Raw genomic sequence first — 70,855 nt, forward strand, 5'->3', positions numbered from 1 at the left:
GGTCTTTCCAAGACAGCCCTATCCGCCTACCCTGCCCCCAGTGTGTAGGGCATACACGTGCTGCCACCAACTGTGAGGTTAACAGATGCAGCTTTTCCGGGCTGACTTGTATTTCTTACCTGTGAAATGGGAGGTTTGGACCAGATGAACTGATCTCTGAAATGTTTTGTGACAGAATTTCTTCCCTCCTGGGCAATTCTTTCATGCTGAGAGCAGACATATTTCCTCCTGGTATCCCTACTACGAAGATCTCCGTCCTGGCCAGAAAGAGCCCCAAATTCTGGAGACAGATTTAAAGGAAGAATGAATGGCTAAAGCCAAGCTCCAGACTTAACAACAGTCCCCAGAGAGGGAGTGGCCACTGCTGGTGGAGGCCTGCTGCCAGGTCAGGGCAGCATGATTGGGGTCAGAGCCACCAGACTGCGTCCCTGTGGCTGTCCCGAGGGTTGCTGACTCACGGAAATTTCTCAGGCTCAAAGCCTCAGAATCCAGGGAGTCTGCAGCTCTCTAGTTCCACTGCCTTTTAACAATAAGTTAAAAAAAAGGAAACGGCGCACCTACATAAAAGCATATAATCATTTGCAGCAGAACCAAAACTAGATTTGGAGCTACCCAGTCATCTTGCTTGGAAACTGCTTTTTAATATTCTTGGTTTCTCCAGTCATTTTGCGAGAGGCCTTGGTATGTATGCTTCAGTGGGACTGTACTACTTTATTTCACCTGTGAATGTAGACCCATGACACTCCCCCCCCATCTTTTCTTTTCGGATAGTTGTTTTTGTTTGTTTCTTTGTTTTTGCGGTACGCGGGCCTCTCACTGTTGCAGCCTCTCCTGCTGCGGAGCACAGGCTCCGGACGCGCAGGCTCAGTGGCCATGGCTCACGGGCCCAGCCGCTCCGCGGCATGTGGGATCTTCCCGGACCGGGGCACGAACCCGTGTCCCCTGCATCGGCAGGGGGGACAGTTTTTTGGGGGGCTTTTATGGAAGAATTTTTTTCTATCCAGCGGGTTTTATTGTTAAAGCCAGCTCTCGTAGAGCCATACTGCTAACCAAAGTAATGACAAGACTTGCCTCCATAAAATGAGGGTTTGGAGGAGGAGGAAAGCAAAACCCTCGAATCTGTTCCTGCACTTGGGCTGACAAGTGCTTCTGGAGAGAAAGTCTCCTCCCTCTCGAGGGTGTTGGTCCAGGTCACGTGGCCTCAGGGCCCCTCCACTTCTTTGCACGACCCGCCCTTGCTCCCCTACAGCAACGATTACGGCCCTGCCGCTGCCCCTCGACCCCCAACTCCAGCAAGTGAGCTCGCTTCCCGCCAACAAGTGAGAAGCCCCTTCATCTCCGCTCTGCATCACCTCACGTTGCTGCCTTGCTTCCCACCGATCCCATTCCACCCCCTGTCCCCCGGGGCCTCCCTGCATCATTTAGGTTCTCTTCTGGCCTGGCCGCCTTTCTCTTCCCCTGTAGGCATGCTCACATTCCATCTCAAAAGGAAAAAGGCTCCTGTCCCCTGAGCCCTATGAGCTTTTGCCCAGTCTCCCTTCCATCACAGGCACAGCTACTCAGGAAGAAGTCCCAGGCTCCTCGTGTCTGCAACGCCTGGCTAGCTTCTGCCCCCACCAGAGTCACCAACAATCTCAGTGGTTAGCCACTGACACCTCTGCAACCCGGACTGCTTGGCAACATTGACCCTGTTTACTACTTCCTTCTTGAAATCCTTTGCTCCACTGGCCTCCAGCGTCCTCTCTCGACTTCCTTCTGAGCCTCTGGGCACTTTCATCCTCGCCTTAGCCTCCGCTTCCTCCCGTATGTCTCCTGAAGGCCAATGTTCCAGGATTCTGGCCACAGCCCTCCTTCCCCACACACCAGGAGAGGCACCCAACGAAACAGGAGCCCCTCCTGCAGGGCTTTCTTAGGTTAATGAGGGCCTGTGTGTAGTAAACAATGTTAGCAGTTTAGAGAATCGGAGGGCACAGGGACACTGGAAACCTGTATGCGAGATGTGGACTCATCGCCCTGCTCTCGGCTCTCACCCTGTTCTCAAATGACTGACCAAAGCTAACGCTGCCCCTCTGCTCTGGACGGCCTACCCCCTCCTCTAGCCCCCACCAGCTCCTGACTTCACTGCCAAAGTGGTGTAGGAGTAGGGGTTTCCCAAAAGGAGTGTCCTCTCCACAGAGCAGGCCGTGGAGCAGACTTGGGCACTGGGAGAGGAGAGAGGTGCTGGGGGCCTGGTGGGGAGGGCCGTGCGGAGGAGACTGGCACGGAGAGCAGGCTGTCAGAGTCTCACTCCTCCTCTACCTGACCCTTGTCACTAGGTGCTGTCTTCAGGTCAAGGGAGGTCACCAGGCTGCCCGAATGCCAGGGCTCAGAGGCAGTTTGCAGCAGGGGCCTATAGCATTAACAGTTCATGGAACAGATGCTTCTTGAGCACCTATTCTCCCGGCGCCAGACGCCGGTGATACTGGGCCATCGAGCCCAGCAAGGGCCCTGCTGTCAGCTGACATCCTGTCGGGCAGAGACAGACCAAGGAAGCAAGGAAACAAGATAATGTCAGATAATGAAAGAGCGACAAAGAAAGTAGAAGAAGGTGATGGGATACTGAGGCTGGGGCCACTAATCTAGCTTGGCGGGGGGGTGTCAAGAAGGCTTCTCTGAGGGGATATTTTGTCTGAGGCCTGAGTGGTAAGTTAGCCCATGCAGATAGAGGGGTGTTAAACCAAGGTGTGATATGATCTGGTTTATATTTTGAAAAGATTTCTCTGGTTGCCATATTGAGAGTGCGGAAGCCAGAGCAGAGGCTGGCCGACCAGTTAGGAGGCAGTGGTCCAGGTGAGGCGCTGGTGGCTTGAACTGCGGTGGTGCGGTGGAGATGGGAGGGTTGAGTTCAGGATAGGTTTTGGAGTCAGAGCTGGCAGGTGACAGGACCTGTTCTGAGTGGCGGTTTGCAGAGGACTGCAGGGCCACGATTCATAGTGAGGGCCACCCCACTGGATGTGCTGGGGCCCTGAGCAGTGTTAGCAAGTCCTATGGGATTCACAGCTGCAAACCACAGTACCCACCCCTTCTGAAAACTAATTAATTTAAAATTAATTAATTTATTTATGGCTGTGTTGCTGCACGCGGGCTTTCTCTAGCTGCCGCAAGCGGGAGCCACTCTTCCTTGCGGTGTGCGGGCTTCTCACTGCGGTGGCTTCTCTTGTTGCGGAGCACGGGCTCTAGGCGCACGGGCTTCAGTAGTTGTGGCTCGTGGGCTTCAGTAGTTGTGGCTCGCGGGCTCTAGAGCACAGGCTCAGTAGTTGAGGCACGTGGGCTGAGTAGTTGTGGCTCACGGGCTCTAGAGCTCAGGCTTAGTAGTAGTGGCACACGGGCCTAGTTGCTTCGCGGCATGTGGGATCTTCCCGGACCAGGGCTCAAACCTGTGTCCCCTGCATTGGCAGGCGGATTCTTAACCCCTGCGCCACCAGGGAAGCCCCACTTAAACTGAGTAGGTTTGGGGTCTTAGTCACATGGGAGAAGGAGGGGGGAGAAGGGTTGAGTGACACTTAGAAACAATGGGCCTGCTACTCCTGTTCAAGGTGGTAAAGGGAGACGCCACAGTTACACGATGCTATCTATCCATGTACCTTCTGGATTCTACTGTGGATGTGTCGGAAACCTTCCCCAAATGTGCCCTCCTCCTCAATCCCCCATGTCAGCAAACTGTGTCCTCTTTAGAGTCTCCCCTCATCAGCCCCCAAGTCCTGTTGGTTCCCACGCCAATGCTCTCCTCCCAGGGCCGGCACCTGTTCTCCCTCCGCCCTTCTCCCGGCCTCTCTATCCACCCATCCACTCTCTGCAGCGCAGCCAGAGAGCTTTCCAAAAGGCAGATCTAATCATGTCCCTCAGCTTAAAACCCTTTGGATCCCCAGAGGATTCTAGATAAAAGGCAAACTATGAAAGCCGGCTAATTACAAAGTTCAGCATCATCGGCTCCACCTCGCCACTTCTCCCCACTTGCCTCCAGGACACACCCCCAGAATTCATCCCAGTTACCCTGCAGGGCCTTTCCTCTGGGGACACTTCTCCTTCCCCTGGCCAACTCCTGGTGACCTTCAGGACTCCGGAACCCCCTCTGCTGCCCCTGTCCTTGCATAGCCTCCTACCATAGCCCAGGCACTGGGACCAAATCGGCTCTTACCCCCGCTCCTCTGCAAACTGGAACCGAGAATCCTGGAGCGCCTTTCATCTGTGTGTCTCATGGTTCCAGCACAGCATCGGGGATCCATCACGGGATGAAGGTCATCCCTTCCCAGGAGGGCAGGAGGCAGGATGGCAATAAGAGAAGAGAGCAAGTCTTTTCAGAAGACTTGACAGACTTGGGACGTCGTGATGGGTTTGTTGGGTGACACTGGGTGGCATGGCTGAAGGGGAGTAGCGCCCAGCAGGAGCCACCTGGCAGAGCTCGCTGCCACCAGCACTCCAGTGCACACGCAGTCACTGGTCCCCAGCCTGTGCCCACAAGCTTCTTTATGAGCATGAATTTGGGCGGGGGACGGTGTTGGCGGACGAAGGGCAGGGGTGGTCCCTCCACCCCCTCAAGCCAGGTTTCCACGCGGCGGCCCAGCCTGCCCTGTGCTCCTGGTTCCCCATTCCCACCTACGAGGCCTCTGGGATCGCCCTGATGGCGCCTGGCGGTGGGGAGGGAAGAAGACCCGCGGGTTAGTCGGTGTGTCCACTCTGGTAGGTCTCCTTGTGAGTCGGGGCTGCAGCCGGGGAAGCAAACAGGCTCGAGCTCGGCAAGCTTGCTCGCTTGGGGCCCTGAGGCCTCCCCTAGACCGGCGCTTCCTGCCCCAGGGCCACGCTCTCCCTGCCCGGCTCACCTCCTGTTCCTCTCCCCACAACCGCCCCAGGCTCTCCCCAGCATCCCATAGCTCTTCCTGGATTTTCTGAGCTTCACTGCATGAGGGTTGGGTGGGGAGTAGGTACAACCCCATGAGAGGCAAGGGGTCCCTGCAGAGTGAGGGAGGATGGTTATAGAAGCCAGTAAAAAAGGAAGTGGAGGGGCTTCCCTGGTGGCGCAGTGGTTGAGAGTCTGCCTGCCGATGCAGGGGACACGGGTTCATGCCCTGGTCCGGGGGGATCCCACATGCCGCGGAGCGGCTGGGCCGGTGAGCCATGGCCGCTGAGCCTGCGCATCCGGAGCCTGTGCTCCGCAACGGGAGAGGCCACAACGGTGAGAGGCCCGCGTACCGCAAAAAAAAAAAAAAAAAAGGAAGTGGAGGGAAAGATTAGGGGGAGACCGTCCCTGAGTGGAAGCTACCATCTGAAGTTCAAGTGCACCTGACAGAAGAATAATAATGGCTAATGCTGAGTGTTCATTTGCTTCATAGCAACTGTGGTGCTAAGTGCTTTAAGCATGAGCTCATCTACTATCCCCATTTTACAGGGGTGAGCACTGAGCCTAAAGAGGTGAAGTAATTTTCCCAGTATAGACAGCAAATACTTGGCAGAGCTGAGATGCAAATTCAGCCTGTGGTTTCCAGAGTCAGACGCTGCCTGAGGTCAAACCCCAACTCCGACCCCTCGCTCTGTGGAAACTTGGGCAAGTTACTGAAGTCTCTGTACTTCTGTTCCCTCATTTGTAAAATGGTGATTAGAACCTACCTCAGGTCCCCACTGAGGAATGAAGTTAATACCTGAAAAGTGCTTGGCAAAGGACCTGGCACGTGATAAGGAATCCACAGATGTGGTTATGATGAGTCATCGTCATTACCGGGCTGCAGCCCTGGAAGTGGCCAGCTACTGTTCTGCTTGGCTAAGGGGAGCTTAGCTTAGTCACCCTAGTCCAGACACAGAGGGAAACGCCCTGCTAGATTTGCCTTCTTCCTGGAGCCAGAAGATGACACGTGTGTTCTTCTTATCCAGTCACTTGTTTGGAGGCTGAGTGGATGTCACTGGATCCTCAGCCCCGGGACCGAGACCTCCCACACTCCTGGTGGGCTCTAGTATTGCTATCAGGACGAGTGTTACTGATTTTCCCTTTTGCTTCAGGCTCCAGTACACTTCAGACCGTACTGAGCCTGTCTTTATTTAAAAATTGGATATTTTGTTCACGATGGATTTTTTTGCATGAATTTTCATTTTTAAAATATTACTTTAAAACATCTATCTTGATAACTGGCTTTATTGGCAACCCCTTAAATTCTGAGCCTGAGCCAATACCTCACTCACCCTCATCCCAGCCCTGGCCCAAAGGGCTGATTGAGTGCCTCACAGTATGGCAGCTGGCTCCCCCGGAGCCAGTGACCCAAGAGTGAGCAAGGAAGAAGCTGCAATACTTCTTAAAGCATAACCTTGGAAGACACTTCATCACTTCTGCAGTATCCTATTCATCACCCAGGTCAGCCCTGTTCAATACAGGAGGGAGTACATAGGTACATGAACGCCAGGAGACAAGAATCATGGTACCGTCTTGGAGGCTGGCTGCCGTACCAGGTCTCCTGCCCAGAGTCTCAGTGGTTGGGAGAGGCCTCCACAGACTGGAACCAAGTCCTCCCTTCTTTACCACATTTCCCTCTCAGACCCTGAGCAGTACCGACCAGGCTGGGCTACTGGGGCCTGCGTAGGATCCTACTCGCTGGTCCAGGGAGAAGCACCTGACCCAATCAGCCCTCCCCCAGAGTGTCTTAATTTGGGAGAGTGAGTCGATCCCCTGGTGGAAGATGTGACCTGTGGGTTATTATGTCCAGCTGGATGGAAAAATTAGCCATGAGAATCAAGGGAATTCATCCCAGGCCTCAGCTCCCACTGTGCATGAGGCCAAATGACATCTTTGCTTTGTCCGTTGTCTGGGTTTTAGAACCAGTAATAAATTCCGGCTTCCTCCCAAGTGTACTTGAGTCAGGCTTCTGTCACTTCGTCACCTCTTTGTCGGTGGCCTTCTGTGGAAGATGATGCTAGGGGGTTGCTTCTCGGAGTCTGGCCAACGCTACCTGCATCCAAATCACGTAGGGCTCTTGTCGAGAATGTCGGTGCCTGGGCCCCGTCACAGCCTCTCGGGGGTGGGTCCAGGACTCTGCAGTCTTCACGCTGAAGCTTGGGGCCCTGCAGTAAGGCAGCAGCCGCTTTCGAGCTTTCCTCTGCCCGGGCCTGCAGCTCCTGGTGGCTGGTGCCTACGTGGACTGAGACGCTCAAGATGGGGAGGGCCCACGAGGGGGATGTGGGTTCACAGCGTAGGACCACGTGGGGCGAGGAGCTGTGGGCACCCAGGCTGAGCTGGGGCCAGAGCCTGAGGTAGGAGGGACCAAGACCCAGGAAGGCGGCTGGGAGGGGAGAAGCTTCTCATTCTCGACGGGTGGTCTTGACAAGTCATGTCAACACACAGCCTGCTTCCCTGCTCCCCCCCACCCCGCCCAGTTAAAAGAGGAGGTTGGCCCAATGATGGCAAAGGTCCCCTCTAGCTACAAAACTCAAGGCCCTGGGAGATGGGTGGTTTCCTTTGCAGAGGTTTGTCCTCAGGTTTGCTTCCTGAGGGGTGGGGACCTGCAGGCACCCTCCCTGGTCGAGGGCTGATCTCTGCTGTTTGTTCACTTCGCTCCTCCGCAGGGGCTGAGGCTCCCTCTGGGAAGCAGGTGCCAAGGAGCCTGGGCACTTCCGGGCTTAGCCTTGTTTCCATAGCACCCAGCCACCCTGCCAGGAAGATGTGGGTTTCTCCTGGTTGACACCCAGAGGACCTTGGCCTCCTCCATTTCCTGCCACAGTGCTGGGTCGCGCAGAGGATGAAGTAGTGGGACATGCAGTAACCTGGGATTTGCAGGTCCCGAACTCAGCCTTTCATTCAGGCCAGTCCTTCTGGAAGTTTGGGCTCCAACCAGCAACAGGGAACTTGTTAGAAATGCAAATGATTGGACCCAACTCTAGATCCACTAAATTCTAGGGGTAGGGCCCAGCCATCTGTGTTTTAATAAATCCCTAGGTGTTTCCGATGCACATGAAGGTTTGAGAACCACTGCTTTATCCGTGTGCCTTGGACTCTGCCAGTGTCAGCACTGAATGTCTTGAGTCCCAGAAACCTTTCAGTTTCCGGCAAACCGGGATGGTTGGTCACCCCAGCTTTAGGTCCTTTGTTTCATTTTCTGTTGCTGTGAAACAACACCGCCCCCAGAATAGAGTGACCCAAAACAGTATTATTTTGTTAATGAATCTGCAACTTGGGCAGGGCCAGCCCATCTCTGCTCCACTCTGTGTTAGCTGGGCCGCTCAACGTCTGGGGTTTGCTGCGTCATCAGAAGGTCTGGCTCCTGGGACTTCCCTGGCGGTCCAGTGGTTAAGACTCCGTGCTTCCACTGCAAGGGGGCATAGGTTCGATCCCTGGTTGGAGAACTAAGATTCCACATGCTGCACGGCGCAGCCATAGAAGGAAAAGAAAAAACAAAAAAGTAAAAAGGTCTGGCTCCTGTGCTGAGACTGGAATAGTGAGGCCCTTGGCATCTCTGGCTACACGTGGTCCCTCCAGCCTGGTGGCTTCAGGGTAGATGGCCTTTTACCTGCCGATCAGGGATCCCAGGGGGCATGTCCCAAAAGAGAGAATACAAACGGGAAGCCTGTTGGGCTTCCCTGGTGGTGCAGTAGTTAAGAATCCGCCTGCCAATGCAGAGGACATGGGTTCAAGCCCTGCTCTGGGAAGATCCCACATGCCACGGAGCAACTAAGCCCGTGCGCCACAACTACTGAGCCTACGCACTAGAGCCCGCGAGCCACAACTACTGAAGCCCACGTGCCACAACCACTGAAGCCCGCGCACCTAAAGCCCGTGGTCCACAGCAAGAGAAGCCACCGCAATGAGAAGCCCGCACACCGCAACGAAGAGTAGCCCCCGCTCGCCCCAACTAGAGAAAGCCCGCGCGCAGCAAGAGACCCAACTCAACCAATAAATAAATAATAAAAATTTTTTTAAAAACCCCAAAAAACAAATGGGAAGTCTGTCATCAGAGAACATCACTTCCGAAGCAGTCACAGGCTTCCCAGATTCCAGGGGAGGAAACAGACCCCATGCTCCACGGAGGGTGTGACGTCACCCCGTGTGGCGGGAGATGCTCGTCCGCAGTCAGGAAACCCACTTAGCCACACCTTGTCTCCTGCCCCAGCACAGAAAGTTAAGGGAAGGGAACCCTGATCAGCCAGAGTCCATTCTTCCTCCCTGCTTCCTTCTTCCGACTCTACAAAGTTCATCACACCTACAGTCTGCTAGGAACTGGGGCTGGAGGCTATTGTTTCTCTGCAAATTCATTTACTATTTAAAGAGTCAGGCCTGAGCTCCAGTGCTGGGAACCTGGGGCAGCTTCAGACGCTGGGAGTGGAGCAGCCTGGAGACTGCTAGGGGGGCTGAGCAGCAGGGTGGGCTCCGAACTTAGGGACGGTGAGGGGGTGGGAGAGAGAAGAGGGAGGGAAGGAAGGAGGGAGAGAGATTCTGCTATTGCTGCTACTGCTGCTGCTGCTTTGAAGCTTTTCTGGGCAAATGGCGAATTATCCCACGCAGATGAGGCCTTTAGGTGTTTCAAAGCACCTTCCCTCACGTCATCCTATTTGATTCCAAATGGACCATTAGAGCAGTGGCATAACAAATTGCAATTTGTCCAGTGTCAATTTCCTACCTGGCGGTGAGCTCCTTTGTGGGGCAGGACTGTCTACAGCCACCTCGAACCTTCAGTGGCCAACAGAGAGAATCCTTGTGCCATCCGATCCCATATTTTCTCCAGGAGGTGGGTTCCTCTGCAGGTACTAGCAATGTGGAACACGGGGCTGTATTACTGGAACTCCCGCCCCGCCCCGCCCCGTCCCGCCCCCGGCCACTGCAAGCGCTGTCTAAACTTGTATCAATGACAAGAAAGCAGCCCCTCCCCTGGGCTGTCACGGCCAGTCCCACAGCCTGAATTGCAGCCCTCCGGGCCCGGCTTAAGCTGTGGAACCATTCACGGCTGCCCCGCTCCCCACCGCGCGACCTGCAAGGTGTTTAAGTGAGGCAGCTGGTGCCTTAGGAGAATCTTCACCTGTCTTCTAGGGGCGAAGGGGTCAGACGCTGGAACCACTTCTCCTGCAGCGACTGGGGCTTCCGAAGCCCAGGCCTCGTCTTACTGGCTTTGGCGCCATCTAGTGGACATGTCTGCGCCCCCCCCACCCCCACCCCGCCCCACAGACCTTTCTGTAGCCCAGAAGCAAAACCAGCGACCTACCTGGCCACACGGGTGCCTCTGGACTTTTTGAGTCCCAAATCCACAGGCCAGCTGCTCTCCCACGTGGCTTAGCGTGCAGTGGGGTGCCTGCTGGATGCCAAGTCAACACTTCTTCCCCTGAGATGGGCAGGGATTCACACGGAGACTCTCCCCTTCAAATCCCATCCCTGCACTCAAACGTGTGCACAAAAGTGCTCATAACTAGAGCAGAATGAAACAACCCAAATGTCCATCGAGACGGTGAACACTGTAGGAAAAAGAAATATGAGGGGCAGAGGGAAAGGTTAGCAGCTGGCAAGAAAGTGGCATCCTGTCAATCAAGGCTCACCTTCTCCTGTTCCAGAAATTGCCTCAGGGAGAGAAAAGTAAAATAGGAAGAAAACTAACTTTCTTTTCAAAATAGAAAGGGGAGGGAATTCACCAGCGGTGCAGTGGTTAGGACTCAGCACTTTTACTGCCATGGGCCAGGGTTCAATCCCTGGTCGGGGCACTAAGATCCCATAAGCCACGTGGTACAGCCAAAAAAAAAAAAAAGCCAAAAACAAAACAAGTAAGATAGGAAGGGAAAATATTTTGAATGAGATTAGCACAAGTAAGAGACTATGCCTGCAATGGGAAATGCTGAAATGAGAAACCAATCAGGTGCTCCTTTCATCCAGCAGCCATCAGGAATTTACTGTTGCAGCTGCAGTAATGGGAAGTTCAAAGATTTCTTTTTTTAATTTTATTTATCTTTTTTTTTTTTTTTTGGCTGAGTTGGGTCTTTTGTTGCTGTGCGCTGGCTTTCTCTAGTTGTGGCGAGCGGGGGCTAATCTTCGTTGTGGTGCGCGGGCTTCTCATTGCGGTGGCTTCTCTTGTTGCGGGGCGCAGGCTCTAGGCGCGTGGGCTTCAGTAATTGTGGCACGTGGGCTCAATAGTTGTGGCTCGTGGGCTCTACAGCGCAAGCTCAGTAGTTGTGGCGCACGGGCTTAGTTGCTCCGCAGCATGTGGGATCTTCCCAGAGCAGGGCTCGAACCTGTGTCCCCTGCATTGGCAGGCGGATTCTTAACCACTGCGCCACCAGGGAAGCCCCAAGTTCACAGATTTTTAATTTCCTTCTTAGGGAGTGATAGAAAAACCGAATGAGAATGCTCATAACTCTCTCAATCATAACTTCCCACTTTCATCTCCTTCTCCCTTTCTAGCTTCCCATCCAATTGTGTTTAATGTTTAGAAGAAAAGGTAACCACCTTTCGAAGACATCCATGCAGGTACACTCAGGATTGGAGAAGTGTGCTACAACCTGGCAGGTGGTCCAGCAGGTGCTGGAGGGCGTTCCCAAATGCTTTTGGAAAAGCCAATGAACCCCTTTGATCAAGACCTTCTTTGTTTTTGCTTTGGTTTTTGGTTTGAGTTTTAACCCCACCTCGTGGCTTCTGGGACCTCAGTTCCCAGACCAAGGATGGAACCCAGGCCATGGCAGTGAAAGCTCTGAATCCTAACCACTAGACCACCAGGGAACTCCCGATCAAGACTTTGTTTTAATTTTAAAACAAAAATACTGATATTTCATCCTCCCAACTCACGGGGATTTTATGGGGATTCAACCTGAGAGGGATCGAAGCATTTGCAAAGGTGGGGGAATTCCCTGGCAGTCCAGTGGTTAGGACTCTTCACTGTCACTTCTGAGGGCCCGGGTTCGATCCCTGGCTGGGGAACTAAAATCCCATAAGCTGCATGGCGCAGCCAGAAACAAAACATAAAAACATTTTCAAAGGTGGGACAGAACTGCAAGAAATAACTGACCCAAACAGGGAAGGGGGAAAGTCACTCTTTTCAGAGCGTGTTGTCCTAGGATGGCTCTTAAGGGGGTAGAATTATAAAAAGCATCAAGGTAGTGTGAGGACTGGGGCATCGGTCTGGATCTTCTGGTGACTCTCAGTGGCGTCTTAAGCAAGGCACTTTCAATTCACTGGCTATGTTTTCCGTAACTTTCAGTAAAATCATCTGGTTATAATAGAAAAAAAAAAGATGGTGAACACTGATTCTATGGAATGTTATGTAGTGGCTAAAAGGAGTATGCAGGACTGGAAACATCTTCAACAAGCATATCACAGATCAACATATACAACACAATTCCAGTTACTAAAAGAGACCAACCGAAACCTGACCTACGGTTTACACATCAGTTTGAAAATGTATAGGAAGACAGGTCAGGACACACGGCCTGGTGAGGGGGGGATGGGGAAGAGTGAAGGAGGCCTTTCGTTTTACACACCTTTACTGTACATCTTTTTCAGTGTTTAAGAGGTAAATAAACAAACAAAAACCTTCTGTTGCCAGTATCTGAGTCCCTGCTGCTCTCGCAAAAGGAACAGCCGGCTCCCCAGTGGCTCTGCCCGCCTCCCATCAGCATGTCTTTCTCAGCCTCACACCTGGCAATTGAAAACACGCTCTGGCTGTGGCTGCCAGCCCCTCCCCACGACATCATCCCCAGCCAGGGGGCAACTTCAGAAGCTTATGTGGTCCGGCTGCTCCTGTTGAAGACCCTTCACAGCTCTCAGTAGCTGTGAACACTTGGTGGGCTGTCAGCGTCCACACCGCCTTCCCACTGGGGGCAATCCGCATTGTGCAGGGCCTTTCCTCTCACTTCAGAGGCTGAAGGGCTCCAGCTCTCACCTCCCCCTCTCCTGGGCAGCTGGGGTGCAGAGCACAGACCAGGCTTGGACAGTGGGAGCTCCCCCAGGAGCAGAGCCTACAGCTGAGTAATGGCAGCAGGGGCTGAGTCCAGCGGTGCTGCAGCCCAGTGGTGGCATTGGCTAACTAGGCTCCCTTGGTCCCTCTTTGTTTTCTGAGCCCCGGTCCCCTGACTCCAAGGCAGCTCCTCGAGCTCCTAGTTCCCTCCCTGTAACCCCTTTTGGGAGTCCCTTTCGAGTGTCACAGGTACCTCACTGTGTGAGGGACCCTGATAAGTGTGATAACCTGTGGTCCACGCAGCTGCTGCAGCAAGAAGTTGCATCACGACCCAGACGTTTAGAGTCAGCAAATGTGCCATTCTAAAAGGCAGTTTCTACCACCACAGGAGATGACTCTGCTGGGTTTTCAAGGTATATATGGGGACATGAAGGGCTTGGTGAGCTCCCACTTGGGCCTTTCCTGGCCTGGCAGGGCCTCACCTGGAAAGGCCAACCACGGCCACCACCACTGAGCACCCCTCAGGGAGGAGCTGGAGAGACGAGCAGCCGGATTGGGCAAACATTTGCTGGTGATGTGTCCTCTGTGGGTGCTGCCAAGTCAACTGTCACTTTTACAAGCAGTAAAGCTCCAGCACTCAGAGGGGCCACTTCCCAGGTGCCCTCCTCACCCTCTGAGACCCTCAGACCCATCCCCCGCACGGCCAACCTTCTCCAACCCAGACGCAACCTGGAGCCCCTCTCCTCCAGGTGGCTCCTGACTGCCCTGCAAAGCCCCTGGGCTGCCAGGCTCAAAACAGTCCCCTCAGATCTTTCCAGTCCTCTCTGCTCAGCCGGAGTTCACGCAGCTCAAGTCCCACCTCCATCCTGCAGCAGACACTTAGACAGTTATTTATGGAGCCCCTACCATGTGCCAGGTTCTGGAGCGTGCCTAACTCGTCCCCCATCTCCCCCGGCTCTGAATCTTCCAGCAGCGCCCGGCTTCTGCACCACCTTCCGCTGCTCCCCGGGAGAGCCCTGTCTATCCAGCTTCTGTCCCCGGACTGGAAGGCAAGGCCCGACCGCTACACTCGCTGAATCCTCCCCTCCCCTGCCTGGGCTGCAGCCGCCCCTCAAGTAAGTGCTTGTCTTCTCAAGGCAGCACCTAGGAGCTGGGACCAAATCCCCAGAAGCAGCAGCAGCAGCAAACCATCTCCCAGTTCTGATTTCACAGTCCAGGAAGCGGCGCCTCTGACTGGGCTCTGCAAATAAAGGCGATTTTTAAAAACCAGAGGGTGCTGGGGATTTAGCCAGCAAACTGCCTCCCGCAGAGACTGGGACGGCCCTTCCCCGCCTCCGGGCCTGGACCCCCCAGGGATAGGGCGCGGGGGCGGGAGGGGTGCGGCTCCCACGTCTGCGGGAGGCTCACGCTGGCCCCGCAGACCTGGGTTCGGGTCCTGCCCGTGCCGTGTGACGAGCAACCAGTCACCTCCCCTCCTAGAGAAGGTTTTCTCGGCGGCCGAGACGGGCGATCACATTCCCCTGCTTTTCTCACCCGCGAGGGCCGAGGCGGGGGAGGCGGCGGGCACCGGGCGGGCGGAGTCGCAGGGGCGGAGGGGCGGGGCTCGGCGGCGGACAAAGGGCGGCTGACGCGGCGGGCCAGCCTAGCCGGCTGGGCCCGGACCGGGATGGGGGTGGGGTGGGGGAGTGTCATTCTTGCCCCCCGCCCTGCCCGGGGGCCCCGCAGCCGCGCCCCTCAGCGGGTGGCCCGAGCGGAACCGCGCGCCGCCGCGACAATAGCCACCATTTCCGCTCGGCGCGGCTTCCCCTGGCTTCTGCCCACGGGTCCCGAGCGCCTGAGCGCCTCCCTCTCGTTTTATAGACCAGGTGTCCCTGTCGATTTCATTGATTTTACAGAAGTTCGGTTTTACCCCAAACGTGCTTCCGTTTTGTGGAAAAGGGGAAGCGAGCGCGAGGCCCGGACGCCGCTTCATGAGGGGGGGTTCTCGGCCGCTGTCGCCCCCGCCCGGCGGCGGCGGCGGCGCGGGGGATCAGCGCTCCCGCTTCCGCCCGCGGCGGCCACCAGAGGGCGCGCGGCGCCGTCCCCTGGTTCTCCCGCGCCCCGGCCGCCGAGACCCGGCAGAGCGCGCGACCCAGGCTCGGGCCGGGGGACTCCGAGGTCCGCGGCGGGTGGGCCACCCCGCTCCTGCGCAGGGCAGCGGGGACGTTCTGGCGGAGGGCGACCGGCCTGGTCTGGCGGGGAAGGGCCTGGAGGGGGTGTGTGTGCCTTAGGGGATAATCGCGCAGACCCTGTCCCGGCCCGAACCTCCTGAGGCCACCAGAGAACCAAGCTCGGTCGCCGTGTGACCCTCGGGGCAGGTGTTGGCCCTCCTGGGGACTCGGTTTTCCGCCTGTGGACGGAGAATGAGAACTGCCCCTCTGCGTGCGGGGCGCGGTTGCGAGGCACCCCGAGGCCACCCGGGAGGGGCCCGGCGGGTGGGCTTTCCCAGAGCGGCATGGAGGAAGTGGTACAAACTGCCTCATTATTGCATTTAAAATCGAAAGTGGGTGAGAGTGGGAGCCAGGTCCTCTCATTCCCAGGTGCACCTACCCCCCCACCCCCACCCCCGGCGCTGTGATGTGGTCGCTACTCACTACCAGCCTGGGCAGTCCCGAGCAGCCCTTCCTTTGAGCACACTCCGTCCAGGGAAATCTGGCATCAGCTTAACAAAGGGATTCCTCCCCTTACAAGATCACTTGCAGTGGGATTTCTCTCAATGAATAAGTTGTAGGAAAGTGTCCCTTGTAAATAGAATATCTATAACAGCCCAGGGGACTTGAAAAGCAACCCTTTTGTAAAACAAATACTTCCCTGGTAATAACAGATACAGGGCCAAGGGCGGGCATGTGATGGGGGAGCTGACTCAGGGCTCAACCGATAGGTGCCCTGACCTGCTGCTTGGGGTCAATTCTTTCCCACTCACCCTGTAGCCGGGATTCTGCCTCACCTGGCCTGGGGATACTAAAGCTGGGCCCCTTCCTGCCTCAGTTTCCCCTCCTGACCCCACCTCCTCGCCCCTCCCCCCCCAGGACAGATTATCTGGCTGCTCCATGTGCCTCTGCGGGAAGAGACCTAGAGGCCACACGGGGAGCAGCTTCACTGGCCAGCCAACCCATGTGTGCTGACCAGGACCTCCCACCCTGCCTGGGTGCTCCTCTTGGGGACTCTGGCTTGGGGACACCCACCCATTCCCTACTCCCACCCACAGAATTCCTGAACTCAGTGGAGCATCTCTCTGGATGCTGGTGGATGGAGGAGACGGCATCTCGGGCTCCAGGACGTCGTGTGAAGTGTGGACCATCTCTTGGTCCACCAGCCCCAGGCCATCCTGCTGCAAGGAAAGACCCAGCCACCCAGCGTTGGGCAAGGAGGTGACACAAGCCTTCTTCTTCCCTGGGCCATTTGGTGCTGGGCAGAGACCGACCATTAGCAGATAGCACTGCTCACTCGCTGCTTTTAAACCCTCTGACCTTTGTGAATTTTTCGTCAGGCGAACACACAGGCGCTCACCTCCCTTGGCTGGGGAGAGGCAGAGCCAATGAATGTCAGGGTTTCCCATTTAGGGAAACCACCCACCACCCCAGCAGCGCTGGGCCTCCCTGGCCAGAGGGCAAGGGCCAAGCCTGGGAAACCTGTGGGGAGGGGCACACGACCTGGGGCCTCAGGGAGGAACCACCGGACTGCCTTCACCACGGCGGCCCCCTCCCCTCCTCCGCAACTGGGGCGGGCTTAGAGCCTATTCAGCAGCGATGGGCTCCATCCCCTGGGCAGCATGTGAAGAAGGCACCTCAGGAAGCAGATTTCAGTCATTGTTTTCTATTTATTCTTCACTTAATTGTTCTACACACAGTTCCTGACACGTTGTTTTTAAAAAATTATTATTATCTTTAACATCTTTATTGTTGACACCTGTTTTGAATCAGGCTCTCCAGTAGAGGTGGGGGTGGAGACCTAAACCATATTTCTTTTTATTAAAAATTTATTTATTTATTTATTTTATTTTGGCTGCGTTGGGTCTTTGTTGCTGTGCGTGGGCTTTCTCTAGTTGAGGCGAGCATGGGCTACTCTTCGTTGCGGTGCGCGGACTTATTGCAGTGGCTTCTCTTTTAGTGGATCACAGGTTCTAGGCGCGCAGGCTTTAGTAGTTGTGGCACGTGGGCTCAGTAGTTGTGGTTCACAACTTAGTTGCTCCGCGACATGTGGGATCTTCCCAGACCAGGGCTCGAACCCGTGTCCTTTTAATTGGGAGGCAGATTCTTAACCACTGCGCCACCAGGGAAGTCCAAACGTATTTCTTAAAATATGTATTATTTATTTATTTTCCTTATTTTTTTGGCTTCGTCGGGTCTTAGCTGCAGCACACGGGATCTTTGCTGAGGTGTGCGAGACCTTTTTGTTACTGCGTGTGGTCCCTTTGTTGCGGCGCTCAGGCTTCTCTCTAGCTGTGGTATGCGGGTGTTCTTTTCTCTAGTTGTGGCACCTGGGCTCCAGGGCACGTGGGCTCTGTAGTTTGCGTCACACAGGCTCTCTAGTTGAGGCACGTGAGCTCAGTAGTTGTGGTGCATGGGCTTAGTTGCCCCGCAGCACGTGAGATCTTAGCTCCCCGAACAGGGATCGAACCCTCATACCCCACGTTGGAAAGCAGATTTTTTACCACTGAACCACTAGGGAAGTCCCCCCAAAACATATTTTTATAGGATTCATGGAGAGTGTTTCTTACTTCCTGATACTGAAGCGAAGAACTCTGACTTCACCACTTATCAGCTGTGTGACCTGGGGCAAGTCACTCAACCTCTCTGAGACTCAGTTTCTTCATCTGAAAAGTGAGACCAAGGGCACCTTGGTCGGATACCTCCACTATGAGTCTTGGCCATAAAGCTGTGAGAGGTCCCTGTAGAACTTTCTCTGGCCACAGTAGAAAGACAGCCTGAGGCTCTGGGGGTGGAGGTTAGCTCAGACCCTCCTCCCCGAAGGCCCTTGGTCTCCCTCCATCTTCCCTTCCCCGCCAGGGCTCCTCCAGCCCACCAAGCCTCCTCATCAGTCTCTTCCCTACTGTCTGGAGACATGCAAGCATGTGCCGCCTGCGTGATTGGTAATTGATTGACTGAATGCCAAGGACCACCAAGGACCCCTGACCAGGACAGGGGCAGATATCCCACGATGAAAGAAAGGGGTCCTCCAGCTCCCCCAAGTCAGGAGGCCCCCCCCACATCCCAGCTCTGCCTCTGGTGGCTGTGTGTCCTCCTTTCAGGGCCTTACCCCATCCCATGAGGGTCCGCTCTTCACACCTCCCTGTAGTCAGCCATCAGCCAGGAGAATTCGTCTGGACCCTTCATCTCCTTCCTTAGAAATACACCCCCCCACCCAGGAAAATTCCCTATCACAGCAGGAAGGGCTACCCATCCTCCTCCCGGCTTCCTCCCCACCAGAGTAGCCCCCCCACCCCCCCCACCCCCACCCCGGCAGCCAGGATTCCTGGCCTTTAAGAAAAAGCTGATGTCTCCCCTCCCCTGCCTCTCCCTTTCCTCCCTCTCCTCCTCTGCCTTCCTGCATGCAGTGGGCAGCAGCCCAAGGTCAGAGGGGAGACAGACACCACAGGCCTGCTGTCCCCCACAGCAATTCTAATCACCTTGATGAGCCTAAACAGAGGCCGCCAGAGGCGAGGAGACTTGAGTGGGGCTGGCACCATCGAGAAGACACACGGTTCAGCTCACCCACATTCATCACCATTATTCTTCACCTCCTCTCTGTTATTGTCAGGGGCTTCTTTAATGAACCTTCTAGCAGACAGTTGATGCTACTCCTCCAAGAAGCGACATTCCCCTGCTGAAATGACCATCTGATGAGGGAGAATTCCCTCCTCCCGCCCACTTCTGACCTAGTTCTGCAAACACTAAAAGTCATCTGGAATACAGCTGGCATTTGCCCCCCACCCAAAGGGCAAGAGAGGAGCCCTCCCCCCAGCGACAGGGTTCTGTCTTCAGGAGCTACATGGTGGAGGGGGTCAGGTGGACCCAGTGTGGAGAGATTTCCCAATACTTGGGGTCCCTGACCAGCTGGAGCGGAAGGGGAGAGGGCTTTGGGACACACCGGAAGGATGAATCGATGCCCTGCCAGTCCCAAGAAAGGGAGGGCGTCTATGCTTCCAGGGAGATGAGATGTGCGTGAGGCCACCAGCACCTCTCCTCACTGGGGCAGCCAGAGCTATGGGACGCAGAGGAAATGGGGAGCAGGGACACCATCCTGTCTGGGCCCAAGACGGGCCCCAAGCATCACACTAGTGCCTTGAGAAGGTCAGGAGGAGCTTGATGGTGGGACCCAGGCAGCTGCAGGTCATGCTGTTCAACAAGAGGGACATCCCCAGCCCTGGGTCGGCAGTGAACAGTGTCGCAGCTCTCCACTCCCTTGCACCTGCTCAGGGCTCTCCCCCCTCTCAGGGGCCCTCTCCACTAGCCCCCAGGCCTCTATCCCACCTCGGTCCCTCCCAGTTCATTCTCCCCTGTGCTCCCTCCAAGCCAACTTGTCAAGGCCCAGCCTCCTGTTGCTGGTTCCTCCCAGCCTCTCCCAGGCCCTCAGACCCACTCTGGCCCTGCCCTCACTGACCTTGGCTGTAACTGCTATCCACACCCAAGAAGCTAGCGCTCATGTTGCCTTGTGGGGTCTTGTCCTCATGACACATCCAGATGGGGGCAAAGACTACGTTCTGAGGGCTTCCCATTCTGAGAGCTTAGCTTCACGGACCTCCAGTGAAAACAACGGGCTTCGGGGACTACAGTTACAATCCCGGATCAGCCCTGTGATGGTTTTAAAATGTGTTCACAAGTGCTTTGGCATATCTCCCTTCCGAAGATGGGGCAAAATCCCCTCCCCTCGAGTGTGGGCTGGACTTGACCTAATAACTTGCTTATAACGAATTGGATGCGGTGGAAGTGACATGTGACTTCCGAGACAAGGCCATAAAGGGCATTGCAGCTTCCCCGTGACACCCCCCACCTCCCAGATCACTGGCTCTAGGGGAGGCCAGCCAGCACATTGTGAGGCCACTGAAGCAGCTTCGGAGAGGCCCGTGTGCGGGTAGCTGAGGCCTCCCACCAGCAGCAGCACTAACTTGCCAGCCACGTGAGTCAGCAGCCTTGGAAGCAAACTCGCCAGCCCCACTCGAGCCTTCAGATGACTGCAGCCCCGGCTGACATCTTGACTCTAATTTCATGAGAGATCCTGAGCCAGAATGAAGCTGCTCCTGAATTTCTGAGCCACATAAAATGTGAGTGGTAATAAATGTGCATTGTTTCAAAGCCACTGAGCTTTAGGGTAATTTATTATCCAGCAGCATAAAACCAATAAAGCCACTTACAGGCTGAGTGTGCTTGAGGGTTCTGAGTTTCAGTTCCCTTATCTGTAAAATACAGATCCTAGATGTACCTCACGGAGTTTTGAAAGGATTAGAAATAAGACATGTTAACACGATGCAGCAGGCCCCTAATATGCGGTAGCTGAGTATTAAATAATGTTGATCCCCTGTCTGCCCATCCCTTCCACAAACACGCACTGGGTTCTTGATGGACAAGGCAAGTCCTGCTACAGTCGAGACAGTACTGCCTCCAGGGCTGGGACTGGAGGTGCCCCTGACAGGTGGACCCATAATCCCGCTGGCAGGGAAATGTTTGGCGTGTAGCGGGGAGCTGAAACCTTTCCGCTGGAACACAGAGCTGAGTCTGCCTTTACAGACAGGAGCAGGGCTGCTGGGGCCTGGGAATGGAGGGAGTTTGTCCCTGAATACCTTTTTTGTGCCTTTTGAATTTTGAACTATGTGAATGTATCATCTACCTGACAAGTAAATAAGTCAAATACTTATAAAAAGTGAGGCATAGAGGGCTTCCCTGGTGGTCCAGTGGTAAAGAATCCACCTTCCAATGCAGGGGACGCGGGTTCGATCCCTGGTCAGGGAACTAAGATCCCACATGCCGCGGGGCAACTAAGCCCGCAGGGCAACTAAGCCCACGTGCCACAGCTACTGAGCTCATGCGCACCTCAACTAGAGCCCACGTGCCGCAAACTATAGGGCCCATGTGCTCTGGAACCCGCGAGCCACAACTACAGAGCCCATGCACCCTGGAGCCTGTGCGCCACAACTAGAGAAGAGAAAACCAGCACGCCACAACTAGAGAGCCCGCACACAATGACAAAGAGCCCGCACGCCTCAACGAAAGATCCCGCACGCCTCAATGAAGATCCTGCGTGCCACAACTGAGACCCGATGCAGCCAAAAAAAAAAAAAAAAAAAGTGAGGCATAACAAAAACAAAAAATAAATAAATCACAACAGAGTAACGTATTGTGAAAAAAAGTAAGGCAACAGCCCCACATGGAGTTACTTATGCTAGGCCCGATGTCACCAATCCGAGACTTAATTACAGTTTCGGCTCTCCCAGAAATGGAATCTTAAACCAGTCCATCAGGAAACACCCAGTCGGCACTAGTGAGGTCATCTGCCTGGCAGAGCCCTGCCATTCCCTAAAAGTGACCTTGTCATAGCCAACCTGCTTTTCGGCCTCGTATAACTATTCCTGCTCCCTTCTGTAAAAGTCTTCCCTTTTGTACAGCTCCTCGGCCTCGTGTAACTACTCCTGCTGCCTTCTGTAAAAGTCTTCCCTTTTTAACATCCTCTGCTAGACTGGATGCTGCCCAATTTGAATTGGTTTTTGCTCAAATAACTTAAAATGTTTAATGTGTCTCAGTTTCTCTCTTAACAATACAAATCTTAGAAAATCCACCAATGAAAGGACCAAAGTGTGATGATCCAGGCAGGGTTCAGTGGTGCTGGATGGAATGCGGGGGGCATACAGAGAGCAGGGGGAGCGAGAGGGGGAGACAGAAGCAAGGGAAGCCAGGCACCCCCTCAGCCTTCGGGGCCCAGTGTCCCCCCACCCCCACTCCCCCCCCCACTCCCCCTCTGCTCCCAATCAGCCTCCTGCCCCCCTCGGCTAGGACACCCAGGGGACTGTCCTAGAGCTAGTCAACTTACGCGGCTCCCTTCCCCACCTGAGCCCTGAGCTTCTGATACCTGAGAACCATATCCTGTGGTCTCTTTCCTCCGGGCCTGACCCGCTTACTGGTGAAGGGGAGGAGAAGTGAGAAGGCCGTGTAGAATTGGCTGGGAGCAGAAGTCTTCATTTTTCTGTGAGGGCAGGAAGACCCCAGCTGTCCCCTCAGTACCTCAGCAGTGGAGCTCAGGCCTCTGGGCTGTGCCTGAGGTCCGAGCACAGGCATCCTTCTTGGTCATGGCAATAAGGGACCTAACACTGTTGACCGGGGCACTCCGGGCCCTGGAGGAAGAACAAGGAGGGCTCTTCTCATCAGTGTGTAGTCTTCCTCACATCCTTCGTGGTCTGGAGGCTGCCTGCAGGCCCAAGGCTGCACCACTCCAGAGAGACCCGAGACAGCCCTGGCTCTCCACACATCCTTGGCCGAATGCATGCCTTGCACGCATGTGGAAGAGACACAAGAGGGCCTGGCAGAAGGTAAAGGCGGGGTCAAACTTGCACAACTGCCTGGACTTTGAATGCATTCCCCTGACCTACACACAGATCCATCGGCGAAGGGTGCAAGCCTTACTGGTCAAAAAGTGTGGGCATAACCTCTGACCAATCACTGGCTCACAGGGACAGCCTCCAGACAGGCCAGATTCAACATCAAAACAATCTAGGGGCAGGACAGGAATAAAGACGCAGATGTAGAGAATGGACTTGAGGACATGGGGAGGGGGAAGGATAAGCTGGGACGAAGTGAGAAAGTGGCATGGATATATATACACTACCAAGTGTAAAATAGATAGCTAGTGGGAAGCAGCCGCATAGCACAGGAAGATCAGCTCAGTGCTTTGTGACCACCTAGAGGGGTGGAATAGGGAGGGTGGGAGGGAGATGCAAGAGGGAGGAGATATGGGGACATATGTATATGTATAGCTGATTCACTTTGTTATAAAGCAGAAACCAACACACCATTGTAAAGCAATTATACTCCAATAAAGATGTTAAAAAATTTTTAAAAATTAAAAAAACCCCGAAACATCAAAACAAGAAGTAGAAATGGAGTAGAGAGAGCAGTAGCTGCACACTGCAGGGAGACAGACTCCACAGAATTGGTCTGAGCAAGCCCATACACAAACACACCCAGCAATAACAAGGGCGGGCAGCAAGGGTGGGGTGGGGTCCAAGTCCAGAGCCGCTACAATATATGACCTCCAATAGCCACATGTCAATAAAAAAAAAAAAATAATACAGGATATGCAAAGAAACAGAAAAGTGTGCCCTGTAATCTGAAAAAAAGGCGTCACTAGAAATTCACTGAGGGGGCCCAGATGTTGGGCTTCGTCTCTCTCCTTCCCTCCCTTTCTCTCTGTTCCAATTTCCAGGGAAGAGCCTGATCGGGCCAGGTGTCCACCCCGATCCTATCACCTGTGAGAGAGGTGCAGGCGTGGAGGTGGGGCGGGTAGAGAAAATTTGTAACGTCATAGCAGGTAGGAACTACCTCCTTGAGCTCACGGGGATGAGGATCAGTTCCCAGAGAAAAGAGGGGTCATCGACTCCGATCCAGGCAGTGTTAAAAAATCGATTGAGACATATTGAAAATTGTAAGTTTGAGCAAAAACCCATTTGAAGGGGGCAGGGTTAAACTGGAAGTGGTTAGGAGCACTCGTCCAGGAGGGAAAGACAGAAAGACAGACTTACGTGGAAGCGAAAAAAGGAAATCATTTGCTTGGCTGTAGCTTACAGCCTAGTTGGCTGTTTGTGATGAGTTGTCTTTATAGTTCTGATTTCATAACCTTGACGCATTTACAGGCATAGATTTTGGTCTGCCTAGGTAGTCCCCAAAGCATTAGAGCCAGTCAGTCTAATGGCCTCCTTGTTTAAGTAATTTAACAGTAGACACCCACAAAGGTGTCTGCCACCCTTGTTTCCCTTCTGAAAAGGTAAGCAGTGATGCCCACAGGAGCCCAAAGGCACTCGAATTTGTTTCCTCCCATCAGAGGAGAGCAGCATCCGCTAGCCATTTCTCAGGCAGGTGCTTTGCAAACGTCCATTCTCCCCCCTGTGGGGCTGCGTGGGAGTTGCATGGGAGATGGGCAGTGGGAAGAGGGCTCATCACCCCTAAGCTCCTTTGTGGTTATCATGCCTCAGAAATCATGCCATCATTTTATTTAATAATATAAATTGCACTCAAATAAATGGCCGTTGAGTCTTCTTCCTTTTCTTCCCTCTATTCCCTCTGACTGTTCCTGCCAATGATCAAGATAGGGCTGTACGTCCACAGGACACGGGTGGGGGGAGCCCTGACAACACTCAGGGTGGGCCCTGTGTGAAATGCAGCTCCCAAGTTGCAAGGGAAGACAAAAGAACTAGGACCAAGAAAAATAAAAGGTATTAAAATAGGCTTAGCTACTTTGGGGCTTTCCTTTGTATGTATTTTTAGCAAGGATTGTGTGCCTAACTCTGCATTAAAATAGCTGATGCTACCAGTCATTGTTTCAGGCCCTTGCACACTGCAGCCTGGCAGGCCTTCTGCAGCCAAAAGTGAAGGCAGCTGGCAGGGCTAGCCCACCCAAGCCGGGGAGAGGGCATCTGTTTCACCGACAGCGCCCCCCCTCCCTCACGAAAACCTCAGCGGTGGGAATGCAAACAGAAGCGGGGTGCTTTGGGTATGGCCCAGGGCTGGGAGAGAAAGCTCACAGGAGGCAGCCATGCTTGAGGACTTAAGCCTCCAAAAAGCACGCCCTGCTGACTGTAGCCAGCAGAGGCTGGAATTCCTCCATTCGATCACCAAGGCTGGTATCCCAGGAAGACAGATGTGGCAGCCAGCTCTCCACACGCTCCACCAGGGGCTTTCCTATGAGTACTTGTCCCAGGAGACGCGGTCAGGGAAGGCTTTCTAGTCAGCAAGTCCTACCTTAAGATGCCTGAATCTGTCACATCCTCCCCTCTGGTCCAAGGCCAGTGGGGCTCTGGCCACCTGGGAGAAACACATGTAGCTGGGGAGGGGGTAAGAGGGTGGAAGGGGGAGGGGATCCTGGAGACTAGAGTGAGAAGGTGCCTGAGACAAACTTCCCCTTGCCCAAGGGTTTCCAAGTCTTGGCCCTGGAGTGAGTGACCTCCATGCCGGGCTGGACAGAGTGCCTCGGCAGAGCGGGGCTGATAATACTGAGAAGGAACGCTGCCATAGTGTCTACGACTGACTTTGCAATACTGGGGACAAGGCAGTGCCGTGTTGCTGTGTGTGAGGACTTCAGTTTTTACCGTGGGGATGTTAGCATTTGAAGTAACCTTTTCAGGAGCCACACTTCAGAGGTGGCTATGCCAACCGCTTCAAATCTCTTCATCTACATATGCACCTGAGGGATGTTAAAAATAAGTTTTCTTTGGCGAAACGACTTGTATTCCGGACGTGTGATGGGCTAGGATGCCTGAGCAGGCACTTCTGCGGTGAATGAAAGGGATTCTGAAAAGCTGGCAAGTCCAGGTGCTGTGGGTCTAGAGTTCCACTCGTTCCCGTGGTTCCCCTTAGGGGACGATCCTGTGGGCGGTACTATAGGAAGAACAGCGTTGCATTTGCTTCCAAGGGACCACTTCTTGCAAGATATGTCAAAAATCGGGAACCTCGCTGTGGGGCAGCAGCACTGCGACCGCGAGGAGGTTATTTAACTTCTCTGAGCTCCATTTTCTGTAGACTGGCGATAACGATAACCTTGCAGGGAGGTTGCGAAGAGTATCGAGCTTTAAGACATCAAGTTTCTGCAGCAGCGCCCTCGCACTGTGTGGCTGGACCAAGGTCAGAAAGGGCGTCCCGACCTCTTCAGGGCTCTGGGCCTCACCGTCGCCGGCTCCCCGCGAATGCAGGCGGCGGCCGAGCCGCAGGGACCGGGCGGGCGGCCCCTCGCTTGCGGGGACGCGCCCTCCAAGCCGGGGTGCTCCCGGCGCCGCCTTTCCTTCCTCCCCGCCCGCGTCCGCTCCGCGCCGACATCTGCTGGCTGAGCGGCCCTCCCCGCTCCCTCCACCGCCCCCGCTCTGGGAACTCGAAGCTGGCGTCCCCGCTCAGGTCGCAGACTCTGGGCCCGCCTCTCCCCCCACTGCCCCCAAGCGCGACTCTCCCCAGGTCACCCGCCACTGTAGTGCCCGCGCCCCACGGGGGTCCGAGCAGCTCCTGCCTCCGGCGGAGAGGGACGTGTCTCGGAGGCGCGGGGACTGCCCCTCGGCCCCACCGCCGCAGGCCTGCCGAGAACAGTCGGCCGCGCTCAGCAGCTCCCACTCTCGCGGCTTTGAACTTGGCCCTTCCCCCACCCCACCCCCACCCCCACCCCCAGGCACTTAAAGCAGCTGCCAGGAACTGAAATATTAATAGGTACAAACTTCCTGGAAAGATTTGCTGCTCCAAGATAGATGACCCCGCCTTCCTCCACCAAAATAAATAAATGAAGGGCAGCTCGGGGCAAGCTGCCGGGGAGCCTGGAAGCCTGGAAGCCTGGAGCAGCTCGCGGGCGGCTCGCAAGCGGCCCCTCCCCTTGGTGCCGGGACCGCGGCTGGCGCGCGGGCGGCGGGGCGCCCGGGAAAGGCTCTCCTTTGTGAGCACGGCCCGGGCGCGCGCCGGCAGCGCGGACGTACTGGCGGCGGCGGCGAACCCGGGCACGCGCCCGCGCCGAGCCGCCCCGGGCTCCGGAGGCCTCGCCTCCGGCTCCGAGCGGTGGCTCGAGCCTGCACTGTCCCGGCGGGACCGAGGACTGAGAAGGTTCGCACGCCGCTCTGCGTCCTCGGCTGCCCTCCCGGGCCTCACCGCCCACGGCCCGGCGGTCAGCCCCTTTTCGCGGAGCGGCGCACTGACGGCCATGTGACGCGCGCGCTTCCCGAGTCCGCAGCTCCTCCTCCCGGGACAAAGCCCGGCCCGCCCTCCGCGCTCCTCCGTGGGGGCAGCTGTCATTTAGGATCCTCCACACAAATCCCCAGCTTGAGTTTAATGACACGTTTTGCTTTCTCAGAGTTCTTCGACATTCGGATCTCCCGGGCTTCCCTGGGTCGGTGGGGAGTGGTGACGGAGGAAGCCAACCCGCCTCTGCCTTTCTGCCAGCCTCTCCGGAGGAGATTACAGACCCGCCGCTTTCCCAAGACTCTGAGCTTCCGGCGCCGGCTCCCATCTTGCAGATAGCAAAGTTTCAGTGCCCACCCCCGACCCAACTTCAACCGGGGGAGTGGTCTGTCCCACCCCCCGCTGCTCCCCAGTTCCAGCTTCAGGCTTCTCAAGGTAGCAACTGCCCTTGGATTTGCTCCCTGACTGGAAGTCATTCATCTAAAATATTTCTTGAGCTCCTGATAGGTTCCAGGTACTATTCTAGGCACCGGGGTTAGAGCAGCAAAACAAACACATACGAAAGTCCCTGCCCTCCTGGAGCTTATATTATAATAGAAGAGACAGAACGGCATAAGTGAAATATAGAATGTGTTAGGAATTAGGGCTAAAGGCAAAAAGGCAGGGAAAGCGGGTATGAAATGTACATGTAGGAGAACAGCGATTATGAGTAAAGGACTGAGTGAGCCAGCCACGCAGATATCTGGTGGCCTACAGTGTTCCAGGAGCAGCCAGGAGGCTGGAGCAGAGTAGGGAGAGGCACCTAGGAGAAGCTGGGGATGAAGGGGTCAGGGTGGATGATCCGATGTGGGAGGGCCTTATGGGGCCATTGTAAGGACTTGCGCTTCTGGGTGAGGTGGGAGCCCTGCAGGGTTCTGAGCAGAAGAAGGATGTGTCTGACTTCTTTTAAAAGCATTCTGAATGGGAACAGACTGCAGGGGCAGGACCAGAGCCAGGAGGCCCTTCAGTAATCTAGGAGCCATGAGGGGGCATGTCCAAGGCTGGTGGCAGCTGAAATGACCAGAAGTTGTGGGATTCTGGAAATACTTCGATGGGGAGACTGACCAGATATGAGGTAGGAAAGAGAAAAAGGACGAGGAGAGTACCAAGGCTTTGGCCTGAGCAAAAGGAAGAAAGAGTGGTCATTAACCGAGATGGAGAAAACTGGCCTTGCTAGTTTGGTGGTTGGGAGTGGACCTCTCTGGAGCACAGTTTTGAACAGGTTAGGTTGGAGGTGCCCATTAGACATCCAGGTGCAGGGTTGAGTAGACACTGGTTAGACAGGTCTGCAGTGCCAGAGGAAATGTACAGGCTGGAGATAAAAATGGGAAGTCATCAGCAAGATCTGCTGGTATTCAGAGCCATAACTGAGATGATCTAGCTCTGTGCTGTCTGATGCAGTAGCTGCTGGCCGTATGTGACTACTGAGCGCTTGAAATTCGTGGAAATTGTGCAGCTGAAGAGCTAAGTTTTAAATTTTAGTTAAATTTTAAAAACTGATATTTGATTAAATTATTGGAAAAATTTTAATAAGTTTGGAATAACTTGGGTATACAGATCTACTTTTTCAGCTGTAGAGTTTATAAAATCTAAATACAGATCAAGAACTTCCAGTGAGGGCTTCCCTGGTGGCGCAGTGGTTGAGAGTCCGCCTGTCGATGCAGGGGACACCGGTTCGTTTCCCGGTCTGGGAAGATCCCACATTGCCGCGGAGCGGCTGGGCCCATGAGCCATGGCCGCTGAGCCTACGCGTCCGGAGCCTGTGCTCCACAGTGGGAGAGGCCACAACAGTGAGAGGCCCGCGTACCACAAAAAAAAAAAAAAAAAAAGAACTTCCAGTGAAAATTTGGTGTCCACTTTGGGATATGCTATGTCAAATATACACTGTTTCGAAGACTTAATACAAAAAGGTAAATGTCTCATTAGTAAGTTTTATATTGATTACATATTTAAATGATGCTATTTTGGATATATTGGGTTAATAAGATGTTATTAAAATCAGTTTTACCTGTTTCTTTTTTACTTTTTAAAAAATGGCTTCTAGAAACATTTTAATTACACATGTGGTTGATTAAACTTCTATTGGATAGTTTCAATCTAGGGAGGGAATGTGTTTAGAGAAGAGAAGCGGTCCACGGATTAACTGAGCCCAAGGGCACTCCATGATGTAAAAGCCAGCAAGATGGGGAGGAACCGGCAGAAAGCCTGGGAAGGAGCAGAGACAGGAGGAAAACCAGGCAGGTGTGGTGTCCCAGAAGACCCTAGAAGAGGGTGATACCAGGAGGAGGGAGTGAACATCTGGCAGAACGTTGCTGCAGGGTCAAGTGATGAGGACATAGCGTGGACACTGGGTCCAAACCGGGAGGTCACTCACTGGTGATGCTGGCAAGAGCAGGTTTGGAGGAGAAGTGGGCCCAAAGCCTGATTGGAGCGGCTCCAAGAGAGGAGGGGAGGAGAGGGATGGGCAACTCTTAGCAGAGTTTGCCTGTAAAGGGAGAAGGGAGAGGGAGCTGGAGAGGGAGCTGGGACAGAAAGGGCTCTTTTTAGCTGGGAGAAATGGCAGCATGTGTTCCTGCTGATGGGGATGAGCCAGTGGGGAGGGGAGAGCAGCTACAGCAATGTCCTTGAGTAGATGGGGAGAGCAGAGGCCTTTGCCTGGGCCAGGAAGGCTCCATAGGTACCAGAGAGAAGGCAGAGTTCTCGAGCCCAAAGACTGAGAGGTGGGTTAGGTGGTGGAAGCTTATGGAAGTTCTGTTCTGATAGCTGCAATTTCGTCCACTTGATTTGCCTCTAAACAGGCATGCCCACTTCGCAATTATCTACTTGCCCATCTCTCTATCAGAACTCTTCTTTTTACTACAAGACTCAAAGAAACAGCACCTGGGGAAGGAATATACCTTCGCTTTTGCTTCCTGTACATCCCAGGGCCGCAGCAGTGCTGGCTCCTCTCGTTCCACGTCCGGGTCCCCTCTTGCCTCCCTCCACAGGGCTGGGCACTCCTCAGGACACAGGTAAACTTCTGCCATCCGCCCTCTTATCCATCTGAGGAGAGTGTGGTTGGGAGGGGATACAGGTTGAGAGTCCTTCTCTCAGTTAAGACATCTGCATTCTCATTAACCCTGCTCTGGACTTGCCTTTCTAGCTGCTAATGAGGATGTGGATTTGTTTGTGCTTTACTCCTTCGCCATCCTCTTCCTAAAACCAAAGCTGCTTCCTGTCTTTCCTCCAGAGCCCAGCCCAGTGCCTGGTGGTCTGTAATGAAAGGGAGCTGAGTCTTTGGAAGATTTGATGCTTTAACCGAATATTTCTCAAGAGTGTCTAGCAGGTGCTTATTCAGCAGTTGAAGCTGAGAGTCCCCTGTGCATGCGCTCACCCAAGTCCTTAGCTATGGGAATTAGGCTTGGCAGGGCCTGGGGCAGTGAAATATGTGTAGACACTTTTCCTAAATGAATTTGACCCTGGACCTTTTAAAAATCAGAATGCTTAGGGGCTTCCCTGGTGGCGCAGTGGTTGAGAGTCCGCCTGCCAATGCAGGGGACACGGGTTCAAGCCCTAGTCCGGGAAGATCCCACATGCCGCAGAGCAACTAAGCCTGCGCACCACAACTACTGAGCCTGTGCTCTAGAGCCCGTGAGCCACAACTACTGAGCCCGCGTGCTACAAACTACTGAAGCCCGCGCACCTAGAGCCTGTGCTCCGCAACAAGAGAAGCCACTGCAGTGAGAAGCCCGTGCACAACAATGAAGAGTAGCCCCCACTTGCTGCAACTAGAGAAAGCCCGCATGCAGCAACGAAGACCCAATGCAGCCAAAAATAAATAAATAAACTAAATAAATTTATTTAAAAAATTAAAATGTTAAAAAAAAAAACCACTTCGTCACATTTAAAAAAAAAAAATCAGAATACTTATTAACAACACCCAAGGCCATGAAGGTACTTGGGAAGATGCAGTCTCTTGCCTCTGGGGAGAAACTCCCCCCAGGGAGCCATTTAGCTCAGCACACACTGCCCTGGATGCACCCTGCTCCCGTGGGCTGCCTCTGTGCTACCAACCCAGCTTCAACACCCGTTTCAATGGTGGGCAGTAACCAGGGGGACTGAGGACTTTCTGATCAGCCCCTTCATCCTAGGTTCCTGGCCAGCAGGGCCTGCCTCTGGAGCCATCTCTGTCCGGGGCACTGACCCCTCCCTCCAGGGTAGATGGGGAGGTCATCTCCCCTCAACCTTGGGTTGCCGTCACATCCTCTGCTCTAAGAAATGCAAGGTCACAACACATTAGAGGTGGTTATTACACTGATCTTACAGAAAGATTCTTCTCTTTGAAGTGCCTCTTTGGGACTTTTAAGCGTTGTTTACTGGTCATTACCCAACTGACTGAGGAGTGAAAAATTTGAAAAACTTAAACCACTGGTTGAATGTCACTGACAAATGAATACTATATCAAAGGCATTTCTAAAATTCATAAAGTAAATCAATGGGGAACAGTGACTAGATTTGTGAAAATATGCTTTGCACAGAATATTTTAGGAAAACATTTTTTAGGACCCAGGATCCTCCTTGGTGTAGAAGTCAATGACTAAAAATTTTATTTGAAAAGCAGTTTTTTAGGAAGACACTTCTTCTGTGAAATGAAGTCTAGTTCGATCCAGTTATGTGTGTCTGTCTCTTACATAAAAAGTCCAGAGTTAAGAATTCCAGATTGGATGGCAGCTCCACGATCACAGGAACTCAGACCTCGCCATTATTAGCTCATGTCTTCTGTTCTCAAGGTTGTCTTTATGGTACAAGATGGCTGCTGGTGCTCTCACCCTCACCTCTCAGTTCCAAGAAGGAAGAAGGTGAGAAGGACAAAAGGGGCTAAGTTCCCTGTTGAGTTAACCCCCTTTAGAGAGCTTTCCCAGAAGCCCCACCCAATGACTCCCACTTATATCTCCTTGGCAACCCCTATCTGCAAGAGAGGTTAGAAATGTAGGTTTTTAGCCTCATCCCTCACCAACCATACAACAGTCAGTTACCAAGGAAGAAGGGGTAAGTGGACACTGGGTAGGCCACAAGCAACCTTCGCCACAGCATCTGAGGTGAATTCTCTGTGTGGCTTGTCCTCTCAGGAGCCTGGAGGGGAATGGTTCTATGCTTGACTTCAGCCCTCAGACGCCCTGTGCCAACCTGGCAACCAGAGACAGAGCCAAGTGGCCTCTGGGGACTTGGGCCTGAAGATGAGGGCACATCTGGAGGTCAGGTGAGGTAACCATTAAAAGGATGCAGGGGACACATGTTCGTGCCCCGGTCCGGGAAGATCCCACATGCCGCGGAGCGGCTGGGCCCGTGAGCATGGCCGCTGAGCCTGCGCGTCCGGAGCCTGTGCTGCGCAATGGGAGAGGCCACAACAGTGAGAGGCCCGCATACTGCAAAAAAAAAAAAAAAAAAAGGAGCAGAAACTAAAATGGCAAGTGATTGGGGTGGGGGTAAGGAGCAGACACAAACAGCGTACGGCTGCCTGGGTCAGGTGCCACAGGAACAGGAGGGCTCGGGGCTGAGAGACGCCTGGGACGTCTTCAGTGCCGGCCTCAGCCCTGCCTCTGTCACAGGAGAGGCCGCCTACTCGGCCTCCATCATCACGTCTTGAGAGCACAGAGAGCAACAGAAAGACGGAAAGACATAGAGACACTCTTTCCATGTAGAAGCACTGGATCTCCATGACAACCCCATGGAGTGGGCAGACAGCTATTACTGTCCCATTTTACAGATGTGAAAACTTGCTCAGTGATACTGTACTCCTAAGAGGCAGTACCGGGATATTGAGATACTGAGCCCAGGCCCGGGGGCTCTTGGTGCCTAGGGGGAGTTAGAGGCATGAGGCAGTGTAGCCCCAGGGCCTGGGAGTCCATCAGGACCGCTCTGGCTGGGCAAGCTGGTCTCTCCCTGCCTTTGTTTCTGGGTGTGTGGGGCCTGAGGAGTGAAGAGTCAGCAGCAATGCTTTTCAGCGGCAGGGCAGGGCGGCCGTGCTGGGGAGCAAGCAGTGTGGATCACAGCCACTCCTCTGGTGAGCAGGCCTGCCCCCTGGACTCGCTTTAGAGTCAGCCTTTCCAAATGGACCAGCTTCTGCAGTCATTGCGTGGGAAGGGTCCACAGCAGCATGGTACCAGCTTGGATGCTACACAGCTTCCTCCCTTGGGTGGCCTGGGGTGAAGGGTGCTTTGAAGCCTCTCCTGGGTGCCTGCCTCTCCCTCCACTCCCGGACCCGTGCCATCTCTTCTCCACCAATCGGGGATTTGCTTACTGGCAGCTCTGCCTTTCTCGTCGTCCTCGTGGCTCTGCTTCTTCAGGCTCAGCTCTTGGGGCCCCGCGCGCCCATCTCCAGGTTGTGGCACTCCTGATGCCGTTCTGCAGCTCTTCCTCCTGCTACTATTGCCTGGCCCCAGTTAAAAGTCTCTGGCAAGGATTTGACTGGCCCAGCTCCTCCTCGTGCATCAGGCTCCACCTTGTAGGCCGCTGCCAGGCAGCACATTGGCCATTTCGGGCTAGTCAGCTGTGGTTGGGAGGGAGTGGGGTCCCATGGTCGGCCTGGGGCCGGCCTGTCAGTGGGGGGCTCTGGGCTGGGCAGTGTCACTTGCAGGAGACTGTGGGGGTGAACTGTGAGACGAACCGTCACAGACGTGTCTGATACGCAGATGCTACGGTGTGGAAGAGTCTGGAAGCTTTTATGGATGAGGTGATACCTGAACTAGGCCTGGAAGAATGGGTAGGATTCCAATGAGCAGAGATGAGGCAGAAAGAACATTACAGGAGGAGTAAAGGAAATAAAGCAGATGTCTACAGAGCAGCAGGCAGTGTCGTGTGGCTTGAGAGGGACTCATGGTGAGGGTGGGGGAGTGGAGGGAAATGAGGCAAAAAGCTGGGCTGAGGCCAGACTGGGTAGAGATCGCATTCTGCAGGAGCGGGGAGCAGTGGGGCTGATGCTACCAGAGCTGTGCTCTAGGAAGCAGGGTGCAGGGGGAGGGTGGAGGCAACTGGGAGGGAGCCCACACCTCCCCCTGCATCCTTTGTCATCCATCTTTCTGTGTCTAGGCAGAAGCCAACCTGCTCTTGACCCTGGCACTCACCAGGTTGAAAAGACACTGGTCACTGAGCGCCTGTGGGCTTTCCACCTTGCCAAAGTCCTGGCTGCTGGCCAATGGGCCGTCACTGGCGGCGCTCTGTGTCAGTTGTGGGTCAGAGTCCTCTATGCCCTCTCTTCCCATGCCACTGTGACTGGTGACTGTTCAGATGGTGGTTCTTCTAGCAGCCTGGATCCCTGAGACGCTAGGTGGAGCGGAGCCCTGCCATCGCCCTCTCCCCCTGTGCTGGGCATATAACGTGACTGAGCAAGAAACTTTTACTGTGAAGTCATTGAAGTTTGGGGGCTGATTTACTGCAGTAGAACCGAGCCTAACCTGACTAATATACCAGCTCTGAGGGGACCTCCCCTCTCAGCAGCACAGAGGTGGGCTGGGCATGGGTAGAGCAAGGAAGACATCAGGAGTTAGTGCCCTGGGGAGGATTTGGCTGGGATGTCTCCAAGCACGGGGCTCACTACTGCCGCGGGGCCAGTGCTGGGCTGAGCCTGCCTTGCCTGGGCACAGACACCAACGCTGTGGCGGGCAGGAGGCACCCGGAGAGGATGCGGGGAGCCTGCCTGTAGAGGGTCAGCCAAAGGCGGCAAAAGGAGGGGGAGTGTGTCCGATTCACCAGCTGCTCAGCCCAGCAAGGACCCTGTCCCAGGAAGGAGCGAGGCTGGAGACCAGACTCCACTCTCAAGGGAACAGCCTCCTCCTGCAGCCCTAGGCTGGGAGCTCTGACCATACTTGACCTATTACTTCCCCACTTCAAAACCGAGGGAAGGTCCGAGTACCCTAGTGGAGATTTCAAGGTCATTTACAAGCCGGCCTCTTCCTTCTGCTTATCCAGCCACTCCCTAGACTGTCTCCTCCAAACTCCTTGAGACAATGCCTAGAATGCCCCGTGCCCGCCCCTCCGTGGCCCGACCTGCTCGGGCTCTCGCCATGCCACCGTCTGCAGGCTCTGCTTTTGATTCACGCTGACCCGCACTCCTCTCTCTGCTGGAAGCAGGACCCTGTCGTGATGGCCTGGAGGCCCCCGTCCACAGTCTCTGTCACCTGTCTGAGCTGCAGACATGGAATGGTTCCCTCCACAAACTCTGCCAGGCACGGTGCTGGGTGCTGGTTCAGAAGTGAGCAAAATAAACGTGGCCTTGCCCTCTGGGACTGACCGTCTTGGGGGCGGATGGATGTTAAACGCATAATCAGACAGATACACCTATAGATTCGGCCTGGAAGGGAAAAACAAGGTGGGAGGGATCTCTTTTCGTGTGGATTGGGGGTTTCGAGGGAAGGTCTCTTGGAGGAGATGTTTTTTAAACTGAGGCTGAGGGGTGAGGAGGCCTCGGCAGGCAGCGGCGGGGAGGGTGCAGCTGGCGGGGGAGAGCGCAGGGTGGGAAATGGGCACTGCCAGGAAAGCCTAAACTGCCGGCCCTGAAAAACCCAAGGTGTTCTTGTTTCCCCTGGCACTTCCCTCTCTTGCTTTTCTTTTTGTCTCCGTCTCTCTCTTTTTTTAAATATTTATTTCGTTATTTGGCTGCCCTGGGTCTTAGCTGTGGCACGTGGGATCTTCGTTGCTGCATATGGGATCTTTAGTTGTAGCATGCGAACTTCTTCGTTGCAGCATGTGGGATCTAGTTCCCTGACCAGGGATCGAACCCAGGCCCCCTGCATTGGGAGCGCAGAGACTTAGCCACTGGACCACCAGGGAAGCCCCTCTCTTGCTTCTCTTTCTCTCCTCCTTGCTGTTCTCCCACCAGCCCCATCTCCTCTGCCTGGACTATGACAGGTACTGCAGGTGCGCCAGGCATTGTGCCCAGGGCTCTGCACACATTCATCCTCCAACAACCCTGGGAGACAGGTGCAATGGTGCCCATTTTACAGACAAAGTAACTGAGGCTCCGAGAAGTTAAGAGACCTGCCCAGGTCACTGACCAGCAAGTGCTGAAGCGCATACTCAAATCCAGGCCAGGTGCTTGTGCTGCCTTCTCTGGCCCGCAGGGCTCTGGAGCTTGGCTTGTGCCCCAGGGCACTGCCTGGCAGGGGTGAAATGCCCTCCCTGTACCCTGGGGGGTTGTGGGAGTAGAGGAGGCTGTGATCCCAGGGCCAGGCTGCCCTCTGGGGCCCTGCAGCCCACACATTGGTAATGCAAGGCCCTGAAGGTGCAGGCTGTGTATGGCTAAATGGTTACAGCCCCAAACCACTTAATGGCCACTGTTTTTGCTGCCAGGCCCGATTGTGTCTACTAGCATCTCCAAGAAAGTAAAAGTGTCGCCATAAGTCAAGGGGGCAGGCCCTCATTCAGGCCTGATGACTTGCTGACAACATCATTTCTGGGATTAAAATGGAGCCCAGGTGAAGGCAAAGCAGCGAGGTCCAATGCATGAATGGAATGTCGGCGATGGCAGCACCTGGATGGGAGGGCAGGAGCCGGCCCTGCTGGAGCCCTGCCATCCAGGTGCTGCCACCGCCGACGTTCCATTCATCCGCAACAGTCCCTGGAGAGGTAGGGGTGAGGGAAGCTCCGTTTCTACAGCGGACACACTGTGGTTCCTGAGGTCACACGGCCCACACACGCCGAGCTGGGGTTGGAACACTGGGCTCTCGGACCCGGAGCCCACATTTCTCTCCAGCGGGCCTGGCAGCAGCTGGGAAAGGGAGCCAAGGCCCCGCGTGGCCACCTGTGGGAGCTGAGTCCAAGCCCCATGCTGGAGGCCTTCTTAGGAGCTTCTTTCTGGATCGAATATTTTTGCCAGTGTCTGGACATCTCGATACGCCGAGGGTCACTATGCTGACGGTCGGGTCTCAAGATTGGTGACCTCCAGAGGATGAGGAGGGAAGAGGACAAGTGTAGGGCTGCATAGAGGAGACTCCTGGGGATGAAACCAGCTTTCCAGGAAGTGAAAGCAACCTCACTTCTTTATATTTCTGAGATCTTTTACTGCCTCCAGGACCAGTCCAGGAGACTGTTGGTCACTAACCTCTTAGTTTGTGTGTGTAATGGTAGCGGTGGGTGGAGGGGTGGGCGGGTTGGCCAGTCTCCTGAAGTCCTGTCAGTCTGCTCTCTGTAGACAAGGACCCTCTCCTGCTGCACCCTGCACAGCTTAACTGACCAGAGTAGTTTCTAGAAGCAGTGCTTCCTAGGTACCATAAAAAAAGAGAGCACTGGGCTTCCCTGGTGGCGCAGTGGTTGAGAGTCCGCCTGCCGATGCAGGGGACGTGGGTTCGTACCCCGGTCCGGGAGGATCCCACATGGCCGCTGAGCCCGCGCGTCCGGAGCCTGTGCTCTGCAACAGGAGAGGCCACAACAGTGAGAGGCCCGCGTACCGCAAAAAAAACAAAAACAAAAGAGAGAGCACTGACCCTTCTGGTTCCCCAAGAAGGGGTAGCTTTATGAATTTAGGTACCTGAGCCCGAAGCAGAGCTGAGAAAAGTCACCGTTTCTTTTTTTTTTTCAACTGAGGTATAGTTGACGTACAATATTATATAAGTTTCAGGTATACAACATAGTGATTCACAGTTTGTAAACATTCTGTTCCATTTATAGTTATAGTAAAATATTGGCTATATTCCCTGTGTTGTAAAGAGAGTCACCCTTTCTTAAGCAACCACCATGTTGAGAAACTATTCTAGACATTTTACATCTTTTTAAAATAACTTTGTTGAGTTCTATTTTACATATCGTATAATTCACACATTTTGAGTGTCCAATTCAATGAATTTTTTTAGTAAATTTACCAAGATGTGCCACCATCAGCATAAATCAGTTGTGGAACATTTCCATCACCCCAGTAAGATCCCTCACACCCATTCACTGTTAATTCCTGTTTTCTCTCTGCCCCGGGCAACCACTATTTTCTGTCTCTATATAGATTTGTCCTTTCTGGACATTTTTTCAAAATTGAAGCATAAGGGCTTCCCTGGTGGCGCAGTGGTTGAGAGCCCGCCTGCCGATGCAGGGGACACAGGTTTGTGCCCCGGTCCGGGAGGATCCCGCATACCGCGGAGTGGCTAGGCCCGTGAGCCATGGCCGCTGAGCCTGCGCGTCTGGAGCCTGTGCTCCACAACGGGAGAGGCCACAGCAGTGAGAGGCCCGTGTACCACAAAAAAAAAAAAAATAGTACTTGCTCTCAAAATTGAAGCATAGTTGATTTACAATATTGTGTTAGTTTCAGGTGTACAGCAAAGTGATTCAGTTTTGTGTATAGATATAAATTTTCAGATTCTTTTCCATTATAGATATTACAAGATATCGAATATAGTTCTCTGTGCTCTACAGTCAACCCTGTTGCTTATCTATTTTACATATAGTAGTGTGTACCTGTTAATCCCATACTCCTAATTTATCCCTCTCCTTCTCCCTTTCCCGTCTGGTGACCAGAAGTTTGTTTTCTATGTCTGTGAGTCTGTTTCTGTTTTGTATATATATTTGTTTGTATTCTTTTCTAGATTCCACATATAAGTGATATCGTATATTATTCGTCTTTTCTGGACATTTCTTATAAATGGAATCATACAGTATGCAGTCTCTCGTGTCTGGCTTCTTTCACTTTGCAGAATGTTTTCGAAGCTCATCCATGGTATAGCATGTATCAGTACTTCATTCCTTTTTAGTGCTGAATAGTATTCCATCATTTGGATATACCACAGTTTGCCTGTGCATTCACTGGTTGATGGGCACTGAGGTTGTTTCCAGTTTGGGGCTATTATGAATAACGCTGCTAAGAACACTTGTGTTCTTTAAGTTTGTGTTCTGATACTTTAAATCTGTTATTACTAATCCTCCCAATCCTGTGAGGTGGGTATTATCGTCCTCGCCTTATAGGTGAGGATACTGAGGATAACAGATACTAAGTAACTCACCCAAGGGCACACAAGTACCATATTTCATCACTTCTAGAAAGTACTTTTTCATATTTCTGAAACCAGGATGCATCTAATGAATGGCTCATCATAGCTTATTCGGCCGCATTTTCCCCTTTCTCAGTGGTATGTAACATATATTTTACAATCAAAGGCGTCTTAAATTGGATGAGCTACGGTATTAAGTGGCTGATCCTAGTAGCCTCCCTTACATATAGTTCACCCTTGTGTCAGGACTCTGGGTTGCAAGTGACAGAAATCCAGCTCAAAGGGGAACTTACCCTCAATAATTGGGAAGGATCCTGGGATTAAGTCATTGGACTGAAGGAAGAGCTGCAGAGACACTGAAAGTAGGACTCAACACTGTTAGGTCTCTGTCCATGTTTCATCTCTGCTCATCTTTGCCTATGGGTTCTCTTCCTCCATGGGGGAAACCCCAGCTTAATAGTCCTGAGAATAAAATAACTCCCAATCCCTCTCTACCTACCTCTGTGCATCAGTCCTAAGGAAGAACTCTGATTGGTCCTGCTTAGTCACATATCCATCACTGGTCTAATCACTGAGGCCTGGGGAATGGTGTACTACAATGGCCCAGGCCTGGCTGACATGCCTTTCTTCTGGCCAGAAAGTCTGTTACCAGAAGAAAGGGAGTAGGAATAAGTGAGCTGGGTACCACCACCCTCACTCCCTTAGGCCACTTTCCCATGGCATCACTCAGTATCACTGCAGACGTTACAGACTAAGAGGTATTTAGAAAGAATATCTGAAGTTTATGATTCATTCATTCTCTTGTGAGGTAATGTTCTAAAGAGTTTAATTATACTTCCAAGAACTGTGTTGTCTGAAGGATTTAAGAAAGCAATGAAATATGCATGTAATATACTAGATGTAATTATGTTTAAACTTCTCATCAAGCAAAGATTTGTTTGCAGACAGTTCTCTAATAGAAACAGGAAAGAATCTTTTAGGATACTAAACCTGTGAATTTGCCATGTTGAATTTAAGCCCCAAAGCACTGGCTTATATTTAGCTCTACTTTTAAACTGCATACTATCTCTTCTGCATCTCTCCCAGAAAGATCTGTCATCTTCCTATCTCCACCTTTTGGCTCACTTTCCCTTTATCTGAACTTCCCATACCCCATTTGCCTCTATCCAAATTCTACCTTCAATTTAATGCCACTGTCTCTGCAGGAGTCTTCCCTAATAGTTCCATCTGAAGGCAATTTCTCCTTCTAGGTTCCCATAGCTCCCTTGCTGGGACCAGTTATATGGCACTCATCAGAGGAGACCTTAGAGCAGGATAATTTCCTGAGCATTGGTTGCGATTTTCCTCCCTGTGTTTTAATTCCCATTTTAGGAAAGTAGCCAAGCCCTTCTGTGCCCTTGTCTCAGGGAAGGTTAGGTCACAGGGCTTGAGACTCTTACTTCTAGTATTATTTGGGTAGAGACTAAGCTGCTATAACAAAGAGACCACAAAGTATAGTCATTCAAACAGGATATAAGTTTACTTCTCTCTCATGTGCCAACGCAGAGGAGGCCAGCTGAGGTTCAAGAAGGATAAACTGCTCTGCTCCACAGGATTATTCAGGGCCCCAGGCTTCCTCTAAGCTGCTGTTCCTCCATCTCCTAGGCTGTTACCCTCATGGTTGCAGCTGGGACATCATCCCATCTGTGATCCAACACATTGAAAGGGGAGAGTTTAGAAAAGCACATGCCCGAGGCTTAGCAGTAGCGCACGTCACCAACTCACATTCCATTGTCTGGAATTAAATCAAGTGGATACATCCAGCTGCAAGGAATGCTGAGAAATGGCATCTCTAGCTGGAGCGACGTGTGCTAACCTAACTCGATTACTCTAGAGGAAGGGAAGAAGATATTTTGAGGCATAACTAGCAAGTTACCGCATTCTCCTTTCTGGCTTTAGTTTTCCCAAAGCTGGTGACGTTGAAGAGTTTATGCTGGGTGCTCCAGGGGCTGGGGAGGGGTGACAAGCAGTAAGACCCAGAGGAGAGAGTCTGGGGAAAGAAGTTATCTGCTGCTCCAGTTATCTGTTGCTCCATAATGTAATACCCCAAAACTTAGCATTACACAATGACACCATTTATTTTGCTCACAAATCTGCTACTCGGGCAGTGTTTGGTGGGGACCGCTTGTCTCTGTTCTGCTCGTCATCAGCTTGGACCTGGACTCAAAGCCTGGGGCCTGGAATCACTGAGGCCTCAGTCACATGTCTGGTTGATGCTAGCTGTTGGCTGAGACCTCATTTGGACCTGTAGGCGAAGCACCTACATGTGGCCTTTCCATGTGGCTGTTGGGATTTCCCACAGCATGGAGCTTGGGTTCCAAGAGCAAGCATCCTGGGAGAGAGCCACAAGGAAGCACACTGCCTCTTCTAATCTAGCCCCAGAAGCCACGCGGCATCAATTCTGCCACATTCTATTCACTAGAAGTGAGTTGCCAAGGACGGCCCAGGTTCAAGTAGAGGGGGATTAGATTCTACTCTTTGATGGAGAGAGTGTCAAAGAATGTGTGGACCATGTTTGGAGATTGCCACAGGTTCCATGGAGCCTACTTGCTGTCAGCTGCAGTGAAGGGGGTAGTGTTTCAGCGAGCTGGCTGCTTGTAACACCAGGGAAGGCAGATCCTAGATGTGGGAGGCCCAGCCTCACCCAAGAACCCCAACTTCATAAGAGGCATGGAAGCAACAGCACCTTCAGACCCATAGGGACCTTGTGAGCTGGGGTCATGGGCGTCACTGCTGATACCACCAGGGACCTATGACCAAAGATTGGAGACCATGTGGTGCCTGGGCACTGCACATGACCCTGTGATCCTGGGACGTGTACTTACTAGGATGCTTTCCATCTTCAGTAACAGCAAGTCCAATTTAAAATGATCTGAGGGCTGGGACTTCCCTGGTGGTCCAGTGGTTAAGAATCCGCTTTCCAATGCAGGGGATGTGGGTTTGATCCCTGGTCAGGGAACTAAGACTCCACATGCCGTGGGGCAGCTAGGCCCGTGCACTGCAGCAACTACTGAGCCCCTGCTCCACAACTAGAGAGAAGCCCATGGGCTGCAGTGAAGATCCCGTGTGCCGCAACTGAGACCCAGCACAGCCATAAATAAATAAATATTTTAAAAAAACTGACCTGAGGGAATTCCCTGATGGTCCAGTGGTTAAGACTGCATGCTTTCACTGCTGAGGGCACAGGTTCGATCCCTGGTCAGGGAACCAAGATCCCGCAAGTCGCGCCACACGGCCAACGGAAAAAAAAAAGAGTTAATAAACTGACCTGAAAAATAAAGCGTTAATAAACGCTTTATTTTTAAGAGTTTTAAGAGTTAATAAACTGACCTGAAAAATAAAATACTTCTAGGTATTTACTTTAGAGAAATGAAAACTTACATTCACCCCAAAACGTCTACGCAAATGTTTATAGCAACTTTAATAAGTCATCAATCTAGAAACAAATGTTCTTCAATGAGCAAATACATAAACAAATGGTTCATCCACACCATGAAACACCACTCAGCAAAAGGAACAAACTATGATACAGGAAATGACATGGATGAATCTCAAAGGCATTGTGCTGAGTGAAAGAAGCTAACGTTGGAAGGTTACATATTGTTCAAGTCAATTTATATGGCATTGTGGAAAAGGCAAAACTATACGGATGGAGAACAGATCAGTGACTGCCAGGGGCTAGTGGCTGGATAGACAGTTCAACTACAAAGGGCGAGCATGAGGGAATCTTGCAGAGTGATGGAGCTGTTCTGTACCTTGATTGTGGTGATGGTTACATGAATCTATATATAAGTTAAAACTCAGAAGTGTACACACACACCCTGTGAAAAAGGTCAATTTTTACTGTATGTAAATTCAAAAAATAAAATTATGCTTTTCAACAAATGGTGCTGAAACAACAGGACATCCACATGCAAAAAAGTGAATGTGAGATGTGGCACGTATATACAATGGAATATTACTCAGCTATAAAAAGAAACGAAACTGAGTTATTTGTAGTAAGGTGGATGGACCTAGAGTCTGTCATACAGACTAAAGTAAGTCAGAAAGAGAAAAACAAATACAGTATGCTAATGCATATATATGGAATCTAAAAAAAAAAATAATGGTACTGATGAACCTAGTTGCAGGGCAGGAATAAAGAGGTAGATGTAGAGAACGGACTTGATGACATGGGGTGGGAGGGAGAAGCTGGGGCGAAGTGAGAATAACATCGACATATATACACTACGGAATGTAAAATAGTTGGCTGGTGGGAAGCAGAAGCATAGCACAGGGAGATCAGCTCGGTGTTTGCGATAACCTAGAGGGGTGGGATAGGGAGGGTGGGAGGGAGACGCAAGAGGGAGGGGATATGAGGACATGTGTATGCATACGGCTGATTCACTTTGTTGTGCAACAGAAACTTACACAGTATTGTGAAGCAATTATACTCCAATAAAGATCTATTTTTTAAAAAAAAGGGAATATGGATACAGACTTATACCCTTCACAGAAACTACCTCTAACTGGATCACAGATCTAAGTATAAAAGGTAAAACTATAAAACTCCTAGAAGATAACGTTGGAGAAAATCTAGGTGAACTTGGGTATGGTGATAGCTTTTCAGGTACAATACCCGACACTGGTTTGTCCCGTGGAATGGCACGTGAGAGGCTGGGCTCAAGCAGGTTCAGAAGACACAAGGAGGTTGTGTGTGCATGTGGCTTAGATGCCTGTAACAGAGACTCTTTCTTCATCGCCTGTCTTCCCTTAATCCCAGGACTTCATAGAAAGTTCCTTGTGATCAGTTGGCTGAGAAGTAAAAAATTCAGGTCTGGTTTACAGAAGGTTCTACACGCTCTGCTGGCACCAACAGAAAGTGGACGGCCGTAACCCTACAGTCCCACGCCAGGGTGGCTCTGAAGGACAGTGAAAGAAAATTCTCCTAGTGGGCAGGACTTCAAGAGGCACTTTGCCCACTTTGTCTGGGCTGAGAGACGGCCAGAAGTATGGGTCTATATGGATTCATTGGCAGGGATGTGGAAGGAATATGATTGGAAGGTTGGTGACAAGGAGGTCTGGGGAAGAAGTATGTGGATGTGTCTCTCCAAACGGGCATGGAATGCCAGGATATTTGTGTCCCATGTAACTGCTCACTAAAGGGTATTCACTGCAAAGCAGGCTCTTGCCAATCAGGTGAACAAAGCATGTCCTAAGGATGTCAGTCAGCCTCTTTGCACAGCTATCCCAGTGCTTGCTCAATGGGCCCGTGGAACCAAGTGGCCATGGCGGCAGGGTCTGAGTCCAAGTCTATGCACAGGGTTCCCCTCACCAATGCTGACTTGGCCGACAACTGTCTCATCAGCTAGAAGCAGATACCAACACTGAGCCATACTGGGGGGCCCAGCCAGCCACCTAGTGGCAGGTTGATTCCATTGGCCCCTTTCCATAATGGAAGAGGCAGAGATTTGTGCCCAATGGACTATACACACATTCTGGATATGGACGTGCCTTTCCTGCTCAAAGCGTTTCTGCAAGCAACCCATGCATGGATTTGCGGAGTGCCTCGCTCACAGCCCTGCTGCTTCACACAACACTGCTTTGGATCAAAGAAGTCACCTCATGTCAGAAGAAGAGCAGCAAAGGGCTGATGCCTGTGGAATTAACCAGTTTAGTCACATACCCTATCACTCAGAAGCAGCTGACCTAATAGAAAGGTGGGATGACCGACTGATGACCTAGTTATGGTGCCTGTTGGGAGTCACCACTCTGAAGGGATGGGGTTCTGTCTCACAGGTCTCACAGGCCACAGTGTATGCTTTGAGTCAGAGACCATCACGTGGCGCTGTTTGTCCCACAGCTGGGCCTGGGACTCAGGGTGAGAGTGGCTCTGCTTTTTTTTTTTTTTTTTTTTTTTTGCGGTACGCGGGCCTCTCACTGTTGTGGCCTCTCCCGTTGCGGAGCACAGGCTCGGGACACACAGGCTCAGCGGCCATGGCTCACGGGCCCAGCCGCTCCGCGGCATGTGGGATCTTCCCGGACCGGGGCACGAACCCGCGTCCCCTGCATCGGCAGGCGGACTCTCAACCACTGCGCCACCAGGGAAGCCCTCCTCTTGCTTTTATCACACCTAACACTCCACTCGTGGTCCCAATTTCTGTATCAGTCAAGGGCCAGTCAGGAGACGGAAGCCACAGTAGTTTTTTTTAACAGAGAAAATTTAATATAAAGAACTGTTCATTAACACGACATTGTAAATCAACTCTACTTCAACAAAATAAAGTTTTAAAAAAAGAACTGTTAAGTAGGTAAACATTTAACTAGTAAGTGAAAGAGTAAAAAGAAAGCTTTAAGGTATCACAAAGGGAGTAACTGCAGGAAGCAGCCACCGCTCTAGAGCTGGGAGAATCTAAGTGGTCAGAATGATGAAAACAGAAACTCACACGAGAGGCCCGGAGCTGACAGACGGACCTCAGAGAAGGGGGTACTGCTCGGCTGGTGCTAGCATCTCTGAGCTGGGAAGAAGGGCCCTGTGGGTCTGGAACCCAATCTTCTGAGGAGGGGGTGTTGTCCAAATAGTGCTGAGATCTCCGGTAGGTGAGGAGGGCGGGGGGTTGCGGTGGTACATGATGAGGAGAAACTGCAAACTGGGTTGAGTCGCTGCCACAGGAAAGAACTGCTATTGCTGGGCTGAAGAACTGAGACCGGGGTGATGCCCCCACAAACTGGAAGCAGATGGAAAGCCCACAGGAAGCCTCCAGGAAGAAGTCAGTCCCCTTTGCCCCCTCTAGGCTGGCAGTCTCCTGCCCTGCTCCCCGGTGCGGTCTACAGGCGAGCCAGCGGGAAAGCAGAGGTGCTGCCCCGCACTGCAAAGTGGAAATGGCACAGGGCAACCCAAGGGGTTGGGGTGCGTTGGTCATTCCCGTTTGGAAGACCCTGCTTACTAAACCTGTGGCTGGGTCCATGTTTGTCCTTATATGCTTCCCAAAACCTAACAAAGGTTTCATCCATTTCTTAATTATGTAAATTTCTCCTTCTACCAAGATTGAAGTCAAGACCTGTCTTATAATTCTGATTCTGCCCCTCAATAGCTGTGATTGGTGTCCGTCATTTCATAACTCTGAGCTTCAGTGTCCATATCTCTAAAATAGGGAAAACAATACTTATTCCTCAGGGTTGCTCTGACGACATGAGAATGAGAGCTTAGCATAGTGCTTGGCTCATGGTGAAGAAGACATACAAGAACATCTCTTCATCCTGAATAGGAAGCCGAATATCTCCCTTTAAATTGTTTGTCAACCATTCTCAACATTAAGTTCCAGGGTCCTAGAACTCTTGGGTTAATCCATTGTTCTTTATTTCCCAAGAGCAGGCTACTGGGAGACTTCCACAGTGTCCCCACCACTCAACCAGCAGATGGAAGGGAGGGAGGCTCTGGGGAGATCCCAAGTGGCACCTACCGGAAATTCCCAGGAGTGGAGGTGGCATCCTCTCTCTGGGTGTGCCCTTTCCTTAGAAAATTATTCCCCTGCTGTCCTGAGGACTGTTTTATTTTATTTTTTATTTATTTATTTATTTTTGGCTGTGTTGGGTCTTCGTTTCTGTGTGAGGGCTTCCTCTAGTTGCGGCGAGCGGGGGCCACTCTTCATTGCGGTGCGCGGGCCTCTCACTGTTGCGGCCTCTCTTGTTGCGGAGCACGGGCTCCAGACGCGCAGGCTCAGTAGTTGTGGCTCACGGACCTAGATGCTCCGCGGCATGTGGGATCTTCCCAGACCAGGGCTCGAACCCGTGTCCCCTGCATTGGCAGGCAGATTCTCAACCACTGTGCCACCAGAGAAGCCCCTGAGGACTGTTTTGACCTGCTCTTTCTCTCAGACTCATTGCCAAGTGCTTGATTCTGTGAGGAGGGAGGAAATAGTCCTGTTAAAACCTCTGGGCAGGACCTGGGGTGGTACAGAGGCAAAGCTCTGTTGAAGTGGTATTCGTGCTGGGGTCCCCTCCCCAGGTCGCCCCAGGCCTCCTCCCCAGCAAGTGGGAGAAGCTGAGCTGGGCCGTTAAGGCACCCTTGGGAGACAGCCCCCATCCCAGGACCCTTCTACATTTGGTGTCCCCAAGATGACTCCTCCAGGACTTAGGATTCCCTCTCCCCCAGGGGCAGCTCCTCAGGCCTTGCCCCGACCTCATAACTGATCACTTTGCGATAATCGCACATGACTGATTCCTAAGTAAAATCCCATCCTAAAGCCTCCCCGATTGCCTCTCCTGACCTGTATAAATCTTGCTTATCCTCGAGGGCACGGGGAACGCTGACCTGGACGACCGCCCCCCACCCCCGCTTCCCTCAGCACTGGCTCCCCTCTCCTGAGTGTCCCCTAAGGACTCGCTTTCTCCGGACTGGGAACTGCCTGGTCATCCTTTCTCCTAGCTCCCAGCGGGGCGGCTGAATCAAAGACCGAAGCTCCGGGTAAAAAAAAACCTTAATCCGGAGCACTGGGAATCGGGCCGGTCCGGGCGAGCCAGGGAAGCGGCCTCCTCCGCCACAGGGGAGGCTGGGGCGCAGTGACTGCGCCTCGGAAGCCTGCGGCGTCCTGGCGTTTTCTCCGACAGCCCTGCTTCCTGATCAGTTTCAGCGAGGTCCAGGTGGGTTAAAGGCTGAAGCCCACCTTCGAGGGGCAGAAGGAGGCGGCTGCCGGAGACAACCGCGGGCGCGGCGGGACGAGTAACTCCTGCTCCCCGGGAGCCGCGGCAAGAATAAACGCAGTTTACATGCTCATGGCTTCTCCGTTCATAAATGTTACATTTTCATCCACAGTTTTCATCTGAGACAGCTGAGCACTAACCAGCTTTGTTTTCCCAAAACGCCAAGTGTAACCCCTCGGCGGGACGCGCGGCGTCTTCGGGGCCGCAGCTGCAGCTCGCAGGCCTCCAGATGGCCACGGGAACGGGCCGGGGGCGGGGAGGCCCTGAGCTCGGAGCCGTGCGGGCCGCCGGCCCCTCGTCGCGGGAAGGGACCCCAAACCTGAGGGCCGGGAGAAGCTGCGGGGACAGCGATCCCGGGCCCTGACCCCCGAGGAGGCTGAGGTCTGGGAAGCAGGCCTCATCGTGGGCGCGTGTGGCCCTCGCAGGGACGGCAGGGGGCGTCCAGGATCTTCCCTCCTGGGGGTGCGGGCGGGGAGTGGGCTGCAAAGCCGGGACTCCCAGTGCTAGCTCACCTTCCGGAGCTCCAGAAGAGCATCAGGCGCGGAGGGGCGTGGTCTAGGAGGGGCGTGGACTTGGAGGGGCGTGTCGGGATTCCGAGGGGCGTGGTCTGGATGGGGCGGCCTCCAGTGACAGCGGACGAAGGCGGCGGTGCTGCCCGCCGGCCTGGCGTTAGTTTGGAAAGGGCTGGAAAGATCAGCTTGGCGTCGTAGGAAGGTCCCTCAGACGCTGGACAGTGGGTGGGGAGGGAGAGATCGCAGGGAGAGAGCCCAGGTCAGGAGGCGATTTCAGAAAAGTGCGGAAAAGGAAAAGCCCTCAGTAGGGCAACAACAGGGGCAAGGAGCGAAAGGGGTGGGCTCGAGAGGCGAAAGGCGTGGAGGACTGGCCTCCCAACCTGAGGTAGACGGGGTGTGGGCGGCGAAGGGCAGGGAGGAGTCTGAGCGCTCGGTTCTCGAGGCCCCGTCCGTTCCCCGTCCCCCGCTGGCTGCTCCCGAGGGCGGGCTGGCAGCGGCAGCCTTTTCCGCACCCGATTCCCCGAGACTGGGCAGCGCTCCTTCGGAATCCGTCCTTGGCAGCCGCCGCTTCGGGCGCTGAGAGCCGCGAGTCGCGCAGGAAGTGCAGGAAGGACCCCTATGCGCGGCCCTCTGCTGACCAGTCTGGAGCCAGCGCGGTCGCCTCGGCTCAGCTGGCCGTGAAGCCACCGAGTTCCCCAACACGCTGTCGGGCCCCACCGGGGCTAAGCCCGGGCCTGGGACGTCTTGAGGGTGCCCGAGGCTGGTGACAGGAGTCCTGGCCACCTCTCTCTCTCGCCACTCCATCTCGCTCCCCTACACTTGGAATCAGAACTGCTTATTTCAAGTCCAAATGTGATGATGATAACCAATTAAATCTGTGCATTGATCACTCACTGTGTGTGCGTTCTGGCTCTGTGCTAAGCATTTTTTCATGCTTTTTCTCATAAATTCCCCTCCTCTCCTACCCCTTTCGTCATTTTGGCCAGCACCACCTGTACTATTATTTACTTATTATAATTTTTTTTTTTTTTTTTTTTTTTTTTTTGCGGTACGTGGGCCTCTCACTGTCGTGGCCTCTCCCGCCGCGGAGCACAGGCTCCGGACGCGCAGGCCCAGCGGCCATGGCTCACGGGCCCAGCCGCTCCGCGGCATGTGGGATCCTCCCGGACCGGGGCACGAACCCATGTCCCCTGCATCGGCAGGCGGACTCCCAACCACTGCGCCACCAGGGAAGTCCCTACTTATTATAATTTTTAATCCACTCAAAATGTAAAGAGGTGCTATCTGAAATCCCAGGTTTGACGTACAATGTTTATTTTACTAGTTCATAAACTATATATATATATATATATATATATATATTTATTTATTTATTTAAAATGTTCACTCATGGGAGTTCCCCAGCGGTCCAGTGATTAAGACTGCGCTAAGAACTGCACGGGGTGGAAGTTCGATCCCTGGTCTGGTAAATAAGACCCCACATGCCCCGCGGCGCAGCCAAAAAAAAAAAAAAATCTCTCATAAGCCACATGAAATCACCTCATGTCCCACCAGTGGTCCCTGTTTTTTGGACTGGTAAACTGAGGCTCATGGAGGTTAAGTGCCCCGCCCACGGTTGTGGCATTGGCCAAGGTACTGCCCTACTTAACTCCTGAAACTGCCCTCAAACCAGACACAGGCGACTACAAAAGGATACAACCTGGAGCGGTCCAAACAGAAGGATTCTCGCAAAGGGGAACCACAAACACAGGGATGTGTCCAAGACACTAGGGCTGGGCAGGGATGGGAAGTTGGGGATACTCAGCCTCACTTCTCCCATCTCTGAAATGGAGATAGTAACAGTCTCCTTCCTGAGGTCCTTGTGAGAACTGAGATAAAGCAGAGTGTTTAGTACAGTGCTTGGCTTGGCACATAGCAAGCCCTCAATAAATCCCTCCTGTTGCTATAAAAAGTTGGGTAAGGAGCTCTGAAGCCATGCTTGTGAGTGAGTGGCTCCTCTGCCAGAATATCTAAGATTCCACAAACTCTGTTCCCCTTAGGCTACCACTGTTAGCGGTTTGGTGCGTATCTTTCCAGACCTTTCCTATGCATATGCATGTAGTCTCTGGTTATATATAATGTGTACATACACACACGATTTACAAGTAATTTGCGGTTTTGTTGCTGTTTTTGTTGTTAGACTCATAGGAAGAAAAATGCTACACTTGTTGCACAGCTTTCTTTTTTATTTAACAGTATAGCTTGGAAACCTTTCCACATCAGCATGTATAGGTCTCTCTGCCTCATTCTTTTCAATGGCTATATAGTATTTCTTTCTTTCTTTTTAAAAAAATATGTGTTTATTTATGTGGTTGCATCAGGTCTTAGTTGCAGCAGGCGGGCTCCTTAGTTGTGGCATGTGAATTTTTTTAGTTGCGACAAGCATGTGGGATCTAGTTCCCTGACCAGGGATCGAACCTGGGCCCCCTGCATTGGGAGCACAGAGTATTATCCACTGCACCACCAAGGGAAGTCCCAGCTACATAGTATTTATTTATTTATTTATTTTTTGCTGTACATGGGCCTCTTGCTGTTGTGGCCTCTCCCGTTGCGGAGCACAGGCTCCGGATGCGCAGGCTCAGCGGCCATGGCTCACGGGCCCAGCCGCTCCGCGGCATGTGGGATCTTCCTGCACCGGGGCACGAACCCGTGTCCCCTGCATCGGCAGGCGGACACTCAACCACTGCGCCGCCAGGGAAGCCCTCATTATAAATTTTAACTAATTATTAATGTATAGAAATTATATTGACTTTTTAAAAACGAGTATAATTGACTTACCACATTAAATTAGTTCCAGGTGTATAACATAGTGACTCAATGTTTTTATACATTACAAAATGATCACCACTATTGACTTTTGTATATTTTATTACCTACCATCTACTGAGATCTCATTAAAACCAATAATTTTGTAATTGAGACTCTTGGGCTTCCAAGATAAATATTATTTGTTAATAATAACAATTTTATAATAAACATATCAGTGAATATTTATTGAGCATTTACTATGTGCCAGGAACGTTCCAAGCAGTTGACATGTTTTAATACATATAATCCTCACAACCCCAATAGCACAAACATACAAAACACACAACAGCAAACAAATATTCTATCTCTCCCACCCTACAGGAAACAAAAACAAAAACACTGAGCTACACTTTCCTCTTCATTTACTTTCCATTTCTCTTTATTTTAAGCAAAATTCCTGGAGTTACCAATTCATTTCTTCTAATTCTTTTTAAAAACATTTCCAACTGATTGTTTTGAAAATTTTAAGCCTATAGAAAAGTTGAAAGAATGGCACAATGTAAATTTACCAATTGTTATTTTACCATATTTGTTTTATCTTTTTCTCTATATATGTTTTCTTTTTTTAATTGAAGTATAGTTGATTTACAATGCTGTGTTAATTTCTGCTGTACGGCAGACTCAGTTATACATATATATACTTTTTTTTATATTCTTTTCCATTATGGTTTATCCCACGACATTGAATATAGTTCCCTGTGCTATACAGTAGGACATCATTGTCTATCCATTCTATATGTAATAGTTTGCATCTACTAACCCCAAACTCCCAGTCTATCCCTCCCCCACCTTCCCCTCTATATATTTTGGATTAAGCTGCAGCTGTTATGACTCTTCACTCCTTCAGCATGCGTGAAGAACAAGTACATTCTCCTCTATAACCTTAATACCATTATCATACACTAAAGAAATTTGAAATTGATGTATTATTTAACATATATTCCATATTGAAATTTGCCCAACTGTCCCCAAAGTTTCTTTTTAACTTTTTTTTTAAATCCAGGATCCAATGAAGGATTGATTAACATGCAATTAATTGTCATGTCTCTTAAGTCACCCTTAATCTGAAACAGTTCCCCGGCCTTGTTTTGGTTTGTGAAATTGACATTTTTGAAGAGTCTAGGCCAGTTGTTTTGTAGTATGTCTCACACTTTGGATTTAGCTGGTTGTTTCCTCATGATTATATACAGATTAAACATTTGGGGTAAACGTTTGGGTAATGTTGTGTCCTTAGTGTTTTACATCAGGGGTTTATTATGTCAGTTTGTCTCATTATTGACAATGCGAAGTGTGATCATTTTGCTTAAAGCCCCAGTCGCTCTTGAATCCACTCTAATCAGGTTTTGTTCCCTCGATTTCACCAACATGGTTCTTATCAAGATCACCAATTACCTCCACGTTGCCAAATCCAACGGTCAACTCTCAGACCTCCCTCTTCCTGACACAGCAGTAGTATTTGTCACAGAGACCACTCCTCTTCCTTGGAGTACTTGCTTCTTCAGGCTTACAGACATCACGGACGCCTGGCTTTCTCCTATCTGCCTGCTCGTCTCAGCCTCCTTCAGAATGCTCCCTTGCTCCCTAAACTCTGAATGTTGAGTCCCTGAGTGCTTGGACCTCTTCTCTAATTTCTACCTACACCCACTCCCTTGGTGATCTCATCCAGCTTCTTGGCTTTTAGACCATACATTTACTGATGACTTCTGGATTTCTGTCTCCAGCCCAAACCTCTCTCTTAAACCCCAGGCTCGTATCTAACAATCTACTTGAAATCTCCACTAAAGTCTAATAAGCGTCTCAATCTTAACATGTCCATAACTAAGGTCCTTATATTCCCCTCCAACCTGCCCCGACATGTTCCCCGGTCTCAAGCAAGAGCAACTTCATTGTTGCTGTTGCTCAGGCCAAAAACCTTGGCACCGGGCTTCCCTGGTGGCGCAGTGGTTGAGAGTCCGCCTGCCGATGCAGGGGACACAGGTTCGTGCCCCGGTCCGAGAAGATCCCACATGCCGCGGAGCGGCTGGGCCCGTGAGCCATGGCGGCTGAGCCTGCGCGTCTGGAGCCTGTGCTCCGCAACGGGAGAGGCCACGACAGTGAGAGGCCCGCGTACCGCAAAAAACAAAAACAAAAAACCTTGGCACCATTAACTCCTCTCTTTCTCATGCCCACACCCATTAGCAAGTCCCAGCCATCCTACCTTTCAAAAATAGCCAGCATGCCACTTCTCACCACCTCCACTGCCATCACTCAAGTCCAAGCCACAATATCATGTCACATTTAGGTTACTGCCAGTAGCTTCCTAAGGGGTTTTCCTTCTTGCTCTACCTTTATTCTCCTCACTTTCCACACAGCAGTTGGAGTGATTTTGTTAAAACTTAAGTCACACCATATTAGTCTTCTGCTTAAAACTTTCCCGAGGCATCTCCTCTCACTCAGCGTCCTTACTAGGACCTCTAAGTCCTGCAGGATCTGGTCCCCATTGCATCTCTGATTTCTCTCCTACTCTGCTCACTTCTTCCACTGCACCCATTCCTGTCTCCCTGTGGTTCCTGAACACACCAGGCTTGCCCCCAGCAGGACCCCCAGTAGGGCCTGGAATATTCTTCTCTCACATCTGTGTGGCTTGCTCTCTCATTTTCTTTAGGGCTTTACTCCAAAGACACCTCAGTGATGCCTAACTCCCAACACCCACTTCCCTTGTATCACAACAGCTTTTACCCATGCTACTTTTTCTCTTTAGCACGTACCGCTATCTAATAAACGATGTACAGTCATCCCTCCGTGTCTGTGGGGGATTGGTTCTGGGACCCGCCTCGCATACCAAAATCTGCCGATGCTCAAGTCCCATAGTGGGCGCTCGTATTTGCAGATACGGAACCCGGGGAAATCGAGGGCTCACTGCATATTTATTGAAAAAAAATCCACCTATAAGTGGACCAGCACAGTTCAAGCCTGTGTTGTTGAAGGGCACGAGCTTGAACTCTGTGGGTCCAAGGATACGCGGATTTTTTTCACTAAATACATCCTACAGTACCACACGATCAGTGGTGGTTGATTCCCTGGATGTGGAACCACGGCCATGGAGGGGCCAACTATGGGACTTGAGCGTCCGAGATTTTGGTATCTGCGGTGGGTCCTGTATCCAATCCCAGGGGATTCGGGGGAACAACTGTATTTTACTTCTTTATCCTTTAAGGATTATCCTTGTCTATTTCCCTCACTAGAATGTAGCTCCATGAGGACAGAGAACTTTAACTTTGTTTTGTTCACTTCAGTATACCTTCAACAGTGCCTGGCACATGGAATACTGTGCCTGGCTCCATAAATACTGAATGAACAAGGCATCGAGTGGACCTGAACTACCCCCCGCACTGCTGGTCTTGCGCGGTCTTATTTCCCTGACCAGGGATCAAACCAAGGCCACGGCAGTAAAAGCCCGGAGTCCTAACCACTGGACAGCCAGGAAAGTCCCAGAGCTGGAACTCAGCTATGAAGCTATACTGCAAATAATTATTTCCTTTAAAAAAATACATTTTCTCGTTGACTAGAACTTTCCAAAGAATGTTTAGTGATAATGGTGAAAAAAGTACTCATAATGACTTTAAGAGAATGCCTCTTAACCTATGGTTTCACCACTAGTTATGTACTTACTGATTCAACTGACTTTGTCATGATAAGGGTGTTACCTAAATTCTATTTCACTTAGACATCTATGCTTAATGGCATAAGAATGATAACTATTCAGCAGGGTTTTAATAGAAAATGCGTACTACTTAGAAAGATAGGAAGTTGGAGGCATTTTTCTCTACAACTTTGCAAGAAACAATATGTATGCTGACTTGATTTACCGGAATTTAAAATTCTAGCCCAGCATTTATTGAATATTATGTGCCAAGCCTCACGTTTTCACTTAATCTTCAAAACAATAAATCAGTTACTATATTTTAAGGTTATACAAGCTTAATGTTAAAATCTGAAGGACAGCAAGACATTCATTCTAGCATGAATGCAACTGATTTTTATTTAGGTTTACTATGTACCAGCACTGGGGCTACAATGGAGGAGACAATGAACCCCTGTTTTGTAGCACATTCTAGTAGGGATAGAGTCAGGAAAAATGTAATGTAATTTCAGATTTTGATAAATAAGGAAATAAAGCCAAGGGATGTGACAAAGGGTATGTGGGCAGAGGGTTTGGCTACAGCTTAATAAGCAAGTGGTGGGAAGAGAAGATTGACAGGGCCAGATCACGCAGGGCCTGCCTCATGAGCCTGTTTAGATGTTACTCTGTGAGCAATGGGAAGTCACTAGATATTTTTAAGTGCGGAAATGATCTGAAATGATTTATGTTTTAGAAACGTTCTTTGGGGGCTGTGTGAAGAGGCCGGAGGGAATGAGTGGATGAATGCAGACTGATTTAAGTTATAGCAATAGTCCATAACTTAGCTGCTGATAGCAGCTCGGACTAGGATGGTAGAAGGAGTAAGTAAGTGCAAAGTTTTGGATGCACTTTCGGAGAAAGTCAACAGGATTTAATGGAGGTGAGGAAGAGGGAGGAATCAAGGGGGTAGCTCAAGACTGAGCAGGTGGTGAGCAGCATGTTTTCAAATGAAGAGTTTTCTTGTAATTTCTATAATCTGTCCCTCTCATTCCCAATTTTGTCTCCTCTGGCCCCCATTTGTTTCTACTGTCAAGACTTTCCTTAACTTCTAGTGCCCCCGACAAACTAACTGCTCTTATTTGTATGTCTCACACTTAGAGCATGGGAATTAGAGAGCAAGGCCTTGGATTTAGTCTACCGGGAAACAAATTCCATCCCCTCTATTTACGGTGCGATCTTGGGCAAGTTTCACCTGTAGAATAGGGTATATAATAGCACCCACCTTACAGAGTTGTTGAGAATTTACATTGGAGCAGCTTTATACCTTTACATACTCAGCACCTAGCAGATCCTCGATATATTCAAATGTGCAAAGTTGATTTCCTCTCAGATTCTAGGCTGTCAAGATGAGAAGGGCAAGCAAGAGCTTGGACATTGTTCAAGCACTAACCCACCTGACGGTATTTAGCCAAGAGAAGAATTCCTCCCCTCGTTTGCCTAAGAGAATGACATTTCCAAATTCCTTCCTAGAAGTTCTTCCAGCATTCCCTGATTTCCCTAAAACCTTATCTAAAGTTTTTTATCTTACCACATGAGTTCATAGGGTTTTTCATCTGTAAATTTGTCTTAGACTTTAGGAATATTTTCTGGAAACTTTTACGTATTAATCAGCTATTTTCATAAGATACTTCATATTCAAAAGCTGGTTACCACCTTGTTACAGATGTTAAAAACTGAACTTAATAACGAGTGGTGAGTTTAGCTATGGTCCCCACATATCACTTTGGGCCCAACTCTAATTCACTATAGATTTTTCCTAGGTAAATTCTCAGGTAGCCAACTCCAAAGCATAGCAGGTAAGAGGATTTTCAGCCCAGGAGGTTAATAAGCATCAATGGGAGTGGCAGATCACACTCATATCTAAGTCAAAGAATAACCCTGACCTCAAAATTATGAATATTGTTTAGACCCTAGTCAAATAAGAATAATCCTCCCAAATTTCATTGCCTCTTTAGTTAAGTAGGAAAGAGTTACCTACCTTATAGGAACAAGAGAATACATGTCAAGTATTAACAGACCATGGTATACTGAGACAAGCTCAGTACATTGACCAGACATCTGTGTACCTGCTTTGAGTGCCAAGTTCATCTATTTTGTATCAAACATACTTCAATTGGCTCTTGGTAGCTTATACTGCAGTGAACATATGCTCCGGCCAATACTCCAAGTAATACTAGTGCCTGCCTGTAGAAGCCTATACAAACGATCACACTAAAACTAGGATACCACGTCAACAAATTAGAAACAGGCTCTCAAAAAATCTTATATTTCTCAGTGATTTTATAATGACCTAAAATCTAAAAATGAAGTTACTGCTAAAAAGGAGCTTAACATCAATGTTTATAAGCCCAATGTTATATCGTATTGACATGAATCTGTTCTTAGCCCATTGATTAATACATCTCAGTTCACTTCCAGAGCAGCTTCACTCGTATGCTACAACTAATGTCAGAGTTCCCTGTGCTATATTGTAGGTTCTAATTAGTTATCTATTTTATACAGAGTATCAATCGTGTATATATGTCAATCCCAATCTCCCAGTTCATCCCACCCCCCTTCCCCCTTGGTATCCATACATTTGTTCTCTACATCTGTCTCTATTTCTGCTTTGTAAATAAGATCGTCTATAGCAATTTTTTCAGATTCCACATATATGCGTTAGTATACAATATTTGTTTTTCTCTTTCTGACTTACTTCACTTTGTATGACAGCCTCTAGGTCCATCCACGTCTCTACAAACGACCCAATTTCGTTCCTTTTTATGGCTAATATTCCATTGAATATATGTGCCACATCTGCTTTATCCATTCCTCTGTTGGTGGACATTTAGGTTGTTTCCATGTCCTGGCTGTTGTAAACGGTGCAAGGAACACTGGGGGAGCATGGTCTGTTTTTGTTTTGAATTTTTTTTTTTAATTAATAAATTTTCAGCTGCGTTGGGTCTTTGTTGCTGCGCATGGGCTTTTCTCTAGTTGCAGCAAGCAGGGGACTACTCTTTGTTGTGGTGCGTGGGCTTCTCATTGCAGCAGCTTCTCTTGTGGAGCACGGGCTCTAGGCACACAGGCTCTAGAGCGCAGGCTTAGTAGTTGTGGCACACGGGCTTTGTTGCTCCGCGGCATGTGGGATCTTCCCCAACCAGGGTTCGAACCAATGTCCCAGTCAGGTGGATTCTTAGCCACTGTGCCACCAGGGAAGCCCCCTTGTTTTGAACTTTTTTACACAGCAAGTTCTTGTTAGTTATCTGGTTTATACCTATTAGTGTATATATGTCAATCCCAATCTCCCATTCATCACACCACCACCCCCTCCCCGCCTGCTTTCCCCCCTTGGTGTCCATACTTGTTCTCTACATCTGTGTCTCTATTTCTACCTTGCAAACCAGTTCATCTGTACCATTTTTCTAGATTCCACATATATGTTAACATACTGTTTTCCTCTTTCTGACTTACTCTGTATGACAGTCTCTAGGTCCATCCATGTCTCTACAAATGACCCAATTTTGTTCCTTTTTGTGGCTGAGTAATATTCTGTTGTGCATATGTACATCTTCTTTATCCATTCGTCTGTCCATGGGCATTTAGGTTGTTTCCATGATCCGGCTATTGTAAACAGTGCTGCAATGAACATTGTGGTACATGACTCTTTTTGAATTACGGTTTTCTCAGGGTATGTGTCCAGTAGTGGGATTGCTGGGCCATATGGTAATTCTACTTTTAGTTTTTTTAAGGCACCTCCACAGTGTTCTCCATAGTGGCTGTATCAATTTACATTCCCACCAACAGTGCAAGAGGGTTCCCTTTTCTCCACACCCTCTCCAGCACTTATTGTTTGTAGACAATTTTTTAATGATGGCCATTCTGACTGGTGTGATACCTCATTGTAGTTTTGATTTGCATTTCTCTAATAAGAAATGTTGTAAGTCTTAAAAGGTTCACCATCCTCATTTCACATTAATCACCCCAATGCTAAATAAAACACAGTGCTAAGAATGAACTATAGGTGCTTGATTAATAACTTCAGGGTTAATATACAATATCTTAAAATAGCCAGCTCTCTGATGCACTAATTTTTGAACTGAAGACTGTTACATTTGCAGTTAAATTACCATTAAATATTCAAAGTTTAATAACAGATTATGTTTATATATGTACTTTCACTACTTACACAGATTTAACTATTTTCATGTGATTCTGCTGGCCAGCTAGGTTTGGGAACTGCTGGTTAAAAGTACACATATCCGTAGTCAAACTCTGGTTTTGGAAAATAGAAATACCACCTTCAAATTTTTAAAAATTTGAGGAAAGCCAGTAGCTCCAGTTTCCTTCCCATACAAAGCTTATACTTTCCTCCTCTCTCAACAATTTCAGATAAAAAGTGACAAAACACTTGATACTAAAATTATTTTGAATATGGAAATTTCAAGTAAGTTAATTGTACAGATAAGGTTGATAGTAAAGACCAAAAGCAGGTATAGTTTAATGTATTTTAATAGCAAACTTACAGGAACAGCACAGAAGACAGACAACATTAAAAACATGTACTTGCATATAGGACAACTCAGTTAGAAAAGTATAGTGAATGGATGGAATCTACTGTATGATAAAAATGCTACAAACACCATTTAGTTGCAGTCAATAAGAAATTTACTTGTTTTAAAAAAATCCAAATGCTGGCATTGTCCAGAAAAATTTAACAGGTTTATTTATAATTGTTATAAAGTTGAACTGCTGAAACTTGTTCACTGAAACATTTTGACTTGCATTAATGCTTTATGTCCCCGCATTTATATTAAAAATTCACACACAAATGAAAATGGAAAAACTGCCAATACCTGATTTCTGTCCCCCATTTTTCCACCTGCAATCATATACTTAGGTACCTTTTGACCCCACGGGGAAAAAAAAAATCTAACATTCAGAACTACCAATAACAGGAAGAGATTTTTTTTTTTTTTTTTTTTTTTTTTAAAGAATGAAATGTTTCCCATCATAGTGGATTCTTAAGCACGTTCTCCACGTATGCGGCGTGCTAGCTGGATGTCTTTTGGCATAATCGTTACACGTTTGGCATGGATAGCACACAGGTTGGTGTCTTCAAAAAGGCCAACCAGATAGGCCTCACTTGCCTCCTACAACAGGAATAAAGAAAAAAATATTATCAATAGTTAAGTTACATCTGTATCAGTTAAAAAGATGAGGTTTTTGAGCCCTTTAAAAACCTACTTCAGAAGATGTTGACTATTTTACCAAATGCTTACATTTTAATATCTGTGCGACGAGGCTGAAAGGTAGCTTATGAAAGTGAAAACTCAAGTCTTTACCAAATAATACAAGTCAAATAATTTCACTACTAAAAAAGTTTAATTTTTTTAATGTTATATGTGATTTTTAGTAAACTGAAATGTGTCTTGAGTAAAGCAAAAAATCCAACTTAAATTCTAACATTCATTCTCATCCTAAGATAAATGGAATCATGTATCTAATCCAAAGTAATATACTCTCCTACCCTGCTGTGTCCTCCTTTTTCTGAATCTTACTCACACTTCATTATATCTGTTTGACCACTGGTTTCCATCATATGGTCCTCATCTACCTTTCCTTTAACACCTCAGTTTTACCACTAGAGTGCTATTGGGTCCCAGAACACACCAGATTTGTGTCTTACTTATATACATTGACCTACTTTGCTGAGATATGCCCCCATGCCCCCCACTAACTGTACCTTCCTCTATGCACCCCTATCTGTAATGGCATTTTTGCTACCTCCCAGCATTAACATTGATCCCCCTGGTTTTTCTCATGATATTCTTAAGACTTTTCTGAAGGCATCTTCTTATCCCTACTTTCACTCAAAAACTGGTAGCTACATGAATCATTCACCAACACTTGGCATGTAAAGAGGAAAAAACGGGAGCTTCTACTTATAATTAACTCTTAAATTGTTAGCACATCTTACAGCTGTCTGAAAAGCTGAAGAATCCTTTCGTCTAGGTTAAAACATCTGCTTACTCATTTTGAAATGAACCTACTGTTTTACCAGTCATCAGTCCAACTGTTTCAGCGGATTAGGAACACACTAAATGAAAAAACGATATTTGGCTTCTCTATAAGCAAGTTATTTCTCTGTTCGAGATATATTTAGGGGAAAAAAAACAGATTTTTGTAATTGCTATTTTTGTCCTAATTAAAAAAATTATATCCATTTTGGAAACTCTGGGTAATAAAACTAAAAGGGAAATACACAGAATACTTGAGCAATTCAAGCCCCACAATACTACATAACACACAAGATACAGAGATGGGAAGAACCGGTTTTGCTTTTTACAAACATTTTGACTTTGCCAATAAAGCTTGAGATTCTGCTTTTAAAAGAACACAGCAACAATTAATTCAAATGGTTTACGTTATTCCATCTTATGAAAAAAATTATTCCCTACATTTATATCTTCATTCTTTTTAGCCTAATCTCTCTTCTATAAAAATCTGTTTCACCTAAAGTTTACTATCCCTACATGTCTTTCTGCAGCATTTGTTATCAAGAGCTAAGTCTTATTTACCTCCCCTTTATGGACTACCTAAGATTATTCCATGAAGGAGAAAGCAAACACTCCTCCTGCCCCTGGTTCCCAGGTGCAGGTAACTTTGAACTCCTAATGCCTTGGCAATCATAATGGCCTTGTACACTAGCCATCTTTTAATGCCCTTAAATTACTTAACAGAGACCTCTAACCCTAACTGAAATTTGCATCTTTTCCTTTTTTTTCTTGGCCAGGATATGTGGCTGCAGGACAGTTCCCTGACCAAGGATTGAATGCAGCTCCTCAGCTGTGAAAGCGCGGAGTCCTAACCGCTGGACCACAAGGGAATTCCCGAAATTTGCATCTTTTCTATGCAATTAGTTCCGTGTATCTTACCTATTCCAAAGAATATATTAAAAGCAAAAGTCCTTAATGTTTGGGGATTAATTCTTGGGATACTCTAGAAATAGGTAAAAGATTTAGGAAACACAGCATACTGTAGCCTGCCTACTCTTACGGGTTCGCACCACACATCAGATACTAGGACTGAAGTTCCTCAAGAAAGAAACTAGTTTCTTTTTTGTTTCACCCAGCGTATCTCAGGATTATGCAAATCTAGAAGGCTTCTGCAAAACACAGCACTATGAGCTGCTATATGGACAAGCCAACAGGTCCTGCAATTCTGAGACCATTTAAGAGTGGAATAATGATCTACTGGCTCCCCTAGTACGACTCAAATGTGGCATGTAGCAGCTGGGCCTCTCACTGCCATCTTACAACCTGGCTATAGGTTTTATAGAGTTGTGTCTGGTCAACTCTGGGAGAAGAGTCAATACTCATAGGGAATTTAACCATGACTCATATATTTCTAATTCTATTGCTAGTGTCTCAAAGTCTCCTAAACATTAAGGCTATGATGGGAATTAAAGACTGACACATTAATTTATAGCCCAGTGAACGTAATTTTGATAACAGCAAAAGAAAAAGTATCTTATAACTGGAAGAAAATGTTAATTTACAACATTTTGAGTATATTCAATATCTGACTCTTCCACCACTTCAAACCACCAATGTCCATTTTTAACATGATACCTCAGTTCAAACTCTCAGATATTAGGGGCAAAGGCTAAATTTCAAGTTAGCGAATTCTTGATTATCTATGGCAAACCTAGACTAAATTCTCTCCCATCCTCATTGGACTACCTCCCCTCCTCATTTAGTTGTATTAGAAAAGTTGTAAACTGTGTAATTCTAAAGGCAAAAATAGTGACTTTTGGAATTCTATTTCAACTGCTCTCTTCTATTGCCCTATTTCCATTAGCAAATTCTCCATCTCTGTATCTTTAAGAGAACTGATGTATAAAAAAAGCAACACAAACAAAATAAACTTCTAACAAAGATTACTCTTCCAATAAAGAGCTACCTAATGCAAGAGTACTACAGGCAGCAGAATTGAACATTTTGCTCAAAACCAATACAACCACATTTACTGACAAATATAAAACACACACCTTAATAACAGCAATGTGGAAGTTTAGACATGAATTTTAAAAAACAATAGTCTTTTACTCAGACTGTTTAGTAATCAATTTACAAAGCTCTATCATTGACACTTAAGCTCAACAATGTTGGACTTTCAAGTATAGTGTGTTCTTCAAGCATAGCCCTGCTAACTCTAACTACAAAACAAAATTGGCAGCTTTAGATCAATGCTTGAGAATATCAATAATATTTCTATATTTAAAATTAGTGGGGAAAATGTGATTAGCAATTATAGTAATAAACAAAATGGGATCTAAAGATAGTCAATGATTAAAACAGAAAATAAGGGTTTTAAATAACAGCACTGGAAGATTTTAGTAGTTTGAAATTTCAGTAATTTCAATTCATTGAGAATTTAATGGATGCCTACTCCTGGAATTTACCAATCAAATGAAGTTCAGACTAACCATAGAAACAGCTCAACCAATTACACTTCAGGGTAGAATCCACCTATCAAATCTTCCTCACACATAAAGGAAAAGCTTGGCAACAGCAGCCTTGCAAAATCCTCCAATGGAGTGTATGTAGATTCTGGACCCTCCCCCAAAAGATTCCGATTCAGGTCTGTGGAGGTGCCTAGCAATCTGCAATTTTAATCACCTCTAACCCCACGCTCTGAAGGAGGTGGCAGTCTTACCATACTCTGAGTTACAACGAACGCCAAACTCGTTAACATTATAGGTTACTTAAGTGATTGATGTTAATTATACCCACATACCTAATCAAATATCTTACTTGTGGGCATTTCAAGTTTTAATCTTGGCACAAACCACCAGTATTTCAAATAGATAACCACAGCTAAAACAGTACTTCTCAAAGTTCTGACACACTGGAGCTAAGAATAAATTCACTATGTTTCCCATTTAAGTGGAAATCCATACATAATCCCCTTTAGCAAACTACAAGTCTTCCAATTTCTTTTTACAAGCCTAGTATCTTTTTCTCCTTATCGTCAACCTAATCCTAACTACCACTCATGCTTCTTTTACCTCAATGCACAGTTCTTTTATGCTGCCTGTTCCCATCCCAGATATTATGTTCTCTCCACTTGCAACTGCCTCTTCAGGCCCAGGAAGCCATTTATTCTAACATTCTTTTTATATCAGTCACTGTTTGAAACTAATTACCAATTACCTTTAGCCCCATGACTTCCTGATGTCCTGCAGCAACTGTAAGCCAAACCAGAAGGTTCTTTTTCCCTTTAAACACTGCAACGTCTAAAATTTTAAAATCCTATGTCTGCTTGTATGACCTTGAGCAACTTAACCTTTCTGACATCTTAACAGTGAAATAGATAAGACCTACCTCATCCACTCGTGATGATTAAATTTAACAAGCATATACAAAGATTTAGAATTGTTCTCGGTACAAAGCAGGAACGGCCAACTCTTAGAGCCTTTCCCACCCGCCATTTTACCTGCAAAGCACCAATAGCTGCACTCTGGAAGCGCAGATCTGTTTTGAAGTCCTGAGCAATTTCCCGCACCAGACGCTGGAAGGGAAGTTTGCGAATCAGAAGTTCAGTGGACTTCTGATAACGTCTAATTTCACGGAGTGCCACGGTACCAGGCCTTTAAAACAAAACACAATAAAGACACGGTTACCAAATACATAAAAAACATAAAAGAGTGGTCATCAGCTTTAAAAAGACGCAGTCACTTTTCACAAAATAAATCACCCAACTATTCTTCAGCTTCTGTATCAAATTTCACTTATTAAATTATGACCCGAATATTCAAGTCTGTTAAGAGTAACACAACAATCCTTTAAAGCAAAAAGCATGATATTAAAGTAGATTCCTGGCAGGGGGGTTTAATCAAAGTCCTCTTATTTTCTTCCTCTTTAACATATATATAACTAACTTGTTATAATTACAACTTGGGAAAGTACTAGGTCACAAATAAAGAGGTCAAAATTGTTCAGACTCTTCTCAATTTGGCAGCACTCTCCTTCTTCCCACTGGCACCCCCAATTCTTCTAAAAGACCTACCAGCACAACCCAATGAGCTTCCTTTAAAAAATACACTTATGGCATTTAAGTTTGATTTCCCAGAATACCTTTGAACACTGCACATCCCTCATGAATGATTAAATGTGAATACTCTTTTATGGTGTATCTTCTATATGGAAGTTTTCTTTCTTTCTTTCTTTTTAAAACTAATTTTAAGCAAGAAATTTACCTCAATTCTGACTTATTTCTTCCACTTTTATTTTAGGCTAACTAAAATCATTTGCAGAAGGCACCTAAATACAGACAACTTCTGCCCTCTAATGGCAGATGCCCTTAACAACACTGCTCAGGGTAGTTCAAAACTGTGCTAACAGAAGGAAATAAACCAATTCAAGTAAATGAAGGACTTACCTAAAACAAAATGACCCCCAATCTTGATTAAATTACTTTACCAAGAGAAAGAGTATCCTCAAAAATGTATTTAAAAATGTATTTACTATTTAAAAAATATACAATACACCTAACAGCTAAATAAAATGTTACCCTATCCCATTAACGTTATTAGTGATACAACCTCTCCTCTGGGCTATGGGCAAGATCATGGCTTCAAAATTAAACATGTTCCCAATAAAACCTAACACTAAATTTTATATATATATATATTTTAAAGTATTAGTAAATATTCAAAAGGAAAAATTATTAGTTTCTCTAAAGCAAAAAGTATAATTATACATCTTTTTATTAAATTATATAGATACTGCTTCGGGAGATAGGCTTTGTCCCATTTTTTCCCTCCTCTTGTTTTAATACCTGTAACGATGAGGTTTCTTCACCCCTCCAGTAGAGGGCGCACTCTTGCGAGCGGCTTTCGTAGCCAGTTGCTTCCTCGGTGCTTTACCACCGGTCGATTTGCGGGCAGTCTGCTTTGTACGAGCCATGGTATAAAGACCTCCTTACTTACCTACCAGCATCAAAACACAAAAATCACCATATGCAACTAACAAACATACAAGTTTTCCTGCCATTACCACCGCTCCCCCCCCCCAAAAATCTGGAAATTATGATCAGTATAAAAAAATAATGTCTGTAATGTTACATAATTTTAAAGTGTGCAGATTACGTCTACCACCCAAATATGACTTCCTGAAACAAACTGTAGTACTAGAAAATTGTTAGCGTTAACACCAATCATCTCTCAAAAATGCCAAATTTGAGCGATAAACGGCAAAACAAAAAGACCCCTGACAGCCTTCACTTCAGTTTCTTTAATTAAAGTAGAAATTAGAAATGTCTGTAAATATTCGATCCACTAACAAGTCAAAAGAACGAAGCCACAAACCACAGAAAGGTCGAGTCAAATTACAGCAAAAAAGGTTTTGGTCACCCCCCCCGCCGCCCCCCCCCTTTACGTCTGGCAGTTGATAGACTGCTGTAAATATCTGAAAACATTCCTGCTTCTGCATCTCTACAGTTCTGTTGACAAAAAGGCGTCTCAAAAAACAAGAGAGGAACAACAGCTACCACCAGCGAGCATTCTACAAAGCACCGTCCTGGCGTCCAGTCCTCAGAAGCTTCGCAGTGAAATTAAAAAAAAAAAGTGCCCCGCACCCAGGCTTTAATTAACGCACGGGACCGGCCGACCAGTCCACCCCAAGCACCACATAAACTTTTGGTTTCGCCTCCTCCGGCCCCTCGGCACAGGGTCCCCCAGCCTGCCCGCCTCGCTCCCAGCGTCTCGCGCAGGCACAAACTCGGCTCCCAGACCAGAACAAAATGGAAACAATCGCAAAACGTATCCGATTCCCTACCAAAGAGACAAAACACCAAATCGCTCGAAAACAGCCCGATCCCCTGCCACGTGCCGCCCTCCAAAATGCAAAAGTTTTTTTTGTGCATTTCAAATGCATCAAGTTTCCGCTTCTCTAAAAAAGGAGAAAAAAATTTTTCTCTTTAAAAAATTTTCCTCCTTTTTCAAATGGGGAAGAGAGAAACGGGGGAAAAAATATGGTCGGTGACCAGAGAAGAGAGACAAGATGGTGAAGCTTAGCAACAACTGTGGGGAGGCAGCAAAAAGCGAGTTACCCCAGGGTGGGAAGCAGCGGCGATTTCCACCCTTTTCCCGCTCGAAAACTGGGGTCCGGGGTCCGGGGGCGGTAGTTAAGAGGCCCGCGCGGGTCGTGGTGAAGGTCTGAGGTCCCGGGAAGGGGCGGCGGGCGGGATTTCACCGAAGAAAGAGGAGCCAGGGGCGCGGGGAGGGAGAGCAGGCTCGGCGACGCGGCGGTTGCTGCTGTTGGGCTGAGGCGGCGAGAGACTGGGGAGCCGCCGGAGCCGCCGTCGCCTGAGGGGTGAGGGAAACTCGCTCCTCACCTCCATTTCTGGGCCAAAAAGTTTGTGGGCCAAGCCGGAGGGACCCTGGGTCCCCTCACCGCACCGCCGGGGCCCGGCCCGGGGTTGACGGCAAGCGGGGCTCGGTTCCGGGGAAGCGGGCAGACGGGGAAACTTACCCCCCTTCTCCTTCGGCTGGAGCTCAGCGAGCTAGAGGCGGCGCTGGCGTCGGAGAGCGACAGCGGCGCGGCGGCGGCAGCGAACACAATTGAAAGATGGCTGACACCGAGGCTATCCCCCAACACACGCCGCCCCGCCCCCGCGCCGCGCGCCAACCAATCACACACAATGGAGGGAAGGCTCGGCCCCGCCCCCGCCCCTCGCTCGCGCCCCGCCTCCGCCCCTCCCCCCGCGCGCCCGTTCGCTGGCGCGCGCTCGCCCCTCCCCCGCGCGCCGCCCGCTCCCTCCTCCCGGCCGCCTCGCGCAGTGTGTGTACAAACACAAAAGACACGCCGAAGGGCCGCCGGCTCCGGCCGAGACGGCCGCCCGCCCGACCCCGTTTTAACTCCGGCTCTCCGGCCCCGCACTCCCACCCTGCTCCGTGCGCACACGTCTTGGCAGTCGGGAAGCCCGGGTTTGGGGCGCCGAGGGGGAAGTGAGGGGGGAGGGGCGGGCGGGAGGAGGCGCGGTCGGTGAACACCCGGCCTGCGGGCGTCTCAGGCCGCGGCGGGGAGGGCGAGGGAGGGGGCGCCCCGCTCCGGCGCGGGCCCAGGCGCGCGTCCCCGAGGCGCCCCGGGGGCGGGGAGAAGGGCACCGCCGGTCGGGTCGGTGCACCCCAGTTGAAAACACTACCCAACCGGAAGCAAATAGCAGCCTAGCGTCCCGCGTCCACTTTCGGATGGGGCTGCTCTAGCCGCTGGCAGGGCTGCCGGACTGCAGTCTTCACGCTCTCTCTCCGGGCCAGGTGCGGCCGGCCCGCCCGTAGACAACTTTAGTCGCTCAACACACCGGCCCGGGCCGTGGCGGGCCCCGCGGTGCGGGCTGTAGGCAGTCCGCAAGGGCTCTGCCACCTAGGACGCCCGGCCCCGCGCAGGTGGCATCTCCAGGGCCGAGGGGCCGGGGCTCGCCTTCTTCCTGAGCCGGGATGCCTGATGCAAGATGGCTGTATTTTGTAAGCCTCTAAAACAATGTGTGGAATACACAGCTAACTGCACCAGAGCCTGACTACCAGTCCTGGCAGCTTGTCCTACTAGCAAGTTCGGCCTTTTAACCTTTTCAGTATTCGGTAGAATTGCCAAATACTGGATAGTCAAGTGTTGTCAGCAGCTTCTGCATAGTTTAGATGCGGCGGAAAACGGCAGAAATAAGGAAAACGTGGTTTGGGGATTATCACATTTATCCATTTTCCAATTCTCAGTAGCATAGGAAACAGACTTCAGGTTCAAGTCATCCACGTTGTCAGCTCATTGGCCTTAGACTATCTGTACCGTCCCTAGATGGTTTTGACAGCACTCGCAACTATGTGTGAGGGTTTTCAATAGAAGTGTCATGAAGACATCCCATAGGATAGTGAAGGAGATAAATTTCATAGATGGAGGGCATAACTACTACTGGTAGTCTGAAGATCTTATAAAGCATCTTAGTCATAAACATTATCCTGAAACGGATATATGGAAATCAGATATGAAAGGTTATCCTGAAACGGATATATGGAAATCAGATATGAGAGAGGGAGTAGATTTGTCCAAGGACACTTGAGTGATGAAGAGACCCAGGAGAAACCAAAAAAAATCCAGGCCTCCTGTTTCATTATTATTTAATGAATGTTAAGTGTGTGTGGTTGCTCTGCAGAATACATGCAATCTGCAAGCCTCTCCTAAAAGCACGTATGCAAAAGAGCTTAGGCTGAGCTGCCAGCGAAGACTTTCTATAATTCGGGCCAAGAAGAGGTTTCTTTGCTTGTTTTTTGTTTTGTTTTGAGGAAACCAAAATATTTATTGGTTTTTTTTCCAGGATTTTTCCAGGAAGGCTGTTGTACATCAATTAAACTCATCATATCTTCAAGAAATGTTAAATGACACTGGTAACGTTCTCTTTATATGCTAGATTTTTCCATAGCTTCTATTTTTTGTCTTCAAAATATTTTTAAGGACAGGAAAGACTGTTTTAGGTGAAATAGTTCTGATCTTGGATTATCTGAACCTACTCAGCTGTCCAGATGTAAAATAGAAGTGATATTTATCTGTGTGAAGATAGGCCACAAGTTTTTTCTAGTTGTAGGATCAAGTACGTTTAGCACCTAGGTAGGTGCCTGGTTACCTGGAAGTTTTCTCACTGAGTGAATATTTATTGGGTGCCAACTGTGCTTGGCATAGTTCTGGGTGCTGGAAGACAGCAGTGAACAAACAACACAAGCCCTCATGGGGCTTATAATCTCTGGAAGCATTGCTTTGCACAGGGAAGTAGCACTTGGAAGAGGGAAGGAAAGACATCCTTTGGAGTCCTAAGATTGGCAAAAACTGTAGCTGAGGGGAGAAGAGCACTTTAGAGTCAGATGATGGGGGAAGGAAAGCTGTCAGGGCAAAAAGGGATTCTAAAGGGGGTACCAGGGTCAGTCCTGAATTGGCTTTACTTCTAGAACTCTTGGGCTAATAATGGCTTCAAAATTTGGAGTTTAAAAAACAATGGAGGGACTTCCCTGGTGGTCCAGTGGTTAAGGCTCCATGCTCCCAATGCAGGGGGCCCGGGTTCGATCCCTGGTCAGGGAACTAGATCCTGCATGCTGCAACTAAAGATCCCGCATGCTGCAACTAAGACCCAGTGCAGCCAAATGAATTTTAAAAGAAAAAAAGAGAGAGGAAAAAAAAAAAACAAAAAAACAGTGGAGAGGAGGGGAGCAAAAGCTTTTAAGTTAAAACATTTTCCCTAGAGTAGAAATCTTATGGTCACTAATTCAGATTTGTTTATGAGTAAAAGTTTAAAAAGTAGAATGGAAAGGACTTTAAAAACACCACTATTGATATCTGTTTAGCTTGTGAATCAGTCCAATGCAAAGATTACTGCCTCAAGGAGCTGTTGCTTCTGGCCACTCAGTTGCATGCACACTTTATCACATCACCCTTCCTCTTTATCACATTGATTTAAATCTGTCATATTTGTTTACTTGCTTGTTATGTCTCTTCCCCAGAGAATGTCAACTCTAGGACGGCAGTGGTCTTATCTCTTTCTTTCCACTGCACTAGCACTGCCACCTCTACTCCACTCCCCCCACCCCTGCCAGTGTGGGGCTGTCCCCATTTGTTGAATATTAGGTGATCTCATCCAGTCCCATGGAATTGTCAAACATACGCAAAAGGAGAGTAGTATGATGAACCTCTAGGTACCCATCAGCTAGCTTCAAAGATGATCTACTCATGCCCAATCTTGTGTTTCATCTACGCCTGTACTCATTCTTCCTACCTCCCCCCACTCAAATGATTTTGAAGCAAATTGCAGGCTTTACATCATTTTACCTGTAGATATTTCAGTATGTATTGTAATCATTGATTAATGATTCATATGCCCATTAAATCTCTTATCGTCTATGATTCTATTTGCCCTTTGTTGAAAACTATGTCCTGAGACTTTGGATCCCAGTGTCCTCTTTCCATAACTGTCCCTCCTTCAGTGTTGCCCAGTAAATGGCATTATGATTTACTTAACTGCTTAAACCGAAAAGTGTAGGCATCCTACTTAAGCCTCCCTTTCTTTCATTCCCATAGTCCTATTGGTCCTACCTATGAAAAGCTTCTCAGAATGACCTACTCCTTTCCTCCTCTCCTCACCTCTCAGCTGGCCCCCAGTTACTTCCTATATGACCTTTCTCTTTCCACTCTTGCACCTCTGTATTCCATTCTCTACAGTGCATGCAGAGATTAGATTTATAGAATGTAAATCAGATTAAGTCATACCCTTGTGTAAATGCATTCAGAGGCCTCCCACTGCTTTTGGTTAAATGCAAGGCCTAGCATCACTT

At 49.8% G+C, this 70,855-nt stretch overlaps 1 protein-coding gene and 1 long non-coding RNA gene across 4 annotated transcripts; both read right to left on the reverse strand.

Moving 5' to 3' along the window:
- Positions 1 to 2,104: 2,104 nt before the first annotated feature.
- On the reverse strand, positions 2,105 to 14,465 carry LOC137220060 (uncharacterized). Of its 3 annotated transcripts, XR_010941442.1 has the most exons (5): positions 14,307 to 14,465; positions 14,028 to 14,124; positions 10,212 to 10,458; positions 9,633 to 9,759; positions 7,865 to 8,376 (listed from the first exon to the last, which is right to left on the reverse strand). It is a non-coding gene; the product is annotated as an uncharacterized lncRNA (long non-coding RNA). The 3 variants fall into 3 exon arrangements; XR_010941441.1 differs by lacking the exon at positions 7,865 to 8,376 and adding an exon at positions 2,105 to 4,284 and having other exon boundaries at positions 10,212 to 14,124; XR_010941440.1 differs by having other exon boundaries at positions 10,212 to 14,124.
- Positions 14,466 to 58,974: 44,509 nt separating this feature from the next.
- H3-3A (H3.3 histone A) lies at positions 58,975 to 67,172 on the reverse strand. Its single transcript, XM_067729592.1, has 4 exons — positions 67,020 to 67,172; positions 65,326 to 65,476; positions 63,982 to 64,135; positions 58,975 to 59,633 (listed from the first exon to the last, which is right to left on the reverse strand). The coding sequence occupies exons 2-4, from the start codon at positions 65,451 to 65,453 to the stop codon at positions 59,505 to 59,507; spliced, it is 411 nt and encodes a 136-aa protein (XP_067585693.1). The 5' UTR covers positions 65,454 to 65,476; positions 67,020 to 67,172; the 3' UTR covers positions 58,975 to 59,504.
- Between the last annotated feature and the right edge of the window lie 3,683 nt (positions 67,173 to 70,855).

Source organism: Pseudorca crassidens, chromosome 2 (assembly GCF_039906515.1).
Source record: "Pseudorca crassidens isolate mPseCra1 chromosome 2, mPseCra1.hap1, whole genome shotgun sequence".
In the NCBI taxonomy this organism is placed as follows: Eukaryota; Metazoa; Chordata; class Mammalia; order Artiodactyla; family Delphinidae; genus Pseudorca; species Pseudorca crassidens.

Excerpts from the sequence above, each read along its gene's own strand:
- H3-3A (XM_067729592.1), bottom strand. The coding sequence starts at position 65,453 with ATGGCTCGTACAAAGCAGACTGCCCGCAAATCGACCGGTGGTAAAGCA. Across the intron at positions 64,136-65,325 it reads AAGAAACCTCATCGTTACAG|GCCTGGTACCGTGGCACTCC; the intron begins GTATTAAAACAA and ends TTTGTTTTAAAG. Across the intron at positions 59,634-63,981 it reads CAGCTATTGGTGCTTTGCAG|GAGGCAAGTGAGGCCTATCT; the intron begins GTAAAATGGCGG and ends TTCCTGTTGTAG.